General features: G+C 36.7%; 2 protein-coding genes across 2 annotated transcripts; both read right to left on the bottom strand.

Annotated features, from left to right (window-relative positions):
* Positions 1–27,237: 27,237 nt before the first annotated feature.
* Positions 27,238–53,566, bottom strand: ACYB-2 (Cytochrome b561/ferric reductase transmembrane protein family). The gene is made up of 4 exons (XM_089384974.1): positions 53,149–53,566; positions 28,263–28,311; positions 27,896–28,095; positions 27,238–27,768 (listed from the first exon to the last, which is right to left on the bottom strand). The coding sequence occupies exons 1-4, from the start codon at positions 53,299–53,301 to the stop codon at positions 27,466–27,468; spliced, it is 705 nt and encodes a 234-aa protein (XP_089241100.1). The 5' UTR covers positions 53,302–53,566; the 3' UTR covers positions 27,238–27,465.
* Positions 53,567–69,627: 16,061 nt separating this feature from the next.
* Positions 69,628–70,149, bottom strand: LOC149220972 (secreted RxLR effector protein 78-like). Its single transcript, XM_089387272.1, has one exon. The coding sequence runs from the start codon at positions 70,147–70,149 to the stop codon at positions 69,628–69,630; it is 522 nt and encodes a 173-aa protein (XP_089243398.1).
* Positions 70,150–72,089: the final 1,940 nt, after the last annotated feature.

Below are 72,089 nucleotides of genomic sequence, written 5' to 3'. Positions count from 1 at the left end.
TAAAGAAGCAATGTGCCAAGAACCGGTCTTAGCTACGCCATACTTCACAAAAACCTTTATTGTGGAATGTGATTCCTAAGGAAATGGAATTAGTGTTGTTTTAATGCAAGAAGGAAGACCCATTGCTTTTTAAAGTTGTCCAATCAAAGGAAAGTATTTACACAAACCTATTTATTAGAAGGAAACGTTGGCAGCACTACATGCATTAAAGCAATGGCGACCTTAACTAATGGGAAGACACTTCAAGATAAAAATAGATCATGATAGCCTTAAATACTTTTCAGAACAAATATTATCTTCAAAATAGCAACAAAAATGGGTGAAAAATATGTTGGGTTATGATTTTGAAATAAAATGGAAAAAAAATGTTGTTGCAAATGCACTCTCAAGAAAGGATGAGGATGTGGAAGCATTGCTTTGTGCCATTTCTATTATCCAACCTGAGTGGATAACTGAAGGAAGGGATGAATGGAAGAATGATGAAGAGGTGTGGACACTCATTCAAAAGTTGCAGCAAGATCCTAGTACATATGATACATTTAGCTGGAAAAATGGTTCATTATGGTACAAAGATCACTCATATATTTGTGATAATTCCCAACTCAAACAAAAGATTCTTTTGGAATTTCACACCTTTCCCTTAGGAGGGCACTCAGGATTTTTAAAAACTTACCATAGGGTTAAGAAGGAATTTTTTTGGGATGGCCTTAAATCTGACATTCAGAAGTTTGTGGCAGAATGTTTGGTTTCCAAAAAAATAAAGCTGAGCCAATTAAGACCTCGGGTCTGTTACAACCTGTAGCCATTCCAAGCCAGCTTTGGGAGGAGCTCTCAATAGATTTTACCATAGGTTTACCCAAGTCTAAAGGAAAGAGTGTCATCATGGTGGTAGTTGATAGAATTACCAAGTATGCACATTTTTGTGCATTATCTCATCCTTTTAAAGCTGGTATAGTTGCTACTGCATTTATGGAAACAATTTAAAAGCTTCATGGAAACCAAAAGATTATAGTAAGTGACAAAAATCCCAATTTCGCTGGAAATTTTTGGACAAAATTATTTTCTTGTCTTGGTACTCAATTAGCTCATAGCTACTCTTATCATCCTCAATCTGATGGGAAAATTGAGATAGTGAACAAATGTTTGGAAGGATATCTTCGTTGATTTGTATCTAATAAACAAACACAATGGGTCAAGTGGTTACCTCTAACTAAATGGTGGTATAACACTTCCTTCCATACTGTAGCAAAAATGACCCCTTTATGGATATCATCCACCATCCATCACATCATATTTATGAGAAAATTCTAAGGTTCAAGCAGTGGAAGATCACATCGAGCATCAACAACAAGTTCCCCAAGTCTTAAAGGATAACCTCACTCTGCCGCAGAATCGAATGAAACAATAGGAAGATCAACATCACAGTGAAAGAAGTTTTGATGTAGGTGACTGGGTATTCTTACGGCTACAACCATACAAACAAATGTCTCTCAAGCAAGCTAAGAAGGATAATAAATTACCACCCATGTACTACGGTCCTTACAAGGTGTTGCAAAATATTGGTACTATGGCATGCAAATTGGAGTTGCCCGCATTTTCCTGAGTACACCCAGTTTTCCATGTTTCATGCTTAAATAAGGTTATCAGTGACAAGATTCCAGTTCAAACAATGTTGCCATAACTTAACAAAGAAGGAAAATTCATATTTGATCCTGAAGCAGTCACAGAAACAAGAACTCGACAACTACGAAAGTGATCAATTTTAGAGTATCTCATTAAGTGGAAGAACTTACTCGTTGAAGATTCCATATGGGAGGATGAGAAATTTATACACAAGCATCCAAAACTACTCAAGAGTTGAGGACAACACTTTTTTTAGGAACTGGTTGGATAACAGTTCCTCTTATTGAAATAAGATATTACTGATTTCATTAAATTTAATTCCAATCAAACACCTGTGAAATCAAAGCTTGTCAAAGAAATATTAAAATAGATATTTTAACTCATTAATGGTGAAAATTTGATATCCTAGGTCCTCCATCTCTATGAAATCACTAATTGTTACAATTTAGTCACACATCTATTTCATAGTATGTGATACCCTCTTTTTATTAATCTTTAATGCATACATATGATTGTATAATTATATAGACAAAACTTTAAATTAGTTTGAATTTTCATATAGATCTACAATATAGACTAAATGTTACTTGCATTATCTACATCTAAATGTAAAGAATAATATGATTATCCATTAATTAGTTGAATATGTATTTTGAATATTAATCTTGGGCCTTGAAATTCTCAAATTATCTATCAGTTAAATATTTCTCTACATCTTCATTTCTTTTTTTCCGATGGGGGTGTGAATGAGGGCACAATTGGGCCTCTTCATAGGTGTCCATTTTTTTTATGGTGTGGCCACGGTTCATAAATGGATGTTGGGGCTTGCATAGCAGGTTCCTTCATTATAAATGCAGGTTAATTGTAGTAGGGTGGCAGAGGCCCCTGCATTGTGGGAGAGGAGGTGAGATTTCATCCTCATCCTCCTTCTCCTGGTTCAGTTTGCAACCGTTGTTCTTATATTCTCCCTTGCATGCTATTGTGATTGGATTTTACAACAAGCTCATGACATTTCCTCTTCGTCTGGCTGGTTTGCCACTGTATGTTAAGGTATTTCATTTCCTTTATCAACAATTGTCTCTGCTTATTGTTAAACTAGGTGTATTTCAGTGTCTATTGCAACTTCATAAATTTCTTTCTCTATTGGTTGAAAGGGTTTTGATGGGTTGTACTTAATCTCCCTTCTTAAGTTCATCAACGTCTCTATATGGGGTTTTTTTACAACTTTCACTCCTTTTACTCTCTTTAATTCAGTGTGTATGCTCTTTGCAAACATCGCAATGTGTTGTGTTAGTTAGAGTCCTCTAGGTTGATATTTTGGGTTTCGGGCTCTCTCACAATTTAGGCTAGTTTTGGGGAATATGGTGGTGTATGTCTTTGTGTTGTCCTAAATTGAGAAATTTGCTTGAGTTTGGTCCTATGGTATTGCAAGTGGGGGACAACTTGTTTGTTCTTAGGTCAGGGGCTAAAGGGTTGGTTTTTCATCCATTCTCTAGTTTCTCAAGTCGTGGCTCTTGTACTTACTTTGGTTGCTCTCTCACTCTAGTTCTCATGCCTACTTGTCAAAGAATGATGAGAAGGAGGGGTGGTGGGGGAAACGTTGGATTCAAGCGCATTCAACCCTTTCCATACGGCTCAGTAGGAACATTTTTTGATGTTGTTACTCTTACAGTTCGAAGATAAATTCTTTTGCTAGAGGAAAAGGAAATTGGGGAATTCCCTTACCATTCTGATTAAGAGGTGATAGGTGTAGATGTGAAACTAGTTCTAAATCTGATTCGTTTCCAAAAAATGCGTCTCCACTTCTTGAATTCCATGGCATTGATTTAGCATATGGTTACTCTTCTATGCCTAATCTTTAAATACAATCAAGTTGAATCTTACAATGTATTTTCAGGGCTAGAGGATATTAAGCGCATGTTGTGAAATCTTCTGTTCTATCTTGATAATGTGAATTCTAGATTGGCTAAGGTGGAAAGTTTATTGTGTCGGATTTTGCCTCTAGCGATCTCACCGACCCTCTTGGTGATCCTCATGATCATATTGACCCACCTATTATAGTGTTCAAGACCTCACTATCATTTCATCTGATCATGATTAATTTCTTAGGTTAAATGTTTTTTCTCATTATTTTGCAAATCTTGTTACAATGTTGTAAATGGGTCTTCTTGGGTCTCAATATAGAACTTGATGAGTATATGGTGGTTTTTTTTCTCACCATGGATACTGATTTTTTTATGTGAAACTTTGTCGTGCCCGTAGAAGCTTCTTTACGGGTGGATTTTCTTGTTTGAATGTTATGCAACATTTATAGCGTTACTCCTTTGTCTCTTTTTGGGGTTATGTATGTGTTTCATCTAGGAAAGGATTTTCTTTTGTATGCTTTCTCATCTCATGGAGCCTGGCATTCACATTTATTATTTATGAAATGGAGGTGCTTTTTGTGGTGAGGGTGTGGTTGGCATTGCACCTTCTCTCTTCTGTGGGCTTAAAGGATAATTTGGAAGTTGTGTTTCTATGGTACCTTGACCGAATTCAGCTTGCTATAAATTTGTTTTGTGGTTACTTATCGCAAACATTTCCTCCCCTAGGTGTATTTGACTATGGAAATTCGGTAAGCTGACTGGTTTGTGGTAATTCCTTCCTCTGGCGATTTGGTATATGGATACAGGGTCATTGACATGGCTCTTGTTTTGCAAATTCTTAATCTAATTTTGTGGTTGTATTGGCTATGGTTAGATGTTTTTTTTGCCGTACTAGTGTAGCCCAAGCCTCCTGGCTATTAACGATAATGGTAAGGTCATTTAGTGTTTTTTTTTTTTTTTTTTTTAATGATATTGTCTTTACTAGTTAAAACTGTTTTATGCGGGCAATTTGTTTGCAAAGGCTGACTAATTTGGATGTAAATACGATATATCTTTTCTCTTATTAACAAAAATCTACTTGCAGTGATTTACAAAAAATATATCTTCATTTCTTTTTAAATATTCTTACTTTATCAATACATTTTGGATTCCAAATTTCCTAAATAGTTATTCCGTTTGATTTTTAATTAAAAAATTATACTTTAAGAAAATGCATCTGCCTTTCGTTTAATAATTTTTTCCAAATAAAAACTACTAGAATTCATCCACCAAATAAAAAATAAACTTCATTCTACTGCTATGACACCAACAACTTAAAAAATATATTCTTTAAGAAAATGCATCTCCCTTTGGTTTTAATAAATTCTTCCAAACAAAAACTAGCAGAGTTTATCAACAAAATATAGAATAAACTTCATTCGACTACTATGATACCAGCAACTTTCAAGATGCAAAATCAAAGAAAAACTTGCTTAGATAAAAGTGTGAGAAGTTCACATGCCTTGAAGAAGTACTTATCAAAACGTCAAGAAAATGACTATTAACATTCTATTATGATGATCACTTCCAATCCAACTATACTCTCTCATCATTATAAATTTCAACCTAATGGTTTAATTTAGAATATATATAACATTATCTTCAAAAGTTATATTTTTTTCCTTTTAAATAAAATTATAATGTTAAAAAAAAAAAACTCATCAATATTAACATTTAAATATTTAAACTCTTTTATGTTTATATATTTAATTAACATTTACCAAATAAATTTATTAATAATAAATCATTAACTATGGCAAAACACATTTATGTTAAATATTATAGGAAACTTAATTTGATTGACGAGAAATATATGATATACAACAAAGTTACAATATTATAAAATATCTTGTTCCAATGAGTTAGCTTTATGAATTTGAATGGATTATTTCAAGGTGGAGTTAGCTTTATTAATTTGAATGGATTATTTCAAGGTGGAGTTCATTATGATATTTTTAATTCTAATGTGCTTAAAATTTAAGTTTGCACGTTACTGATTGCTATTGTAATTGGCCTGTACTCTATCTATATATTAAAAAAAAAAATAGATTCCATAAAATTTCCCAAAAGAATACAAATATCTTCAATAACCCTTATATATATATAATAAAAATATCTACAGAATATGGTATGACACTTTACTTATTTGCAGATCACCACATCAGTAGCATTAGCATAATGCACTTTTCTCCACTAATCCTTTGCTCCACTTGATTTGGTTTCTATCGCATTATGATCTCAAACATCAATTATATCATAATATGTAAAAATTACATCACAGTGTATTCATTTTTTAATGGTCACCAATATGACTTTGATCAATATTATGCAATTAAAATTAATATTTAGAATTAAATAACACTAAGACAATATAAATTCATATATATTTTTAAATTGATTTATTAAGTAAAATCCTTTCACACATATTTATTATTATATATTTTCAAACCCTCTCACACAAATTTATTAAAATATCTTTTGAGATACTCTCAAACGTTGGTTAATATATATTTTTAAATTAATTATAAAGTAAAATCATTTACTCAAATGTATATGATGTATTTTACTCAAATGTATAAGATGTATTTTACTCAAATGTATTAAGTGTGTTATATATATTTTATTCAATAAAATCATGTTTACTACATAAGCTAAGAAGATTTTCACAATATAGTGGAGATATCATTTACATATGGGTCAAACTACTTTTCTATTTAGGAAGGAAAAGACCAAGATATAATACATATAATAACAATGTCAATTAATTATCACACATTTAGATATATATATATATATATATATATATGAATTTAAAAAACAATAAATTTATAGGTTTATTATTCACAAATTACAATTATTTTAATGAATTTAATGATATAGGTTGATTGCATGTTGATTCACTATTATTGAGCACTAAGAATGTGATATTGAATAATAATAGACACATGCAAGCTAGTTATAGAGGATCAAAGACCCACTCGGTGTGTAAGAGAGCTTGGAGATCATATACCTAACTTATATGTAAGAGAGAAGTCAGAGAGGAACACTCAAACAAACACTGAAGATTGCATTCCAAACACTACAATTTATACATAGAGCCAACTAGAGAATCTACAGTGATTTCACTGACTATCAATTATTTTCTACCTACACTCGTCAACTATTAATTTCTACTGACAGTCACCGACGATCTAGAATGTACTCCGCACTTGCCGTGATTATTTCTAACACCTCCCCTTAATCACAAACTAAATGTTAACTTGCCTACTGCTCTAAGTCTCAGCTAGGCTTACGAAATAATTTGGATTTTCTACAACACAAAACTTCTACAAATTTCAAATTTAGCATTTCCAAGAGGCTTGGTGAATATGTCAACTACATTTTCATCTATATTACGATATGTTAAGTCAATTTCTTTTGATTGCACTTTTTTCCTTACAAAACGATGTTGTGTTTCTATATGCTTTGACATTGCATGATATACAATATTATTTTCCAATTTGATAGCAATTTGATTGTCACGTCTGATTTTTGTAGGTGCTTGTTGTGTTTCTCCAACATCTTCAAGTATCCTTCTAAGCGATATTGCTTCACAAAAGTAACATTACTTAATTCTTTATACTTAGCTTCATTAGATGACAAGGAAACAATTGGTTGTTTCTTACTGCTCCATGATATCTCTCATGAACCTGTATTGAACATGTATCCAATAGTAGATTTCTCGTTGTCTGGATTTCCAGCCCAATCAAAATTAGAATAACCTGCCAACTCAACATCAAATTCATTAGTATATATAATACCAAAATTAAGTGTTCCTTTCAGATATTGAAGGAATTTATTTGTTTCTTTCCAGTGGCTTTCACAAGGCTTAGCCATGAACTGATTAAGTATGTTGACATAATATGCTATATTTGGCTTGGTAGTGGTGAGGTAGTTCAGACTTCCCACCAGTTGACAATACAAGGTTCCATTCACCTCTTTAGTTCCATCATCACTGTACAATTTAGCATTTTGTTCTAAAGGAGTAGATACTACCTTGCATTCAATCATATTGAACCTTTTAAGGATTTCCCTTATATATTTGCTTTGTGTTATTAGTGTCTTACCAGATTCCCTCCAAACTTCAAGACCTAAACAATAATGTAGACAACTGAATTTTAATTTCTTCAATCAACTTGAATGCATTGGTTGTTATGATAAGATCAACAACATATACAAATATCAAAACAACATTCCCATATTCATCTTTCTTGATGTATAGATTAGGATCATTTTTGCTTCTCATAAAACCTTTCTCATAGAAGAAAGAACCAATTTTCACATACCAAGATCTCGGTGCTTGTTTCAAACCATATAAACCTTTCTTTAACCTGCAGACAAGATGCTCATGTCCATTTTTTACAAACCCTTTATGCTGAACCAGATAAACTTATTTTGTTAACTCACCATTCAAAAAAACAGTTTTGACATCTAACTGATGCATTTTCCAATTATGTTTTGTAGCTAATGCAATCATGATTCTAATTGTGTTCAACTTAGATACAGGTGAGATGGGATCATCATAATCAATTCCCTCTTTTTGTGAATAACCTTTTGCAACCAATCTGTCTTTAAACTTATCAATACTTCCATCAACATTAAACTTGGATTTATAAAACCATTTGCATCCTATGGGAGCTTTATTTTTAGGTAATTTTATTAATTATCATGTGTCATTCTTCATTATAGAGTTATATTCTGCATTCATTGCATCTCTCCATTCTTTATATTCTTTAGCCTCTTCATAGCTTCAAGGTTCTACAACATTCATTACAAGAGACATTAATGCATAATTTGTATACCTTATAGGCGCCTAAATTTGATGCGATGACCTTCTTGGAGTTTTATTGCTTGCATCTTTCTTTCTGCTTTGTGGAGTATGTTCTCCTCTTCTTGGAGTGTCATGACTGCTTGATGCTCCTTGCTCTTGAACATGTATGTATTCTTGTGCTTGTTCCTATTCTTGTTTAACATTTATATCTATTTTGAAATAATCATCAATATCATGCAATACATCAGTATTCTTCATTTGATCACCTTCATCTTCTTTCTCATGAAACACCACATTCATACTTGCAAGAAATTTATGGGAACTGGGATCAAACAACTTGTATTTTTTTTATCATCACAATAACCAATAAATGTGTACTTAATTAACTTTGAATTCAGTTTTCTTCTTTCATCTTTTGGAATCTGAGCAAATTCCTTGCATAAAAAAACTCTTAAATGACTCACTTTTGGTTTATAACCATAAAATACTTCAAAAGGTATTTTAAGATCTAAACTTTTGGTTGGACTCCTATTTTTCAAATAGATAGTAGTATTAATGGCTTCAGCCCACATGGCATTAGAAATATTTTTACCTTGAAGAATACTACGTGCACATTCTACTATTGTTATGTTTTTCCTCTTAGAAACTCCATTTGGCCGAGGTGCATGTGGCAATGTAAATTGTTGTATAATCCCATTGCTTTTACAATATTGATTAAATTCTCTTGATTTAGATCTGATAATTTTGATGCACTTTCTAGCCTTTTGTTTTTCCACCATATTTTTGAACTCTTTCAAGTACTCAAAAACATCACTCTTCTTCCCTATGAAATATACCCATGTATACCTAGATCTACCAACAATAAAAATAAGAAAAACCATGCTCCACCAAGAGATCTAGTTTGCATAGGTCCACATACATCAATATGAATTAATTCAAGTATTTCCCTTTGTATTTTTTCTTCATGTACAGAAAATTCCTCTCTATGTTGCTTGCCAAGTACACACCATCTTCACTTTCGACATGACCATTCTTCATAATAGGAATACCTTCAATCGTTGTGTTCTTTTGAAGTAGCATTAAATCATTGTGATTTAGATTCGCATACCATTGATTCCATACCTCTATTGTTGACATTTTTGTAGATGTCAACTCTTGAAGACCTATCCTGGTCACATCCAACTTATACAACCCTCCTAACTCTTGTACCTGTGGAAATGACCTTGTAGTGACCTTTGATGTCTTTAACAACACACTGTGATTTAAAAATTTCCACCTTCAAATATTGGTCAGCAATAGTAGAAACATAAATTAAATTCTTTTTGATACCAGTAACATACATTGCATTATGGATCTGCCTCTCTTGTCCATTAGGAAATTCACACCTATTACTCCATAACCTTGAACTTTAAGTGATCTGTTATCTCCTAGATAATCATATGTTCCATCAATGTTCTCATAATATTCATCAGACCAATCTTTATTACAAGCCATATGAAGTGATGCGCCAAAATCAATGAACCAAGCATTCACATTATCAGTTTCCGCAAACAATGCAGCATAAGAAACAAACAATATAAGATTTTTAAATCCATCACTGATTAAGGTGCATTTTTCCACAAAATCTCCATTATGCCTTATGTTTCTTTGTTTAGACTCATTATATTTTCTTTATAACAATCTTTATAGTGATGACCAGGTTTGCCTCAATAATAACAATCATCATTTCTCTTATCATTAGTTGGAAATTTAGATTGTGCCATACCTTTCTATTTTACTTGAAATTTGCCTCCCTTTTCCTTGTCCCATGGCTTGCCTCTCTATGGTTATTTATCCTTGGCTACCAATGCCATATCTGAACTACTAGAGACCAAATTAAAGCTCTTCATCTTGTATTCCTCTTGTATAAGAATTCATGTCAATTCATGAAATGTAGGGGGATTCTCACTAGTTGAAATAATTGAAACAAAGATTTGATAATCTTGCACTAATACATTTAATGTGATGGTGACCAAGTCAGTACTATAAACCTTTTCACCAATATCTCCTAACACATCACATAGATCTTTGACATGAGAAATAAAATTGCTTATATTTTCATTTGCTTCCATTTTTATAGACAAAATCTTAGCCTTCAAAAATAAGATCTAGTTTGTAATTGTTATTTCATACAAACCTTTGAGCACATCCCACGTTTCTTTGGATATATCGCAATCTCTGATGTGAGGAATAATTTTGTCATTTACAAACATACACAACAACACCTTTTCTTTCCTCTCTCTAATGGGTTTGGGCTCATCCCCACTCACAATTGACCATAAATTATAACCCTCAAGAATTGTCAACCATTTGAATTTCTAGTTCACACAATTTCCTCCATCAAGTTTAATGGATTCATTCAATTAAGAATCAACAAGAAGATTTGACATTTGTCTTTAAAATTGTCTCTAATTAGATAAAAAGCACCAATATTTGTTTTCAAATCCACCTAATCAATATACCAAATATCCCCAAATCCAAAAATTCCTAAAAAAAAATATCCCCAAATCTAAAAATTCCTAAAAAAAAATGCAACAATTCTGAATTAAATTATGCCAAAACATATACACATAAAATTTACCATATCTGCAATACCCAAATGTACCTTTTCCATGAGACTTCTCTAATTCTAACTGTCATGTGGCGTTAATGAGAGATCTAAGAGGTAAAAGTATCTACCCTCGAACACTAAACTACACATATTGTAACAACCATAGGTGACAACTAAATAGGGTGCAAAAGCATTTTTCGTTCTAAAAAAATAAACCTTTTTATTCATTTAATTCTTTAACTCTTGTCACCAGACAAAAAAAACTTGATAGAAATTATTTTCACCAATAATAAAATATTAACTTACCCAAAATTTTCCACCATGCATAAAATGGAAAATGTATTAGCATGGTCTTTAAAATCACTCGGACCAACGAAGTTTCACTCAAATCAATGACAGACAAATCACAAAATTGGTATGCAAGAACTTTGGCACTCAGGCTCCGCAAATGAATAATGCACACGACTATTGCAACAATCAAATCATATCTCATTCCAATCAAATAGTGGTTCAATCAGTTTCACACGGACTGCAATGACTCTCACAACCTCTTGAGCAACTATTTCTCATGCCCAGCCAACATTGGGAGCAACAAACCAATTAACTCAGTCTCACAATTTGCTATAATACCAAGTCAGAGAGGAACACTCAAACAAAGACTGAAGATTTCATTCCAAACACTTCAATTTATACATAAAACCAACTGGAGAATCTATATTGATTTCACCAACTATCAATTATTTTCTACCTACACTCGCTAACTATTAATTTCTACCGACAATCTAGAATGTACTTCACACTTGCCATGATTATTTCAACAAGAGACTTAATGAACAAAATGATAGTTGGAATCCATTTTACAAAACCTCTGTGAAATGAGACTCAATGATTAAAAGAAGCCATTTTATAAAGTTGCCTATAATATTCATCTTTTGAAGCTGCCACCTTAATAGCAAATGAAAGAAACAAAGCGATAGCTAAATGCCATTTTAAAAAAACACTGCAATTTCGCTCTTTTCTAATTACCACCATAATAAATTAGTATTATTATTATTTCTTTTAATCAACTTTAATTTGGAAAATACATATTTTAAATTTAACTCAAAACAAATATGATGCACACACCCAAACATGAACCATTTCATTCAATGTATTAATAATTACTATATTTGAATAACCTCTAAAATGTATTATAATCTAGAAACATCTATGTGTTATTGTTTGAAAAAATGTATATAAAGTATATAATTGTGAGGCATCTTGGTGTCATTGTTTATCGTGTTAGTTTTATGGAAGCATATCAACAATCCTCTTTATTCGAAAACTCGTTAACATACTTCAAGTCAACATGGACATTCAACGGAATTTGGAATCTGTAGTATTTATGAAAATTTAATGGAAATATATTTATTATAGAATATATGATTATTCTAAGCATCGAAAGGGATCAAGTTCGAAGTTAAGATGGATCTCAGCTAGTAGTCTTGTATTGCATAATGGATTTACTCAAGCCATTAAATAGGATTCATCATAACAAACACCATGGGTTATGCAATGTCATGTGCTTGTAAACTACCATCAGTAAACTCACTAAATGGCTAACTCAAATTTATATATAATTTTTCTTTTAATTTTTATTTTATTTTAAATAATTTCACTAGTCAACGTTACGTTACATTACATTACATTACGTTTTACAACATCGTTGTCATATTGGGCTATAGAGTGCCTCTCGGCACAATAATATTATGTTCATTCTAAAACATAAAAATCATGTTTCTGTAAAATTTGATTGGAGCAAATATAATATATACTTATAAATTTAAATCACTCTCCATAAAATATATTGAGAATTATAGTATATTATCCACTTTAATCTTATCAATTTTACATAATAACTTTTAAACATTTTGTATCCAAATTGTTTATCTTATTAATTTTATGAAAGAGTGTCAACATGAATATTCAATGGATTTAGGAATCTGCAAGGCATAGCGAAATTAAAGAAAATCATATTCTTTCAATTCAAAATTAGAAAACACAGATAAACCATAGTTATTGGGCTCATAAAAAAACTACCATTGAAGATGTGATCTCTTCAAAATTCGAAGAAATTAATATAACCAAGTTATTAGTCCATGCCTCGCGAGGGACTATAACGCTCACCTCATGGTCAAATTATGTTGGATTTCTATTAGTTTGTGGTTTTTTTGTGAAATTTTAACCAAAATTTGGGAAAATGATGAATATTTCTAGTTTTTTGTAAATTCAAAATTAATATTCTAATTTATGGAAATATTATTTCTAATTTTCCATTGGCTAAGCAAGGCTCAATGTGACATAATTCCCCTGGTGGAGGGTGATTTATTTTCGGTATTTGTCAGTACTTGACAAATCATTTTAAAATAAAAATAAATAAATAAAAATCTCTAATTTTGTGAGCGGTCATTTCATCAATGAGTGCTCTAACGTAGTTATCCCTGAAACTGTCACTGCTTTGCCCAATGATGTCAGAACTGACAGGGTTCCAGGTCCATTACATTAGCGAAGGGGTGTGGGGGAGGCGGGGCGGCGAGGGGGGAGAGGTTGGACAAATATGTGGAGGAATATTTTATATAGTAACTTAATATCAAAATACTATTGTTTTGTTGTGCAGGTAAAAGGTGTGCGGAAGTGCAGGAGAAAGGGTGTGTAGAGAATCAGATCCCTTACATAAGCGAGGGGGTGGGAAGGGGGATGGGTATGGACAAATATGCAAAGGAAGATTTTATATATTAATTTAATATCAAACTTCTACTACTTTTTTGTGCAGAGAAAGGGTGTGGGGGAGAAAAAGTGTGTAGATGAAAGCACCTCTACAATCCATAGATTGGATAATAAAAATTGAAAAAGTAATTTTAAACCTATCGTGCTCATGCTTTATTGAATTTCATTTTCTGAATAAAAATCAACCATTTCTTTATAACAGGAGTTTTACTACTATCCAATACATGACAACCATGAGGAAAGTTATGTAAAAATTGCAAGAAATTTGCTACTACTAATGAAATCGAATTGAAATCAAGAGAAAAAAATTTCTTCTACTATTTTGCGGAAAGGAAAACACACTATAGAAACACATGCAATAACATGCATGCATAAAAACACGAGGAACACAATGATTTTATAGCGGAACCCAACTGGGAAAAACCCCTCCATTTCTTTGCATTAATTTAGATGAGAAAGAGAAATAATTACAACAATTTGCTTCAACTCTGAAATACACCCTGCAATGTAAAAGTGTTCTCCTTCTTCCTGACATGCTCTGGCCAACACTTAGCAATTCAAGCCTCAACAAACCTCCTATTTCCTTGTGCAATCTTGGAGGAATTAAGCTCCTAAAAAATAGGGAAATTCCTTATTTCCTTGCACAAATCGAAAGGGGATTGATCACCTGCTCAATGTAAAAGCATTGTACACTCAATAGTATAAAATTACAAATGCAATTGTGCCTTTCCATCCACACAATTAGGAAATTCTAATTCCATGCATGAATGGGTCTATTTTTAGTTGATTTACTAGTTAACTAAGAGATCAATGAGTTAACAACAATCTTAACTACTCATCTGACCTTCAACTAACTCTATTAATGACTAGAGCTCAATTAACCGAGTTCAACTGAAAATCACTGAACTATATCTCTAAATTTTAGTAATCACTACATGCACAACTCTACTCCAAGGCTACAAACTCGAATTTTTTGATCTAACTAAATGACAAGGCCATGTCACTCAAGCTAACTGCAACCCAGGTCATCTCGCTAATGTGGAAAATCAAATTTCTCCATTTGACTAAGGCACAAGTCAAATGGAGGCTTTTCTTGCTACATTTCTAACACTCCCTCTTAGCAAGAAAATGGTTCTACACCTGTAGGAATATAGTGCAACAAGAATCCCTGTCAATGTTGTTGCTACTGCAAAAACTGCAACTGAGAAGCCTCTGAAATGCTGAATCAACTATGTCTCTAAGTTGCAACTGTCTCATGAGCATCTAAATGCTACTAGCCTGCAACTATCGCTCAAGATCTGTTGGCATCAACTGACACTGATCCTTCTACTACTTAATACTATGGGCCCCTGCAGCAAGGGTGATTATCCATGAGAAGAGTATACTGCAATTGTTATTGCTTTCCTGTGGGCCCTGCACAAATCTTTGCAACTCTGGGACTAAGGCTCTACATTGTGTCACCTCACTCATGGAGGTATATCTACATGCATGGTGAAATCTACCTCTAGCTTGTAGATATTTTTCACTCTAACTCCAATTTATTTCACTTGCCCAATGGCAACATTCCTCAGAAAATATTTTCCCCTGCGTTGTAGTGAAAACACAACCCCCCTTGGATTATGAAAACTGCAACAAACCTTGGATTATGATCATATCTCGTTCTGATGTCGCTGGTGCCATGAGTATGGCCACTTATTCAAAGAATGCCCACTGAACCAGGAAGACTGGCCAGATCTAAAGGAGCAACAGAAGAACCCTCCACAAGAGGCAAACGAGGGGTTCAAAGAGGTCATGCATAAGAAGAAGACCTTGAGAGTGCAACAAAATCCAGGAAACTATAACCAAAAGAAAAAGGCCAATAAGAATAGATATGAGGTGCTGCAAGAAGAAGAAGAAACAGAAAATGAGACAGAAACAATGGAGAATCAGGACAAAGAAAATGAGAGCAGTCATGTTAAATCAAAGACCACCCCAAAGAGAAAATCCCAAATAGATTTGACAGAAAAAGAAGAGTAGGAACCAATAGATCTCACCGCAATGGAAGTCGATGCAGGCAGGGAGGAGTTGAGCACGGAAGAGGAAGTTTTGAAAAGACTTTTAAATGAGTGGAGACATCTGGACGAAAGATTCATTCCAGAGGATCAAAAGAAACTTTATAAGGAAACCTTTCAGCAATATAAGGCTAACCAAGGACAGAGAAAAGTGGGCATAGCAGAGTAGCTTGGCACACAACAAGAAAAATATCAGGAACAACATAGCAGAAGTAAAGGAGGAAAGAAAAGAGGGAGAAGAAATCTACATGAGTCAATTCAAATAATGGGAGAGATGCTGATGAACACGAGAAGGGTAGTACCGCTCTCAGTGATATTCCAACAACTTAATAAAGTTAACTAATGATAGTGATCTCATGGAACATAAGGGGCCCTAATAGCCATGGAAAACAGAGGTACCTATAAGATCGATTGAAAAAAGGAAAAACCTCAAATAGTTCTCCTACATGAAAAAAGGTATCAAGAGAAAAATTAGAGGAGATCCTACGGAAAATGAAATCGAGATATGAAGTCGTAGCACTAGATGCAAAAGGAAGCGCAGGGGGAATCACCATACTATGGAATCCTGCAGAGGTAATGGTAGATTATTGGATAGGAATGTCGCGAATCCTAACAGGACGTTTTCACAATATAGGGACCAAAGAATGGATCATCATCTCAGCAGTGTATGGGCCTCATACTCCTGGAGAAAAGGAAAACTTTATACAAAGCATTAGGAAACTAAGTCAAATGCATTCAAAAAAACTATGGTTAATAGTAGGGGATTTCAATCTGATAACCTCATTGGAAGAAAAAGAAGAAGGGATAAGAAGGGAAGAACCATAAATGGAGCAGTTTAGGGACATGCAAGAAGAGTTACATCTAGTAGATATTCCCACCAACAATAGAACTTATACCTGGAACAACCGAAGAGGAGGAACCTGCCAAATAGCATCAAGGTTAGATCAGTTCTTGGCAATGGAGAATTTAATAAGTAGGGATGTATATTATGAAGCATCAATCTTGCCATGCATGGGATCTGACCACTGGCCAATTAGGCTGGAAGTAGACATGAAACAAGGGCAGAACAAGAGGCCATTCCGGTTCGAAGCATTCTAGCTTCGCGACCCTACCTTCTTAGAAAAAATGAAGGAATGGTGGAGATCAAGTACAGAACAAGGGAGGAATAAAATGCATACATTCCAGCTACGCCTGAAAGAACTCAAAGGAAAAATAAAGAAATGGAATAAAGAAGAATTTGGCAATATTTAGCAAGATCAGGAACTGCTATAGGCTAGGATGCAAAGAGTGCAACAACAGATGATAACAAAGGGCCACTCGGAATCCCTAGTGGAGGAAGAAGGAAAACTACTGACTAGGATTGAGGAAAGGAGGAAGCAAGAAGAGATCTTGTGGAAACAAAAATCGAGAGTCCAGTGGCTTCGGGAGGGAGAAAGGAACACTAGATTCTTCCACAAAGCAATGATTCAACATAGACAATATAACAAAATATTCTCATTACTAGACCAGGAAGGAAACCGGTTAGTGAAAAATGATGAGATGGAAAATTTATTGGTGAATCATTTCCAAAATATTATGACAGAACCGAAGCCTGACACGATAGAAGCAATAAACATGATAACTAGGCATATCCCCAGTTGGTTAGCAGGGACCAGAACTTAGCACTAATGAGGGCTATTACCTTGGAAGAAGTGGAGGAGGTAGTCAAAGGACTAGCAAAAAATAAAGTGTCGGTTCTGGAAGGCTTCACGACAGAATTTTTTCAGGTGACATGACCGATTCTAGGAAAAGACATCCTAGAAGTAGTTGAGGAGTCCAAAAGAACAAAAAAGGTACATCATGCCCTAAACTCGACCTTTATAGCTCTAATTCCAAAATTTGATCACTCTGAAGAGCCCCAGGGGTTTATACCTATAGCATTATGCAATGTAATTTATAAAATCATCTCAACCATAATGGTGAATCGGCTCAAACTGATCCTCCCAGCACTAATCTCCCAAGAGAAAACTGGTTTTGTCAAAGGAAGGCAAATTTTGGATGGTATAGTTACTGCTCAAGAGGCAATCCACTCCCTTAAGAACCTCAAAGCCAAAGGAATGATGATCAAGCTAGACTTGTCGAAAGCATACGATCGTTTAAGTTGGACCTACCTTCAAAGTATCCTGAAAGCCTTTGGATTTGACCCCCGATGGATAAATTGGATCTCTTCCTTCATATCAACACCTGTGTTCTCTATCCTTCTGAATGGAGCACCATCTGAGGCCTTCAACGCAACAAGAGGGCTAAGACAAGGAGACCCGATCTCCCCCTTTTTGTTCATTTTAGCAGCTGAAGGGCTAGGAAGATATGTCAAAGCAAAGGTGCAAGCAGGACAATTTAAGGGTCTGCGCATGTGGGGAAATGACCTGCCTTTAACTCATCAACAATTTGTTGACGACATCATGATGTTCTGTCAAGCTACTCTCAAGGAAGCAAGGTCCCTCTTGGCCATATTGCAAGATTTCATGAATGCCTCAGGAACTCAGATCAACAAAGATAAGTCTGATATCTTTTTATTTAACACAATAGCTCAATCTCAGGCCTTCCTAGCAAGAATAATGGGCTTTCGAATAAGAACCCTACCATCGAAATATTAGGGGATTTCGTTAAGTCTTAACCTGCTCAGAGTGGCAAAGTGGACCTTTTAGGCACTTAACATGGCTAGTAGAGTCATCCTGCTAAAGGCAGTGCTACAATCAATTTCTATCTACCAGCTCTCAAGCTTAGCAGTACCCAAAACTGTTTGTAATGATATGAGAAATATCTTTAAGAAATTCTTGTGGCAAGGGCCACAAACAGCAAAGAAATGGGCTCTGCTATCCTGGAACTGGCTAACTAAGCCATGAAAAGCAGGGGAGTTGGGCTTTCGCAACCTGTACACTCTGAACCAGGTTATGGGAGCCAAGCTATGGTGGAGATGGATACAGGGAGGAACAAACTTATGGAAAGAAATATGGGGAAGAAAATATGGGATGCCTAGGACGACAGAAGGAAGACTGAGAACCCAGGAAAATATAAAGGGATCGACTATATGGAACCTAGCAGCAAAAAATAGAGAATTGATAAGAAACCACAGCTTCTGGGAGATCAGGGGAGGAGATAAGGCTAGGTTCTGGCAAGATGCCTGGCAGCAGAGGGAAAAATTATTTAGCAGGCAGGACCTAGCAGAAATATTCTTAAACACAAATCTCCCAGCAAATCAGACAGTGAATAATTTCTGGGAAGCAGAGACAGGATTAATATGGAGAAAATGGAAGAGGAGACAACATTGGCCAAAAGCACCAGATTCTCTCTAATGGGAAGCCTACGATAAAGATGTGGACTCTAGAAGAATAACGATAACGGAAGGAACAAATATTATAAGGTGGGGATATAGAATCAAAGGAATGTTTACTATTCAAGAAGGATACTACCTGAAAGCAGATCATAAACAACAACAAGGGTTACCCATATGGGAACGAATATGGAAAGATCAACTATGGCCGAAAGTAGCTTTCTTCCTATGGGTGGTCATCCATGGTCGTACCCTCACATGGGACCAATTACAAATGAGAGGGATGCAGGGACCATCGGTTTGTTGCACATGCAAAGGACAAATAGAAACGATGGAACATCTACTGAATGACTGCAGATATAGCAATGCCCTATGGCAGAATCATGAAATTCTCTTTGGACATATGGACAGGGATTACTCAAGCACAAAAACAACAATGGAAAAATGGAGAAAGAAATCTACCAGAGCCCCATTCTAAACCGAGCCTGGAACATCTCCTTAGGATTTCTCCTGTGGGCGGTGTGGAAAGAGAGAAATCAAAGAATCTTTAAAGATGAAAAAAAGACAGCAACGGAGGTGTGGAAGCTGATAGTACAAAATATCCGCGAAACTATTCTGGCTAAGAAATGGCACCCAGAAGACTGGGAAACAACACCACAGGAGAGCCGAATAATGGAAATGCTAAATCTGAATCTGTGAATGTTGATGCCTAACTCCTGGAAGCTGAAACCTACACCCCGGCAATACCTAACTTACTTTGAGTTTCCTCCAGAGGATTTCATAAAACTAAAATTTGATGGTGCATCGAAAGTAAATCCGGGAGAAGCATGCCTAGGAGGAGTGTTCAAAGACCACTAGGGCCAAACAATCTAGTTGTTTGCAATGGATTGTGGAATAGAGAGCAATAACAAAGCAGAACTCAATGCGCTCAAACAGGGACTATAAATTGCTCGAAGGGAAAAATTTCAAAAGATGGTGGTGGAAGGGGATTCCACATCGGTGATTGACACAATGAAAAAACTCCAGTAGGGAACCCAATGGGAAAAATAAAGCAAGAGATGGAGAACGACGAGACTAGTTCAGGAAATAGGAATCATGGTACAAGGGATAGAATACCTCATTCCGACACATGTCCGCCGATCGGGGAACGTGGCAGCGAATTTCTTAGCAAATTGGGGATGTGGCAAACCGGGAAGCAACCTGGACCTCCTGGGTGACGAGATAAATCTAACAGAAGGAATGAATAGTCTTAAGGAAATTCTGGGAAAAGAGAAGGAAGCAGGACAAAACCCCCGATTAGAGTGTGCAGAGACATTGGAGTCAGATGGATTATGGTCAGGGCAGCTAGATTATGGTCAGGGCAACCGATTATGGTCGAGGCACCGGGAAAATTATGGTCATGACAGGCGGCATAAAGAAGGTGGTAAGTGGGCAGCCCATTCGAGGACCCACGCGAAGGAAGGGGAAGATGACAAGAAAGGAGGTAAGTGGAGGACGCCTCGAGAATTAAAATGGGTAGGTGGGTGAGTAGCCGGGAAAGAAAGGTGGCGAGAGAGCTGGGGGAATGCATGCAAAGTGCAAAAGGAGAATGAGCGACAGGCGCTGCGGGTGAAAGTCGAGAGGAGAGTAGGAGAAGGGGTGATTGTCGGCATCTGGACTCCGCCTACAAAAACCTGGAACGAAACCGGTATGTAAACCAAGCTCCCCTCAGTGTAGATTTGGCAACAATGTCGCGAAATTGGAGGAGAGTCTGGAAAACAAGGAGAGAGGTGTCGAAAGTAATAGGAAAATGTTGGTCCTGTCTTAAGAAGATAATGTCTGGTTTCTTAATTGCGGAAAGAAATGAAAATTTTCGTGAATTTGAATTCAATTGTTTGTTGATAATGTCTGGGTATGAATTAACTGTATTCTATGAAGGGTGGGGTGGGGCGAATGGGACCTGTGAAGGGTTTGGAGGGTAGCTAGAACCTGGGGGAAAGAAACTGATATTTATCTTAGGGAAATGTTGCAGATCGGGGTCAAGAAAAGGCTATGACTCCTCTGTCAGCCTTCGGGGGTCCAGTCGCCTCCAAAAACAATGGGGATGAGAGGGGTGTATGAGAAATGGAAGATAGGCCTTGTTAGGCTAATATGGCTTCTGGGGAGATGCCTAAACCAATGGGGAAGTAAAGAGGTTCAAGGGATTAGGAAGGGGAGAAATCTAGTCTAGTGGGGCTTTGCATGGCCGGGGGGGAATCTATTCTCTATAACCCTGTGTAGTGATGGACTACAAAGGCAGGTTAAGTCTAGAAAATCCAAGAGGGGGGGCAGGGGGAGAGGTGAGCTTGGTGCATAGAAAGTTGAGAGGGTTCGCCCTAGTGGCGGATTTGGAGCCAAAACCCTACCCTCCTGAAGTCAGAATTCCAATTCCTTACCAGCCAGATCACAAGAGCGGCGGGGGACCTCTGTGGGGACCCCAGGTGATGGGTATCAGGGGGGAATAGAGCTAAGGAGAGAAGTGACAACTAGGTGGTTGTGAATTGAGGGCAATTGGGTTACCAAGAAGAAAACTGGAAGTCTTAATGATGCAAAGCAAAATAATAAGGAATATCAGAATGTTATGATTGGTTTTAATGAACGTACTTATGTTAACATTACAGGTAATATTAATTCCTAGACTCTTCAGTCTCCGGAGCTTTGCCACCAGGAACAGGTAAGAACGTGTGAGGGGTGGGCACTGAAGAAATTGTTGAAGGAAAAGATGGTGAAAGCAAAAAGGAAACAGGGAAGAAAAGGAGGTCGACGAATAGGTAAGCAAGCAAAGCAGAAAATGAAGGGCCCGGAGGCATCAACGAGCAAAACATAGAAAGAGAAGATTAAAAAAAAAGGGGCAAGGAAAACATGCAGAACTTAATGCATGCTTACCATGCAGGCACCCAACACAAGTAAAAGTCGTAATAGAAATGTGGGAAGCAGAGTTAAATGTCAACGTAGCAAACAAAGAACGCCCAATAGAAGACTGGGAGCCATTACTTAACAACTCGGGCCATACTAGAGGCCACCAAACTCTGTTCAGGCAGACCATACAACAGTATTGGGTAATGAAAAATCTATTGGCTAGGGCAATGATAACATATAGGGACAGAGAAGAACCAAAGTGAGACAGGCAAGAGGAACCAAGTTTAAAGGACATCCAGAAGGAAATCCAGGCAGTGCAAGTTCAACAATATCACCAGAACCTTTGTTTTGGGAGAATGGAGAAGCAGATCCAAACATTGTTGCAGAACGAAGTGCCCGGGTCAAGTGCTAAGGACCCGACTCCAATTGAATCATCTAATGATTGAAGCAAAGAAACAGAAAGTTAATTTTTGTTATTATGTCGGATAGCATTTATTTTACAAGTCAAAGCATTAAGTATATAGTAGATATAGTTGCAAACTTAGCATGGATGATAAGGATCAAATTGTTTAAATTTTGGACAGCGTTTGATTTGATTGGTGGCCAACGGACCTGGTTTCCTTCGGGCAGGTTGAAACCACCAGACATATTTTGTTACATGCTTACAGATAATTAATAGAAAAGGGAAATACTACCAAGCTTACCAAGAAAGAATTTAACAAAAAAAAAAATGTAAACATTTTAACTTCGTCAAAATAAAATAAAAATAAAACTAACCCTATAAAAATAAAAATGGCCCATGATAATTACATGGAATATAACTTATTTAAAAGGGGGAATTAAACCAACTTAGATTCATCTTAACCCTGATCTACAAACAACAAAAAAGAGGATCAAATATCTTGTGATGCAAACCTCTTTTAGAATGAAAATATATTTGATCCCTTTTCCCATTTAATGGATCTAAAATTAAAATAAATCTAGAATACCACATAAATTTTATATTTTTAATTATATATATAAATTTTTATTTAAAATATATTTCTATTTTATAATTTAAAAAAAAAAAAAAAAAAAATTTAAAATAAACTAATAATAATAATTTATTTTTAAAATCATTGTTAATTCAAATATCAAATTAATATTTAAAACCCTTTATTTATACGATAAAGAATTAAAATAAGTTCATAAATCTCAACAAAGTAGATAATCCATAAATCTTATTGATTAATGCTAGCTCTTCGTACTTTATCTTTATATTATAAGGATGACAATATTCGATTTTCACAATATAAATTAAATAATGTTACACCACTTTAAAGTATTATTAGATTAAAAGATTTAATAACCTTTTCTCAATATAAATTAAATAATATAAAATTTAAATAATAAATTAAATATATTTAAAATTAGTGTTTAATTTTAAAAGAAGGTTACAAATTTTATATTATATACTTTTATCTATTAGGATCCAAATTTAATTTGATAATTTTTATTAAAATTATAATTTTAGACTTAATTAAAAATATTATTTTAGGATCGGGGCAGTGTTGTATTAGTGAGAGTCATCATTTTACTGGTTTTATCGAATGTTAAAAGGGGAGGGATGATATTACGACGTCATGTGGAATGGACATTCTTTGAGAAGTGCAAATGGATTATTTATGTGCTAGTTCTTGTCGTGACGACAACTATTTGCATTTTGGTATGGAAGATAAAGTGGTGGGTGTCAATCCTATTACGCCTATGTAGGATGGCAATCTGCAAGAGCTAAATGGGGCATGGAAACCTAATGCAAAAGCCTAGCAATTCTCTGCAGAAAGTTGGTGAGTTGAAGAATTCAGTAAGGCAGTGCAGGGGAAGCAAATATGGGACCCTAGCATAAAAAGTTTCAGCTAAAGAATTTCTCAAAAGTATAAGGAATTATCACCATTGTGGGGTCTTCGCATGGTGGTTTGTTTGTTCGAATTGGACTACAGACTCTAAGTAGGTACTCAAGTTTGAGCTTAACCTCCACCTTTGTTGACGACGCTCAGTTTGGTTTTGTTGTGGAGTAATTCCCAGTCCCTAGTGTAGAGGTTTTGGAACTCCCCTGCATGGTTGTCGCAGCTAAGGTGGTTACAAAGGTTGTTTTTGGGCAAGTCAGTTTGTTTGTTGGTCACCTAGGAGGTCATGCGGTTGTCGCTTTCTATTTGAGGTTGAGGGCTTGCCATAGTGATTGCCCTTCGGGTGGTGTCAGGTTGGTGGCCAACCCGCCTAGTGACGTGTCTAAGTTGTTTAACCGAGGGATACAAGGGGAGCCAACACCATGGGTCTATGGTTTTCTTGTTGTGTCATGATTTAAGTGAGGAGGACTTATCGATATACTTGTGTAGACTGTTGCAGGCTAGCGAGGTTCAACTTTGATTGCATGTTTCTTTGGGGCCCAACTCAATGGACTATGCACTGTCAATGTGGAAGGGCGAGAAGGGGTATAAGGCCAAGGGCTCAACACAGAGAACATATCATGGGTGACCACGACCTTGGCGACACAGTGGACCCCATCCCTGCAAAGTCACCTGGAGCAGGGGAATTACCCCTACACCCCCTCTGAACATCTTTGATAGCCAACTCAGAAATGTGACTATCATGATGACAGGAATGTGGTCATCAGATTTTTGAACAATCTTCAACGTAATCAGTGGCAAATGTAGGACCATGGGGCCACTTTGCAAAGGGGTCAAAGGATAATTTATGAGAAGCTAGAACGCTTCAAATGGAGGCTTGCACACATGGAAAAGCATATCAATTGTGACTTCAGGTCTTCTACATCACCTAGTGCTGGATTGGAGAACCCTGCTCCAGTCAACTCTTTTGATCCTTGATAGTTATGGGTTATATTATGGTCCTAAAAGTTTTCTTGTTTCACTGGCCATTCCAGATTGTGTTAATAAGATTGTATTGGAAACTTGCTATTTCTTTTGGATGTTATCTTCTAGCCAGTAAATCTGGTAAGAGTGAGGCCGGAAGAATTTTGAGGAACTATATTTAGCGATGTAATCTCTCTTGATATAATAAAAACTTCTTATAGACTTACTAAAAGAAAGTATTGTTTTAAAGCAAAAAAAATCAACACTTACAAATAACTCTACATATAATTAATGATTTAAAATTGATTTTGTTTGGTTAAGAATTTGTTTCTTCGAAGGTAAAGAAACAGAAAACAAGTTAATGACCGTGGACCCAAGTCCCTAACCTTGTGCCTTTACAAACTACCATCAGATTATTTTAAATGGTGTAATTTGACTGAGTGTTGAATCAGCCTACATTCACCAATAAAAAATAAAAATGATTGTCTCCACTATTATTTATATTTTAATAATTTATTTTAATTCTTTTAAATGGCAGTTAATTTTTTTAATAAATATAACTTATTCTTAATTTCTTTATTTTATTTTATTTTATTTTAAATTATGGTTAAAATCTTTTTTTTAATTATAGTAAAAAAAATAATAAATATACTTTATTTGTTTTAATTTCTTTATCTTTATTTTATTTTAATTTAAATTTAATTTAAATTGTGGTCAAATATTTTTACATTATGGTCATTATGTTTATTTCCTAAAAATATGTTTTAACGGTCAAAACTAATATTAAACATATTAACGGAAACATATTAACGGTTACTGGTTGATTATTTCTTTATAAATACTCCAGGTAAAGATGGAATGGATAGAACAGATTCTCCCGGAGAATTCCCTCCGGGAAGGTCGAAATATTGAAAAGTTTTTTCATATTGGATTGGAAATGAACGAAAAGAATTCAATCCAATTCTTTTCCAAAAATGAAATCCTGTTGACTTTTTCAACAATAGACTCAAGATCTGCATCTTTATCGAACATATATTCCACCTCCGATTTGATTAAGGAGTAGGCTTATTTCCCATGGATCAAATTAGTTTTCATTATAAAAAAAAGGTAACAAAGATAGAATACGAGCTCGTTTAATAGCTTTTCCCTATCATGTTTTACTTGAGTCTCTGAAGATAGGTGGTGAGACCACTCGTAGGAGACATATTAATAGTTACTGGTTGATTATTTCTTTATAAATACTCCAGCACTCTTTTCCCTATCATGTTTTGCTTGAGTCTCTGAAGATGGGTGGTGAGATGATTCGTAAGACATCAGTAAATTCATACACAACATACATCCAAAAATTTATGTCAAAATATACACTCACAAACTAAATTAGAGTAAATTTTCTTAAAAACAATTCTAAATGCAATCAAATTTTATTTTATCCATGATACTAACAAAACCATTGCTTTAAAAAAATTATTTAGAAAAAGAAGGATACTGAACCTCAAATAAGTTTATTAGACAAATTGTATATCCAACACTGCGAACGACCTTGTGGTCCATCTATTCGGAGCCTTCTCTAGAATTAAGATCGATTCTCAAGGAAAACTTTGATTCTATTCTACCAGATTAATTTTGCAGGAAAGTTGGATAAGGCTCTGATTTGCTTGACTAGCACAGCAATACTAGATCAAAATAAAGAAATTTAAAAGATTCCTAATATGGGGAGAGTATGATGGTTGCCCACGTGTATTAAAGTGGAATAAATATAAAGGTGGAAAATATTTAATTCTGGCATCTACCAAAATTCATGGTGGCCATCTCATCAAGTGAAATGTTATCATCAAGGTTGTGCAAAGTTCAGTTGAGCGTGGACACCTCTAGGAATAGTTTAATTTTCTTGAGTAATTTTTATCTTCAACTCCTCCCATAAAATTTAAATCTGAGACCCAATAAAGACTAAATCCACTTAACCTAACTCATCTATACCTAGTGGGTCTAGTAAATATTATTATTACTTACTATAAAATTCAGAAACAATCAGCAAACAAAGGCAGCTAAACACAATAGCAGGCAATCCAGACCTTGTTGTAGTCTCTCAAACATGAAATCAATGCAAACAGTATATACAATTACAAAATCCAGATATATATCACTGTAGAAGGTAACAAATTTTGAACCAGGAAGTATTAAAACAAAGAGAGTCAGTGGCACAAACCAGGCTATGAACGTCTGTACGTGCCTACTATCACTCAACTACTGGATACTGTTGTTATCGCTGTTAATGGTGCCAAGCTACCAGATACTATTGTGATGTTGATTAGTGGTACAATAACATGAATACATATTCAGTTTGAGAGAGAATCCAGGCTATGTGAATACAATAACAAAAATATAGTCAAAACATGGTACTAGAAGTAAATCAGACTCTTGTACTTGAGCAAATCAAGGGACGGAATTTAAATGTACAGATGGACAATGTAAAGAATATATAAAAAACTTTGAAAACCAAGAGTAGAGAAGATGAAAACCACATAGTTAATAACGGTTGGGGAAAGCCTAAGACAGTTATATATCTTTCCTGGTGGATTGCAGATATAGCAATATTTTCCTAAAATACAATATATTGACATGAAACCTAATCCTTCACTATCTGTAACATTCAGAGGGGCATAAATCAGATATTCTCCCTAACTATGGGTCTATAGAATGGTACCCTTCAGGTTCAAGTTCACTCGGTAAAATGGCAGATAAAATTACAACCCCCCCAAATATAAGTACTATCATTGCAGTAAAATTCACTAACATCGCTTCAGGACCATATTTGTATAACCCTGAACTCTCAAGGAATGTAAGCTTCTCCAGAAACCCCAGCTCTGCTGTTGCTATCGCGAACAGGTATATCAAAACCCCGAAGAAGACATGCCATGGGAGAATGGCAGCCCTTATGTTATCCGCTCCACCAGGATAGAAGAAAAGGGAGAATCCAATCAACCACTGCAAAGAAATTTAAAAATATAAGCATTTGACCAGACCGGGACTATGCTTGGAGTTCATAATAGGATGCGACCTGTAATTTGAAAGACGGAGGAATTGTAGATGAAATTACAAGAAATCCACGTACCTGTATAGCAAATAAGCAGATGGTTGCAAGACCTAGCCATGAATGCCAGCTATATAGATTCACAATTCCGCTCTCATTATGGTATTTAAAAGCCGTGTATATTCCAAGGATTCCTAAAGCCAACGCAACCAATTGTAGAGAAAGGTGTACTGATTTTTTATATTCTCTGTCTCCAGGAAGGACTTTGTAAGCGAGAATTGCTGTTCTCAAAACAAAGACATATTTCGAAACCCAGAAACTGCAAGTCAGGAATCCATTTTTTGATGGAAAAACGGCAAAAAATAGTGTGGATGCAAAACATAACAAGCGAAGTCAGGAACAAGATCTATATTTGACTGCAAAACTTTCACATGGAAATTCTTCTTACCTTCACTCGCTATGAAAATGAAGCCAATGAACATGAGAACAGGATGAAGCTGCCAAGAAAAAACAGAAATTTCACCAAATTTCCAGAAGTGTTAGAAATCAATCCATTGTAACATTCATTTGAGTGCTAGTATGCAGAAAGCCTACCGTTTCAACTATCATTTTCCAAGGTTCTCCCATACCGTAATCAATGATTCTTCTACTTGATGCAAGCCTAGATGACTATCTTATTAAATTGTCCAGGCCTTTGCAATCTTCAATCCCTAGATGAGGGCGTATACAATGAAAAAATGCTTAGAGCAACGAGTCCAGGCGCATTAAGGCATACAATCCTAATCAAGAACCGCTAAACATGAAAGCTCGGATGATATCTAAATTTTAATTTCCGTCTAGCAATTTACTCATTGCGAAAGTAGCTAAAATTATTGTATCAAAGGCCCCCACATTCAGGTTAGTATTTTGCAGGCTTGTGGAAAAATACAGGTCCTATTACATAATGGCAAGTAATAAGCAGTGAGCACCCAGCAGTGATGCATTAACTACATATAAGGTTGGGATATATATCATCCGATTCAAGGTATTCTCAATTAGTGTGTGTCTATATATATATATGGTATTTCCAATTTGTATATATTTCAGTTTATGGTAATAAATGCTACATTGTTAAGTGTCTATTGATTGTTGTTATATAATTATTTTTAATATTTCACAAGTTATCAAATTCCTCTTTCAAATATTCATTTTTAGCAAAGTATTTCTCAATAGAAATTCAAAAACACACAAATATTTCACATCATTTCAGGTGAAAAAAAAACCAAAACAAAATCCTACAACATCATCCAGCAGAAAAAAAAACAAAGAGAACAAAATCCTACAACAGACTTCAAAATGCAACAAAAAGACAGAGAACATAAATAACATTAGGACCAAATCCTACATAATATGGGTAGGGCTTTCCCTCTCTTTAGGGCATGCAAAAGTTGATGAATCAGTTTTTACCATTAACCCCTCCATGAACAGCTTTGTTGAATCCTTTCATGGAGGGTAATTGGAGAGTCCTCCAGGTTACTGGGACCAATTTGAGTGAGTTGTCAGTAGCTTGGAATGTTCTTAGTTTCAATTCTTGAATTGTATTAGGTTGAATTATCTGCCAAGTGTAAATAAGTATTGTAATGACAGGACGAAATGACTCAATATGTAAAAGATGTAAATATCTTCTATGAATTCCTAGTGTGGAGCCGAAGGCCAAAGCCCAACTAGTGAATGTCTGGGTATGTGTTATTGATTAATATGATTTGTATTCTCATGAAATGTAAATATATTATTTTGAAAATGATACAAAGGATCAAAGCTGGCTGCGGAAGAGCACAAGAGCAGTTATGAGTCCACTTGAGGGGATAAGAAAAGTGGGGTCCAAAGGGTTGACTGATAATTCTAAGTTGTCTGTCTCCTAACCTTCATTTTTTCACCATATATCTTAATAAGAGTCCCAACCATTAATTATTGAATGCAAGTGGTGGTTGGGGAAGTCCACTTTTTTTAATTAAGAGAACATGGAGGTTGAGTACAAGTCATGAGGAGAGTAAGAGACTCCATCTCCATAGGAATTCAAACCCCATTTATATTTGAACCATCTCTTTTCCTGTAAGGCTGTATGCAACTTTCTTCATGCAATTTGAATTGACAGTTCCATTGGCTCATTGATTCTATCATGTTTATACCTTCTGTCATTCCATTCTAGTCATTCCCATGCTACACTCATGACCATTCTCAAGCTAGAGGTGTGTAATTGGAAGTTGTAAGTGACCAAGGAGAGTTGAAGAAGATATAGTTGTGAGCCTAAGAAGAGAGATGAAATGTCATAGAATAGCACAAATGTTGGGTTAATAGTAAATCATCCCCATTTTCATATAGATTATTGCTCACTGAGGGCTCAAGAGCTTTGAGATAAATCTGACAGGATGATCTTGAGGGAAAACAATGGGTTAGAATCTTGCACAAACTAGGAATAATAAAGAGGGTGAAGGGCTATGTTCCACCAAGTTTCTGGGAGAAGGGAGCAAAAGGTTGGGGAGACGAACAAAGAGGACGTGTCGGAGCACTCCAAATTTTAGGGAAAATTGGAGGGTGGAGGGACCTAAGGGGTCCCCATCTCTAAAATTATAAAAATAAAAAATAATAATGATAAAATCCCAATAATAACATTTCATCACATGCAAATTCATCATTGTGTAATCCAATGGAAATGTTATAATCCCGTCATTCGTTAAATCCATTAAGTCTACAAAATTCAAATGAGATATAAAATTCTATTTTCTTCATATGAAGTCCGGCGAGGTTGGAGCCACTCTCAAACATCTTCAAACAATTATTGGTGATATTACAACTAATTACCAAGTTCATAGACTGCTCAAATCTCTATTCCCTATCTTTTTCCTATCTTCATGGGTTGTTGGAGAAAAAATATGGGGGGGGCGGAGGGGGCGCCCAGATGTCACCCTTCTTGAGACACACATCCCTGACAGTGGGGAAGTGTTTCCTAAGTTTCCCCCAAAGGGGGACGTGGGGATACGTTTCCCCAAGTACCCCCCATCCCTGAAGCATGGGAAACATGGGGGGCATGTCCCCATGGAACACTGGTGAAGGGTTTCCAAAGAGACTATTGAGTAGAGAAAAGAAAGGCCTTCTAGTATGCTCAAGGGACTACTTAGCAAATAATAGGTACATTCCTAGTGTTCTGTGGGGCAATGGAAGTGAGTGTTACGGCTAGGCTGGTTTGAAGGTTGCTTAGGGAGTTTTGCAGTGACACCTTGGTTGAGCCTGAGAGCAATTGGATTGGGTGAAAGACCTTAGTGTATTGAACTAGTTTCCTTCAGCCTGGTGACCTCATAGCCCAACTTGGGGGTGGAATCGATAGAGAATTACCTAAAAATGAGTGGAAAAATACTTGTCCATAGCAATTCACTTAGACCAACTTGTACAAAGACGATTGTTCCATTTCTATTATGAATTTCTATATATAATTAGGCTGATAAGCTTGTGTTGCATTGTTTTTCTTATGTATGGATTTAAGAAATTAAATAATGTTGCATATGTAATTGCTACATGTAGAATTTCCACGAAATTCTGATCTGCTGTTATGAACAATCTGAAAATAATTTTTCTTTTCACACAGACAGAATTTCTCTACCAAATAGCAATGGAATAGAACAATAATAATTTTACAAGATTCACACAAAAACAATACAAATTTTCTAGAGAACCCAACCCTTGCTTGCTTGAGAATTTTATTGAAGGAAAATAGGCTACAGATCTCTTACAAATAACCCTGCTTCAACAGAGAATGCAATCTAATCTCTCAGCCTTGAACTAGACAACTCTGCAAGAATACTTCCCAAGGGAAATTCTTCTCCAACAATTCGCACAAAATAAATCCTCTTGCTTGTTCCTCTCACAAGCTCTCTTGCTCACAAACTCGTGCTCAAGAATTGATTGATCAATTGTGTGCCTTCAATCTCCTTATAAGTTTTTCGATTAGGCTATGTTTTACTAAGTTTTCTAAATTAGGAGTTGAACTAGAGCTTTTCTAGTTAACAAAAGTCAATACACTTAGTTAATTGGATCCTCCTAAAATTAAGGAGGCTAACTCCACTTGTTCACTCAGTTCCCAATTTAACTCACACTAGAAGACAATTAATTTAGTCTTCCACAAATTCGCACTAGTCAAACTGCTTCTTGAACTCGTCCTCATCACTGGAACTCGTGCATGATTAAGAAGATCACAAATTCGATTCCTTGAATTAAGGCACAAATCAAGGAATCCATTCCTTCACTATTTTCAACACTCCCTCTTAGCGAGGAAGGGATTCTATACAACTCCCAACTTATCTCTGTGATGAACAAAACTACTTCTTGCCAATGCCTTGGTTAAGATGTCCACTGTCTGCTCCCCTATTGGGATGTACGGTAGCTTGACTATCCCCTTCTACATGCAATCTCTAAGATGGTGATAATAGATCTCAATATGCTTTGAGCAATCATGAAACACTGGATTCTCAAATAGTTTAATGCAACTCTGATTATCACAATGTATCATGGTAGGCTCTATCCTTTGTCTGAAACATCCAACAAGTAACTTCCACATTTGAATAGCCTCGCAAGTTGCTTGACTAGCAACCATGTACTCGGCCTTTGTTGAACTGAGTGAAATTGATCTTTGCTTCATGTTGTACAAAGAAACTACAATTGACCCAATGTTGAAGATGCCACTTGAAGTACTCTTCCTATCTGTGGAGCTCCTTGCCCAATCTGCATCTGTGAAGCCCTCAAGCCTCACTCCATCAACCTATTTGTACCACAATCCATAGTCTGTTGTGCCTCTGAGGTATCTCAACACATGCTTTGCAGCAACCCAATGCACTCTGGTCGGTTCAACCATGAACTGACTCAATTGGTTGACTGCAAAACAAATATCAAGTCATGTGTTGACCAAATACATCAACAACCCAATGAGTTGCCTGTATATTGTAGGATCCACTCGCTCTCCTTTGTCAGCATCCACCTTCCTCCAATTTGTGACTAGAGGTGTGGCCATAGGCCTGGAATCCTGCATATGAAATCTCCGAAGAATCTTTGTTGTGTACTTTCCCTGTCCCACAAAGATCTCACCATCACCCTACCAAACCTCCAAGCCAAGGAAATAGTGCATAAGCCCCATATCCTTCATCTCAAACTCCCTTGCAAGGTCCTCCTTGCAATCCTGGATCAGGCTCTCATCTCCAATCAGTATAAGGTCATCGACATAGAGAACTAGAATGAGCGGAAGTCCTCCAACCATGATGTAGTACAATATGGGATCTGCCTCACTCTCAGTGAAGCCCAATCCTCGAAGGTAGTTGTCAATTCGAGTGTACCATGCTCTCGGAGCTTGCTTAAGCCCATAAAGAGCTCCCTTCAGCCTGCACACATGTGTGTCTCTACTGCACTGCTCAAACACCTTCAACTGCTCCATATAGATCTCCTCCTCAACAACCCCATTGAGAAAGGTTGTCTTCACATCCATCTAGTGGATCTTCCACCCCATCTGTGTTGCAAGTGCCAGTTCTGATGGATGAATATCGTGCTACTGGGGCAAAAGTCTCCTCATAGTCTATGCCCTCAATATGTGAAAAGACCTTGGCCACAAACCTGGCCTTGAATTTCTCCACGCTCCCATTTGCTCCATGCTTCAACTTGTACACCCATTTGGATCCAACTACTGATTTCTCCTCAGGTCGTGGAACAAACTCCTAGACATCATTCTTCATGATAGAGGAATACTCCTCCACCATGGCATCCTGCCAAAGTTGCTGAGTAGTTGTCTCCTCATAAGAAGAAGGCTCAGTGTCCACCAACTCTATCATCAGTTCCATATAACCTGTGTACCTTTGTGGTTGTTTACTCTACCTAAACATGGTGCTAGGAGCCTTGACCTGCTCTTGAGCCACCTAGATCAACCTCAACCCACTTCGCCTTCTTCCTCCCTGTCGTGGGTGGATTTGGCTGATCTATATGCTCTCAGCCTGGCTTGTCCTCATCCTGCTGCAAATCTTGTTGTGCTACCCTCTTGCCACTGGACTATGGTTGTGGTTGATTCGAGGTGTTGGTTGTGCCTTCTATTTGGGAGCGAGTAGCTCCTCCTTAGGTACTGCAATCTACTCACACTCTAAGGAAACTCTTAGAGACTGAACCGCCTGAAATCTCACATCTCGCCTGAGAACTGTCTTCTTGAGTCTTGGAAGATACACCCTGTATGCCTGAGATGTTTCACTATACCCCACAAAGATATCCTTCTCTGTTGTGGCATCCAACTTCTTCCTGTTATCTTTAGACACATGATAGTAGACCTTTGTGCTAAAGATTCAAAAGTGTGAAACATCAAGCTTCTTGCCTATGAAAGCCTCCTCTGGTGTGACTCGTCCAAGCACCCTGTGTGGACTCCTGTTCTGCAGAAATACCGTGTTGTTGCATGCTTCTGTTGAAAAGTGTGTAACTAGGTTCAATCTTCATAAATATGAAATGTACTTTTGATTCTTGTATATTGTAAAATGAAAGGAAAATTATTATTGCTATTTTGAAGCATGGGCTTCATGCTCAAGGTCTTTTATTTTAGAGGTCAAGCACCCATTGAGTGCTTCTAGGGTTTGTCCTAGTTCAAGAAGTCAAAAGAGTCATTGTCATATGTTGAAGAACCCATCGGGCACATTGTAACTTGTAAAAAGAATTATTTATGCATTTAAAAGTGTTAGAATACCCTCCAAGACCAAGTCAGCCTGCCAGCTAAGAAGTCGAACTATTTTGAGGAGCCTTGTTCACCTTAGAATCCTATATAAAGGAAGGATCTCAACCTCCCTTGGACACACATTCACTTCTCATCATCTAAGTGAAGGAGAAGAGCAAGAAGTCTAGTGAAGAAGGAGAAGGACGAAGGAATAAGTTTTTGGGCTAATTCTCTCTCACACGTGCGAAGAGGAATAGCTAGGGTTTGCTGCTTCAAGGTCGAAATTCTCAAGTTGCTAGAAGAAGATCAAAGTTATTGGAAGAGGAGCCTACTAGGTCACTCTCTAGCCCTAGACAAGGAAGCAAGTCAAGCAAAGATGTTGGGAGGCCTTGGAAGGCTAATTTTTGCTCACACGTGTGCATGCAGTAGCAGTTGCAGGGGCCGAAAATTTCAAACCTGCAATAGAGGCTGAAAATCTGAAGCTGGGGGATCAAAGTTGTGCTAATGGAAGATATTTGACTAGGTTTGACTAAGACAAAGGAACCACATCATCAAGAAGGTTGGATTTGGTCTTGGAAGGGTATTGATCTTGGTCTAGAGGTCTTGGAATTCGTCAATTGAAGAATCTATAAGAAGAGGAGATTTACGTGTTTTCCTCTCAAGTGGAGAGGTCTTCACGCTAGCTTGCAGCCTATATCCTGTGTTCTTGTGTACTATTGTTCTTCTTGTTTTGGTAGTTGTTTGATGATAAGAACAAACATAATAATAAGAGAAGAAGCTAATAAGAAAGAAAAAGTAAAAAGACATCAAAAGCAATTATAAAGAATAGAGAAATCATCCTAACTATTGCCCTATAGATTTCTCAACATGGTATCAGAGCTAAGGTTGGCTATGGGCATAATGAAGAAGTTCCTAAAGAAGTGTACAATGGTGGCAAGTCATCTCAAGAAGGGCATCAAAGAAGTATGGGATCTCTTATTTTCTCTTAAAAAGGAAGTAACAAAGACATCTACAAAGGATGAAGGATTATTCTCAGCACTCACTGGCACATTTCAAGATGAGAATATTTGGGTAATCAATAGTGGAGCATCGAGACATATGACTGGTCAACACAAGCAACTAAAAACATTGTCAAAAGGAAAATCCTCTTCATCTCAACAATATCCTGTTTGTTCCAGGTTTGCACAAGTATTTACTTTCCATTTCATGTCTAGAAGATAAGGGTGATAGAATTGCTTTCATAGATGTAAAGGTTGTAGTATGGGATAAAAGCTCAAGTATTGTTGGCTACAACAATACTTCAAAGGCATATAGGATCTACATAAAAGGACACCGAATAGAATTTAGTCGAGATGTGATATTTGATGAAAGTATTGCATTCAAGAAATCAAAGGAACTCTCAATGGACTCTGATGATGAAGAACTTCCTCTATTTGAAGAGGAAGGTACAAGGTTGGAAGAAGAATCAAATCATGAAGATGAAGGTCCCAGTGAACCAATGCAATTGATGGTCATCCCCGAAACTAGAAAGAGACCTAACTAGTTGAAGTCTACTCTACTAGATGCAGAAGGTCATGGAGCAGTCAAAGGCACATTTAGGGAAAGTAAGAAGCCCAAAAGATATTCTAGATATGCAGCCTATATGACAAAATTGATAGAAGCAGAGCCATCCACCTTTGAAGAAGTTGTCACACATCAAGAATGGAAGGATGCCATGAATGAAGAGTATCAATCGATAATGAAAAATGGAGTTTGGGTGATCATGCCTAGGCTTGAAGACAAATCTGTGGTAATTTCCAAATGGCTCTACAAGATTAAACATGCAGCGGATGGAAGTATTGATAAACAATGTTCCACGGGGATGCGTCCCCCAGGTTCGGGTGTGTGCACCCCTCGCACCCCATGCACCCAAGACAGGGGGTCGTCTAGGGAAATGTTTCCCCACGTCCCTCTTTTGGGGAGACGCAGGGAGACGCGGGGGGACGTGTCCCTAATGTGGGGGGCGCGACTCCCCAAAAGGGGGACGCCTAGGCGTCCCCCCTCAAAATGGGCTATGCATCCCCCCTTAAATTTGCTTATAAACAATGATTTATGACAGGGAAAACCTAGTATTTGACCATATTTCCCTACTGATGCTATGCAATTCATGATAATATTAAATTCTTAAAGTAAAAGTGACATTCTCCTTTATCTTTTATTTTCATCCTTTTACTTAAAATTTTAACATTACCATGAAATGACTCAAGATGTTTGAGAGTGGTTCTGACCTCATTGGATTTCATATGGAGAAAGTAGAATTTTAGATCTCACTCAAAATCTAGCAAAACCTAAGTTGCACGAAACAGAGAAATGAGTACGAGTTTCCGAAACGAGCATGGGTACAAAACATGACCCCCCCAAATTTTGGAAACTGGGAAACGCAATATATATATATATATATATATTAGACTTTAGGACATTTAAGAAATGTTATGTGCAATCATAAAGCATACATGATACATTATAATTTATTACATTTAAGTTTAAACATTATGATTAAATTTACATCACATTTACTCATGAATGATCACATAATAAAAATAGCAATATCAGAATATCCAAAATCATCCTTTATTATATATCCAAATCTCAAAATCAGCCTTTATTACATATATATATATATATATATATATATATATATATGAGGTTGCAAGTACAATAAAGACTATGAGGCTGCAAGTACTATAAAGACAATAAAATTGCTCGTCTCCAAGAGAAACGACTTGCCCAATTGTGTGATGAGAGAATGATGCGGAGTCTTTTTTATAACTTGAGAGAGGCATCTAAAAGCATCCAAAAGATACTTTAGTCGCCCAATAAAAAATTAAAAGCGAACCAAAAAAAAAAAACTTAAGCGTTAAGTGGAAACTCCGTCGTATGGCCGTACTGGCCACATTTCCCCAGCGTGAAACGTGCCAGTACGGCTGAAAATGAGTCTCCAAGCCGTACAGTACGAGTTTCCTCGTTTCCGTTTCGTTTTCGGCCGGAAACGGACCCCCGAGCAACGTTTCCTGCAACATAGCAGCAAACTTACCAATTTTTCAAGAATTTAGGATTCGATGGATTGCAATGTTTACATTGCACTTTGTCATGTACAAGGGTATGGAATTAGTATTTAATCAAGAGCACCAAGCCCTCTGTTTACTTCAGAGTGACTTTTAGACTCATCACTCCACTGTTTTTGAGTTTTAGTTATATCAATTTACTATTCCAGTCTTCAGATTTCAGTATCTATTATAGTCTATTTTGCTTAGTACTAATTAGATTCTAGAATGATGAATGACGAATTTTAATTTTAAATCAATTTAGAATCTAGAATGTGAATGATGAATTTAATTTTTAAATCAATGTAGAATCTAGAATGGTGAATAATGAATAATGAATATGGATCAGAGTATTTCATTATTGAATCTCGTGGTTTATGGATAAATCATGTATGTATTAGTAAGGATGATGAGTATGATCAATGTACTTCATTATTTAATTCAATTATGTATGTATAATTGTATTTATGCTTTTATTATATATATATATATATATATATATTAAAAAGGAAAAAAAAAATTATATATCCTGACGTCCCCCCTAAATTTTCCTAAATTTGAGGGTACTCCCACATGTCCCCCTATGCGTCTCCCCGCACCCACGTCTCCCCGTCCCGGAGTCTTGGTGGAACATTGTTGATAAATATAAGGCAAGATTTGTGGCTAGGGGCTTCTCTCAACAAGAAGGCATCGACTATGACCAAACATTTGCAACTACAACAAGGTATACAACTATACATTCGTTGGTCTCTTCGGCAACATCGATGGGATGGAACATCCACAAATGGATGTCAAGACTGCATTTCTGAATGACACCATTAATGAATAATTCTATAGAGAAAAACCCTTGGGATTTGAAGTCAAACATAGAGAGGCTTATGTTTGCAAGTTGAAGAAGGCATTATATGGCCTTAAGCAAGCACCAAGGGCATGGTATGCTAGGATGGATGCATACCTACAAAGATTGGACTTCACAAAGAGTTCTACTGATTCGAATTTCTATATCAAGGTTGTGAAGAATGAGCATGTTATCATCCTTCTATATGTGGATGATCTTCTCTTGACAGGCATAGAAGGTCGAATCCAGGAGTGCAAGAAGAATCTGGCAGCGAAATTTGACATGAAGGATCTAGGGTTGATGCACTACTATTTGGGACTGGAAGTTTGGCAGGGACCTGATGAGATTTATCTAGGTCAAGGAAAGTATGTGATCGAGATGCTAAAGAGGTTTGACATGATGGATTGCAAACCTATGACAACTCCCATGATCACAAACTTGAAGAGGCTAAGAAGTTTTGAATCAAGCCCTGTGGATCTGACCAGGTATAGACAATTAATTGGCTCACTAATGTACTTGGTGAATACTCGACCAGACATATGTTTTGCAGTGAATGTTCTCAGTCAGTTCCAAGTTGAGCCGAAGCATGATCATTGGATAACAGCCAAGCATATACTGAGATATCTGCAAGGAACAATCCACTACTACCTGAAGTATGATAAGAGGAATGATGTCCACTTGATTGGATATACAGATTCTGACTAGGGAGGTAGCGAGCAGGGTGGAAGACGAACAACCAGAAAATGTTTCAGTTTGGGATCCTCCATGATCTCATGGATGAGCAGAAAGCAAGAATCGATTGCTTTGAGTAGTGCTAAGGCTGAATATATTGCAGCCTGTGAAGTAAGCAAAGAAGTTGTCTGGTTGAGGAAGTTGTTGTCCAACTTGTTTGAAGGACCAATGGACCCTACAATGATACATTGTGACAACACCAGTTGTATAAGGTTGTCTGAAGACCCAGTGTTTCATGGAAAGACAAAGCATATAAACAACAAGTATCACTACATTCGAAAGCTGGTGCAAGATGGTGTGTTGCAGCTACAGTATATCTCCACTGATGAACAGGTAGCTGACATCTTGACAAAATCTCTTCCTAATAAGAAGCTTGTGTATTTGAGAGACAAGCTTGGATTAGTTGATATATCCTCCCTAGTTGAGAGGGAGAGATAGACACATCATTCTTGTCTTCACTTGGGAAGAAAGAATGGAGGATTGGGTAAGCATCTGGCATCCAATACTCTTTTAGGATGAGTTAGGGCATCCAAGATAATAGTCGTAGAGGACCGATAATCTTCGAGGACTGGGAATCCAAGATAAGAATATTCCTAGAAGGTCATACCCTGTGAACACCCGGGTGGGGTATGTACCTTGAGAGACAATAATGAAGGTGTCTATAAATCACTGGTCGCGCCAGCATTGTGCTCTAATCTTGTGGAGAGATAGAGTTGTTAACCAAGGCCTTGCTATGTTGCAAGTTGGTTGATATGATGCTAAACAGATGGGTTACCAACTCTTCTTATGAGATCTCTTCAGATTGAGAATGCCCATGTACTATTTAAGAATACCTCCCTAGTTAAGAGGGAGCGTTGAAAAATGTGTAACTAGGTTCGGTCTTCATAAATATGAAATGTACTTTTGATTATTGTATATTATAAAATGAAAGGAAAATTATTATTGTTATTTTGAAGCATGGGTTTCATGCTCAAGGTCTTTTATTTTAGAGGTCAAGCACCCATTGAGTGCTTCTAGGGTTTGTCCTGGTTCAAGAAGTCAAAAGAGTCATTGTCATATGTTGAATACCCTATCGGGCACATTTTAAGTTGTAAAAAGAATTATATTTGCATTTAAAAGTGTCAGAATACCCTCCAAGACCAAGTCAGCCTGCCAGCTAAGAAGTCAGCGTATTTTGAGGAGCCTCGTCCACCTTAGAAGCCTATATAAAGGAAGGAACTCGACCTCCCTTGGACACACATTCACTTCTCATCATCTAAGCGAAGAGAAGAGCAAGAAGGCTAGCGAAGAAGGAGAAGGACGAAGGAAGAAGTTTTTGGGCTAATTCTCTCTCACACGTGCAAAGAAGAAGAGCTAGGGTTTGTTGCTTCAAGGTCGAAATTCTCAAGTTGCTAGAAGAAGATCGAAGTTGTTGGAAGAGGAGCCTACTAGGTCACTCTCTAGCCCTAGACAAGGAAGCAAGTCAAGCGAAGCTGCTGGGAGGCCTTGGAAGGCTAATTTTCACTCACACGTGTGGAAGCAGTTGCAAATGCAGGGGCCGGAAATTTCAAACCTGCAATACAGGCCAAAAATCTGAAGTTGGGGGATCGAAGCTGTGTTGCTGGGAGAGATTTGACTAAGTTTGACTTAGACAAAGGAAGCACATCATCAAGAAGGTCACACTCAGTCTTGGAAGGGTATTGGTCTTGGTCTAGAGGTCTTGGAATTCATCAATTGAAGAATCTATAAGAAGAGAAGAGATTTATGGGTTTTCCTCTCAAGTGGAGAGGTTTTGGCCCTAGCTTGCAGCCTATATCCTGTGTTCTTTTGTACTATTGTTCTTCTTGTTTTGGTAGATGTTTGATGATAAGAACAAACATAATAATAAGAGAAGAAGCTAATACGAAAGAAAAAGTAAAAAGACATCACAAGCAGTTATCAAGACTAGAAAAATCATCTTAACTATTGCCCTATAGATTTCTCAACAACCTCTGCCCACAAGAACCTAGGCAGATCTTGATCATGCAACATAGCCCTAGTTGCTCCAACAATACTCTTGTTCTTCCTCTCAACCACCCCATTTTATTGAGGGTTATGAGGTACTATCAACTCTCTCCTAATACCTTCCTTTGCACAAAACTCCTTGAAGGCATTGGAGATGTATTCTCCACCATTGTCACTTCTCACTGCTTTGATTCTCTTCCCAATTTGCTTCTCTACCAAGGCCTTAAACTCCATGAACTTGTCTAAGACCTCATATTTCTTTTTCATAATGTAAATCCAATTTTTCTGAGAAAAATCATCAATGAAAGTAACATAATACTTGTGTCTCATCAGTGATGGAGACGAAAAGGGCCCGCACCATGGAAGGAAGATTTGGCATACTTTCCAAGCATGCACCCCTTGCACACTCCACCCTTCTCAAGGCCTCCTATTGGTAATCTTGTGGCAATATATTGAAGAATTTTCAGCACCCCACGATGCAAGTGTCCCATGCGCCCGTGTCAAAGTTCACCCACATCTGCACATCTTGTCTTGCTGCTCAAGGTTGCACCAGTCTCTACATGAAACTTGTAAAGGTTTTTCACCCTCACACCTATCTGCTTCTTACATCCAGAAGCCAAGTGTTGGAGGTAAGCCTTACCCCGACCGCAGGTAACATCATATCCTTTATCCTCGAGGATAGCTACTGAAACCAAGTTCTTCTTCAGCCCTGGAACATAAAGAACATCTTTGAGATGAAGAGTATTACTTGACTCCCTCTTAAAGTTAATAGCAGTGTTCCATGGGGACTCGCCCCCCCCCCCCCCCTAGGGGTCTAGTTTCCTCGCTCCCCCACGCTCCGGGGACTTGGGGACGAGTAGGGGATGTTTCCCCACGCTCCCAAAATGGAGGAAACTCAGGGGGACGTGCCAGGGAAACGTTTCCCTTCCCTGAGGGGGCGTTTCCAAAAAAGGGGGCGTGGGGGGACGTGAGGGAGCGTGGGGGGACGAGAGGGAGTGTGGGGGGGCGAGGGGGGACGAGAGGGGGCGTGGGGGGGCGTTAATGAATTAAAAAGCATTTTTATTAATTAAGCCATGTATTTAATCTTTAATTAAGCGTTAACAGCGTAATTAGCTTTAGGGTTTTGGAAAATGGCGGGAGAAATGGCGGTTTCATCTTATAAAAAAGGCATCTTGGACCATGAACGACACACAGCCTTTGCAAGTTCGAATCTCGATCCACTCACTGTTTCACAGTCTCTGTTTGCCATTTGGATTTCCGTCGTCCGATTTCTGAGTCTTTCTCTCTGGTTGAGCGTCCTGACTCCTACTGTCTACAAGTTGAAGCAGCAGCGCTGCAGCTCCCATCGTGCGAGGCTCGAGCAGCACCTCCCTGACGAGCGGACTGCGTGTTAACGGGTTAGTAACTTATAACGATTCTCGGCGTAATTTTTTAGTGCTATCTTCAGCCTGGTCGAAGACGCCCTCAGATAATAGCTAGCATAGCTGCATATCTGATATACTGCCCCTTCTAAATCTCTGTCTTCTCCTCTGTATTAATAATTAAAAACGTATTACTATTTTTTGGATGGACGTGTCAGTGTCACGTGATATTTACAGTTTAAACCATATTTCTTTCTTTCTCATATTTCTACATTTCTATTACTAGGTCTTCGACTTCAATATTAAATATATTATGGCAGCTTTAGGTTCTGTTTGTATTATCCTCGTCCTTGAGTTCAACTGACAACCCTCCTGTTTCACTCAGACACAGTAGTCTGCCCTCTAACATTTTGGGGTCATCCTCGTCAGTTGGGTCTAGTTTAATCTCTTGCATTTCCTCAAAACAATTCCCAAGCATGTCACTCTTCCCTACATGTTCCAAAGCAGACTTTTCTACAGGTCCAGGTGATGTCAGAGATACGTTTTCTGAATTGCCGGGTAGGCCAAAAGCCCCATGTTCAGTATCACCAACTGTATAACGAAATTGAGCTACTTTTAAGCCATTCTGCTCAAGTTGTCTCTTATTATGTCAAAAACTTAAAAGTCATCGACAGATAGCTTTATGGATAAGATAACATGTCATAATATATTAATATGAACCAGTATGACAGTAACAATGACTGTGTTTTAACTTTTCTTTACTCCCTGCAATTATATTAACTAGTTATCATTCAATATAAGCGTACAGTATCCTTCAATCTCTTTTTGAATAAATTCTTAGTCTACCTATGGTCCTATACAAGTCCCTTTCTTTTTCAATTTACAAAGAAATCTATTGCAAAACAGAATCTGTGCAGATCTATATAAATTCTTCAGTCTCCTGGCTGTATCATACCACTGCTGAAGTTTTATTTTGTTGAACTATTGCTAACTGAATTGTCAGGTTAATAGATGGTGGTGGAGCATAATTACTTTTACTAGCATGGTTAGAACTTAGAATTGATGACCACTTCAGGCTGTGTATTATGGATGACAATATTTTGTTGAGGATGCAATTTATATAATTTATTAATTGCAGGGAGTAAAGAAAACACAGTCATTGTATTAACTGTACCAATGAAAAATTAATTTTTATTTAACACACATTAAAGCAGATCTAAACGAAGAGATGATTGCATTCAAGGGAGCAGTAGCCACACTGGTAGCCAAGCCACCTTGTCATCTTGAATGATTAGTGATTACTATTGCCAGCCCAACAGTAACCATATTAAAAAGACCACATCAGGGCTGTTACCTGTACACCTTCACCTAGACAGATGTTTAAAATTAACAGCATAGTTGTGGTTTTGGCATTAATAATTTAATTGTTTTAAGAATCTTGATCTTCTGATCTTGGTTTTTTGTTTATACAGAATTCTGGAGTGGATACCCTATTTTAAATGAATTCTGGAGTGGATACTCCAAAATCTGTTTAACGAACCATTGATTACCTCCATAATTTCTGTGAAGTTTCAGGTGCAGTAGTAATCCATAATTTCTGTGAAGTTTTCTTGTGAATTACAAAAAGATCAGTGTTCAAACTTCAAAACTTCAAAACTGCAATGTGTGTGGCATGTGTTGTGGCTGTAGTGTTTCTAATTTTTTTTTATTTTTTTTTCATTTCAGGTTGCAACCTACAGGCTGCAACATACATTTTGACTTGTCATTCAACTTGCAACTTACGAAGTTACAAGTTACAACTATGAGTCAAAGTCAAACTTCTTCTGGAAACACTAACAGTGACAGTAGCTACCACTGTAGTGAGCCACATGATGCAGAAGAAGAAGTTGAAAGTGGTCACAAGGGGGCAAGATACCAGAATAGGCATGGTATAGATTCTGGAGGCCCCGCCAAGAGAGCTGGAAAAATTTGCAAAGGGGACATTTAATCCTCTAAAACCACTTCTAATCTATGCAACTAAACTGCCGAAAAAGAATCCAAAAGTTGGTGGTGGCTCACGTGATTGGGTCTGCAATATTTGTGGACATCACTTTGTTGGTAGCTATACCAGGGTGAAGCAACACATTTTGGCTATTACAGGTAAAGGAGTGAATATGTGTCCCTCAAAGAACCTGGATTCAGCTCTGAGAGAGCAACTTTGGAGGCTAGAAAGGGCATCCACTGGAAAAGGATTGTTCTCTGGTAGACATATTGATCCATCCAGTGCTTCATCAAAAAAGACAAAGGTTTCCACTGGTGCATCTTGTTCTTCTGCAATGGGTGGTACTGGTACAGTGTCTGGGATGTACAACATTCTAGATCGAGATGACACAGATGATGCAATTGGCAAATTTCTTTTTGCTAATGGGATTCCCTTCCATGTTGTTCGTTCTCCTTATTACAAGGAAATGGTCCAAGCAATTGCAAAAATAGGGCCTTCATATGTACCACCTGGAGAACATAAACTACGAACAACAATTTTGGATAGACAAGTGTCCAAAATTAATGTACAGAAAGAGAGAATGAGACAAACATGGTTGAGGTTTGGTTGCTCTATTGTTATGGATGGATGGACTGACATCCGAAAACGCCCACTAATCAACATCATAGTGACATCTTCAGAAGGTCCATTCTTTCTTAAAGCTGTTGACTGTTCTGGAAAGCGCAAGGATGCATCTTTCCAATTTGAGATTCTTCGAGAAGCTATAGAGGATGTTGGGCCTGATAGTGTGGTGCAGGTTGTGACAGATGCAGCAGCAGTTTGTAGATCAGTTGGGTTATTGATTCAAAACAAGTATCAACACATTTTTTGGACTCCTTGTTGTGTGCATGCACTCAATAATGCACTGAAGGACATTGGCAAGATTCAGTGGATATCAGACTTGGTGTCAGCGGCAAGAGATGTGCAGATGTTTATCTGCAACCACCACACCTCCTTGGCTATGTACAGGGCTCACACGAGGAAGGAATTCCTCAAGCCCACTGATACTAGATATGCTAGCTATTTTCTCTTATTGGAGAGGATGATAGAGGTACAAGCACCTCTACAATCCTTGGTTGTGAGTTCAGAGTGGGGAAGGTGGTCAGAATCAAAGACAGAAACCGGGAAGAAGGTCGGGCTTCAGGGGTTGGACAATGATTGGTGGGCAGATTGTTCTTATTTGGTGTCATTCTTAAGCCCTATTGTGGAGGTCATTCGTTACACAGATTCAGATGCTCCTAGTCTTGGAGAAATTTATGAGACCTTTGATAGCATGTTGGGTCGTGTGAAGGTAGCCATTCAGCAGAGGGAGCCCTCATTAGAGTTCTATACTTCCCAGATTCGACCCATCATTCAGCGTAGGTGGGATCGCATGAACACACCTTTGCACATGGCAGCATATGCATTAAACCCAAAATGGTATGTTGAGAGACCTGGGAGGGTGCCTCCTATTGATGATCCAGAGGTAAAGAAAGGCTTCCTAGATGCAATTGCAAAGATGTACAGTGAGGAGCAGGGGTCAAAATTTCGAAGACAGTTTGTTCAGTTTGCATCTCTTAGTGGGCCCTTCAACACACGTGGTGCTCGAGCAGATCGCATAGATCTAGCCCAAGATGACCCAATTGGTTGGTGGAGGATGCATGGGGATGATGCTCCAGAGCTCAAAGATCTAGCCATGCGTTTGTTGTCTCAGATTGCTAGTTCCTCTGCAGCAGAGAGGAATTGGTCCACATATAGCTTCATCCACTCTATCAAGAGGAACAGGCTTACCTCTAGAAGAGCGGAGAAGTTAGTTGTTGTGCATAGTGCCCTACGTCTTGAGCATAGGAAGACACCTGAGTATTTGAAGGGACCAGCAACACGATGGGATGTTGATCCAGAGGATGATGCACAGGTAGATATGGAGGAGAGACTTGATGAGAGACAGATGGGGTTGGTTGGTGTGCCACTTAGCATGTTTGAGAATGCTAGTGATTCAGATTCAGATGGTGATATGGTTGATCCTGATTTATTCATGCAGCAGCTAGATGCAGAGACTAGCGGGGCATTACCTTGAGGCTTGAGCATTACCTTGAGGCATATTTTGCATTATGCTTGTTTATCTTTTGATATGTTGATGTTCTCAGTTCTTATCATTTGTGTTATCAGTTATTCAGATTCTCACTCTATAAAATTTTGACTCTTGATGTATCAGACTTGACTTTAAAAGTTTAATCTTTTATAATTCTATAAAATTTGGACTCTTGATGTATGATGTATCAAACTTTACTTTTATAATTTTAAATTTTTATGTTAATATTAAATATTCGCTGTTCAATATTCGATGTTCATAGTAGGATACTAGGAAGTGGAACATCAATATGGTTTAAACTTTAAACTTTAATGATTTAATCATAATGTATGATCATTGATGTATGATTATAAATTAGAATTTTAAATTTATTATTTTATATGATATTATAAATTTGGATAATGTCAAATGATATTCATATCAATGATCATGCTTTGCAGCTTTTCAATTCAAACCAATTTAAATTGTCATAGTGGACTCAATTAATAAATTATATTTTATATTTATAAATTTTTAAGACCCTAAAATAAATTATATTTTATATTTATAAATTTTTAAGACCCTAAAATAAATTATATTTTATATTTATAAATTTTTAAGACCCTGACGCTCCCCCACGTTTCCTAAAAAATGGTAGGGAGCTTTTGCATAGGCCGCTCCCGCGCCCCCTCGCTCCCTCGCCCCCTCGTCCCGGAACCTTGGTGGAACATTGGTTAATAGTACCAACCCCTTTGGTAGCATACTTACTATTATCTCCAAGCTCGATATTCAACTGTTGTCCTTCTCATCCAGGTCGCTAAATTTCCAGTCATATGGAAAGAGGCTCTTGAATCAATAATACACGTACTGCTCCTACTGAGCTTGCCATGCAAGCTATCAATGAGAAGTGCTTCTCAAACTGAGAGGCAAACTCATCTACCTCAATTGATGCAGCTACATGCTCCTTATTTGACCCCTTCCTCTTTCGGTTAGGACACTTGGAAGCATAGTGTCCAAAAGTACGGCAATGGAAGCATTTGATCTTACTCAAATCTTTCTTCTTCTTGTCACCCTTTTGATTGTTTTCACTCTTCACCTTGACTTTCTTGCCTTTGCCTGCAAGAGCAAGATTCTCCTCCTCCTTCTCAACCTTGGAACCCTTGCCACTGTTGCTAGAAGTCTCAACTAGCTTGAGCCTTAGCTCCTCTTGGATGAAGTCACTCCATAGGCGTTCCCAATCCGACAACTTATCTCGTCCAGTAATGCTTTGGACAAAAGTATGCCAATCTTTGGTAAACTCATTCAGAGCCATACGCACTAGCTCTGTGTCTATAGGCTTCTCTCCAACAACTGCTAGCTCATCACGGACTTCTTGAACTTTGGTGAGATAGGCAGTGACACTCTCACCCTTGTGCATCTTGATTGTCCTCAGCTTTTCTTGGAGGACCATCTTCCGGTTCTCTGAAGAGTTCTGGTAGAGCTTGACTAAGGCATCCCACATGTCCTTAGTTGTATCTTTACCTGCAACATGAGGAACTATATGATCCCAAAGTCCATCCAAGATCATTCTCTTGGCCTTGGCCATCTGCCTTTGGAAGAGCCTCAACTCATCTGGATCTGAAGGTTCTGCAACACCTTTCTCAGCAAATTCTTTCAACCCAAACTCATCCAACAAAAACAATATGCGGACCTTCCAAACACCAAAATTTGAAGAGCCATCCAATCTATCCTGCTCTCGCAATCCCAATCCTGTGTGAGTTGTCATCTTTGAAGACTATGTGCTGATTGATCTTTGTTCACAACTCTGATACCATGTAGAATTTCCATGAAATTCTGATCTGCTATTATGAACAATCTAAAAATAATTTTTCTTTTCACACAGAAACAGAATTTCTCTACCAAATAGCAACGGAATAGAACAGAAATAATTTCACAAAAACAACACAATTTTTCTAGGGAACCCAACAGGGAAAACCCTTGCTTGCTTGAGAATTTTATTGAAGAAAAATAGGCTACAGATCTCTTACAAATAACCTTGCTTTGATAGAGAATGCAATCTGATCTCTCAACCGTGAACTAGGTTTGAAACCACTCAGCAAGAATATTTATCTGCTTCCCAAGGGAAATTCTCCTCCAACAATTCACACAAGATAAATCCTCTTGCTTGTTCCTCTCACAAGCTCTCTTGCTCACAAACTCGTGCTCAAGAATTGATTGATCAATTGTGTGCCTTCGATCTCCTTATAAGCTTTTCAATTAGGCTATGTTTAGTGAGTTTTCTAAATTAGGAGTTGAACTGGAGCTTTTCTAGTTAACAAAAGTCAACACACTTAGTTAATTGGATCCTCCTAAAATTTAGGAGGCTAACTCCACTTGTTCACTCAGTTCCCAATTTAACTCACACTAGAAGACAATTAACTTAGTCTTCCACAAACTTGCACTAGTCAAACTACTTCTTGAACTCGTCCTCATCACTGGAACTCGTGCATGATTAAGAAGATCACAAATTTGATTCCTTGAATTAAGGCACAAATCAAGGAATCCATTCCTTCGCTATTTTCAACACTACATGGCTTGATTATTTACTAGGTGAATTAAAAAATTCCTTAAAAAATTATTTGAGTCAAATCAGGGTTTTTACATTGAAATTGAAATTTTATATATGCATGATGACTACAACTATAAATTGCATGCTTTTATATATATAGAGAGAGAGATACTAGCTGTCTTTTAGCAATATGTGATACATTTGAACAAGGTTACTTGGGAGCAAGAGCGAAAACGGGGAGAGGGAGCGGGAGCGACATTTTCAGATGCTCTCGGTTTGGGAGCGATTCCGGGAGCGCTTTTATATAATATATATTTTTTATATTTTGATGCATATATGTCAACAAAAGCATGTAGAATGATGAATTAGATATAAAAAAACATAGATTGAACCATATAACAACAATCATCTAGAATTTATAATCTTCATCAACCACGTCCACAAGTTAGTAACATACAACATATTGAGTCTCATGATTCATCAATCTTAAAGTTTCAAGCTTTCAAAATTCAATATATAACATTTATCATCATTGATCACCAAAGTTGTACTTGTAAGCTAAGTGTAATCATTACATAAAATAATATCTAACATGAAATGAAATGTTATAAAATGAAATGAAATGAAATAACTTTCAACTTTCACGAAGCATCATATTCATAATTCATTACTAATGGGTTATAATTGCCAACTTCAAACTTCAAACTTAAATTGTCATATATTGTTTACAAAAAATATCATAATAAATATGAAAGAGTCAACAGTTACAAAAACTACTAGAAACTAGAAAAGACAAGTAAATCTATTACCTATTGCTAATGCTTGGGCCTCTTGCCGCCACAATGAATGTCTAATTTTTTGTTCTTGTTGGAAAATTAGGATCTTTGCCATTAATATCACCCTTTAAGCATTAATATCTAGAGGTATCTTTGTCATTACCTCTGGATCTGTATAGGGATCTTTGTCATTAATATCACCCTCTAAGCATTAACATAAGATATAAAAAGCATAACATGTCAAGTCAAGATTTTGTTTGAGTGATGCGCACATTTTTAGGAGGGTCATGATACAGGAGTTCGACAACCAATGTCACTAACATCAAGGTACATAGAGGGATTGGTGCTCTTGATTAAATACAAGTTCCATACCCTTATACATCACAAAATCCAATGGAAACATTGCAATCCACCCAATCCTAAAATCCTAAAAAACTGATAAGTTTGTTGGATTTTGAATGAAATCTAAAATTCTACTTTCTCCAAATGAAATCCAATGAGGTCGAAACCACTCTCAAACATCTTGAGTCATTTCATGGTAATGTTAAAAATTTAAGTAAAAGGATGAACTTTTACTTTAAGAATTTAACATTACCATGAATTACATATCAATACTAGGGCCATAGGCTTGGTCATTAGGCTGCCCCACTCAAAACTTATTTGTTTCTTTGAAAAAAAAATTGCATTTGGAATATTACTGCAAAAAAGACTAAACGCTCCCGAAAAACCAGGGAGTGTTTTTTTTGCCGGGAGCGCGCTCCCGACCCGCCCCCGAGTCGCTCCCGCCCAAAGCACGAATTGGGACTAGGATCGTGTGGGGGGTGCTCCCCCACAACCCTGCATTCAAAACTAGATAGTGTGGGCAAAATCCAATTTGAATCATTTGCGCATATTAGCATGGCCACAAGCCAAACGACAATATGGAGTAGCGACCTTTGAATGAGTTTTTGAGTTTCTTAAGATTGAATGCTTTTCAGAGCCTTGAAGCCTTGCCTTAAGTTCGTGCCCTTCTATGAAGTTCGAAGTGTTAACTTCAAATGATGGTTGTTCTAGCCTTTACTTATTTTTATTTCAAAGGATTCCTTCGAAATACATTAGTGAGCCCTTTGTGTTTATAGGTAGATCCTTTGGTTTGCCCTTTATGCTTAATTTCTAGGTGCTTCTTCGAATGGATCACAAAGCCCTTTTGTTTTACTTCAAAATGTTATTTGTGAAGAAGCCCGATCAAGCTCTTTTTGGGATGAGGTCCAATGTCCCTATCTTTGGGATTGGGCAAATCTTTCGAAAAAGGCTTAATGGGCATCTTACAAAATGGTATAATGACTTTATCTTTCAAAGTGGCATCTTCAATAGAGGCTTGATATGGTTTAATGGGTGAATTTTTGAAAGTAGCCAATGGCCCCTTTTTTGGGGAAATGGTCAGGTAATCTTTCTGTTAGATCTTTTAAAAGTGTTTGATGGTCATTTTTTGAAGAAGCTCAATGACCTTGCTTTTATCTTTCAAAGTGAATTTTTGAAAAATCTGCCTATTTTTGAAAGTAGCCAATGGCCCCTTTTTTGGAGAAATGGTCAGGTAATCTTTCTGTTAGATCTTTTAAAAGTGTTTGATGGTCATTTTTTGAAGAAGCTCGATGACCTTGTTTTTATCTTTCAAAGTGAATTTTTGAAAAATCTTAGGCAGATCTTTCAAAAGTGGGCGATAGCCATCTTTCAAAAGTTCGCGATGGCTTTGCCATTGAGATATTTTGAGGTAGTCCAACGTGCCTTGTTTTCATCTTTCAAAATAGCATCTCAGAAGGAGGCCAATAGTCTATCAGACGAATTTGAAAAAAAAAAATGGAAATGATCCAATGATTTATTAGGTGGACTTAAAAGAATATTTTTCAAGATGGCCAAATAATCTATCAACTAAACTGGGAAAAAAACTTTTCAAAGTTGTCCACTGAACTGTTTTCATTCAGTTGGATATATCTTTAAAAACACTTCATAAAATCTTTCAAAGAAGCTCAATGAGCTTACTGCCTTATTTCAAAGTGGAATCTTTGAAATAGGCCTATTGGGCATATCTTCTAAAACCACCCAATTGGTTATTCAAAAGAGGCTTGATGGCCTGGATGCGTATAAGTATGCTTTGTGTGGATTTGTATAAGTATGCTCTGTTTTCCTTCTAAGTGGCCTCCTGTGCAGGCACTTAGACGTTTATATGTGTTCTTTCAGAAGATGAATCAGGGTAATCAGGACCGATGTGTATTTTCAAAAAGGGCCAATGCCCTTAGCCTGGTGGTAACACCTTTCATATGGGGCGATAAGCTTGCAAATAAGGGTTGCATGTGGTCTATGACCCATGTAACAAGAGCAGATTTCAAAGGTAATTAGATAACAAAACCTGAAGACGAAGTTTAAATAAAAATATAAAAAAGGTGCCCCTCTCCCTTAATCAGAAGGGGGATGGGTATATGACGAAGCTACACTGTAATGATTGAAATTACAAATGGCTGGTGTAGACCTCCCAAGCCACTGCGAGAATTAATAAGACTACAGAGGAGGATGGATATATGACAAAGCTGCACTGTAGTGATTGAAATTCACAAATGGCTGGTGTAGACCTCACCAGCCACTGCGAGACCTCGGTTGCCTGATAAGGTTGTCTTCATGGTTTCAGCCCTGAGCTTAGAGGGCCAACAAAAAAGTTCGTGTAAAAATAGCAAACTACTAGTAAAGAAATCGTGTTGGCATACATCCAAGGTCGAAGACAGGCAATACAGTCCACGGTCATGTACAGGCACCGCACATGCTGGCCACAAATACCAGGACAACATTTCCAAATCAGGAGGCACACAACCTATACAACACACTGAACAAATTAATAAGCTGTGTAGTCTCCATTGTCACTTCCAATGCAATCTTTAGCAAAGTCACTGCCGATAACAATCAATTTCCATGGTCGCAACATAAGCAAATCTATATTTCCCAAATTATAAAAGCCCAGATAATTCGATTGCCAAGGTCTGACTACACCCTTTCCATTTATTCATTAAATAAACAACTGATCAGACTGAGCTAGCAAAAAAAACCAACCCCTGAAATGTTGTACAAACAGTTAACTGTCCTCATACTCCAAGGTTCTATAAATCCCCATCCGCCCTTTTACCCTCCTAAATCAAGCAAATCAACAGGACCAAAAATCGCACCAAAACTAAGACTGAAAAAGAAGAACAATTGTAATCATAGACTCACATTGAAGATGTGACTCTTGTTTGTTGCCTCCCATGCGAGCCCGCCTCTGAAGTAAATGCACCACACCAGCACCAGAAGAATGCCTGCCAAACCCAACATGTGAACTACCCATGTTACCGGCTTTGCAACTATGCCAAGACGCTTTGAATCCATTTCTCGTTGCAGAGATCTATAGGTTGTTGTTCACCAATCTGTGTGCTTCCTTGTCTACTTTAACCAGATGTCAAATTGCCCAAGTAGGCTTTCTGTCCTATCTATCGTCTGATTATCTCGTACCAATATGAAAATCTTGGCAGAGATGAGGACACGAGGAAAATCTTTTAGCACCACAATTTTATGTCTTCTACCCGTCCGCTGCGAATACCTGTCAGTTTGGATTTTATCGATGTCTGGATGCAGAGTCGGGTCAGCGAAGTAATGGTTCCGAGTTCAAAGAAAGAGCATAAATTTATGCTCTTATCCTCGAGTTTTGTAACAGTTTTCTTAATTAGAATGTTACTGGGGTCATGTTTAATGACATGTGATAGCATTTGCGCTGACATTTATTGTATTATTGTTAATAAATTATATTACTAAAGTAATCACTATTTTTAATTGTATTAATAAAGTAATCATTATTTTTATGTATATTCTTATTTATTATATATAAGAAGGAAAGAAAATTTTCAAAATGCAAAAATTAATTTTTAATTTAAAAATATAAGTATATTATATATTATATAAATAAGGTTAAAAACAATTTTCAATGGAGGATTGTTGGAAGAGAAACTAGATCTTCTTCTCTCAGTTGAGTATTAACATATTTATCATTTATTTGAAAAAAAAATGTGTTAAATGTTTATATAATAAATATTACAAACATCACAGAGTATGGTGGAGCATTGTGCTTCACATGGGTTGTGTTAGCTTATTAATCTGTTTTTTTTCCTTACGTACAGCTTAAAAGTTGTGGGCCTTTATTAAATATCATGGGAATAGTTTGTGGTCCCTTATTAAATATAATGGGATTAGTTTGTGCTTTTAGGAGTTTTCTTTCGCTCCCTTTAGAGTCGTGAGGAGTTTTCTTTCTTTGACTTAGTGTCCTTGGTGACTCGTGAGTTCTTAATTTTAATTTATCATTTTTGAGTTTTTAGTTTTAATTTATTGACTTGTGAGTTTTGGTTTTAATTTATTATTTTTGAGTTCCAGTTTAAATTCATCATTTCTTAATAAAACAAAGTTAAAAATGGTTAATTCATTCATTTTTATTGATTTTTTCAAAAGTTATAAAAAAATGGTTAATTATCCTAATTTATTTAATTAATAAAATTTTGGTTTTAAAATAATTTTATTTTATTTCTTTGTGATTTTAATTCATAGAAAAAAAAAATCAAATATTAACTAAACAAAAAATAAAATAAAATTTGAATTTATCTATTTATTTTGTCATTTTACTTATTATTATTAATTGAAAGAGTCAAAATGTAATGTGTTTATGTAGCAATTGGTCAAAGAGCTTATTCTCTAGCCTAGGTAGTTAATATGAAATAGATTATTTTTATTTTATAGTTGTTACCTTTTTTTATATGAAAAATATTTTGTTAGAATTGAATTTGGGTGTGGAAGATTTTAATCATTTCTCCTAACCATCCAAAATAAATCCAATTGAGATTTGATGGTTGTTTATTTATATCATGTGCTTTATAGTTGTTACTGATACAACATTGTATTGTATCTTTTTATTAATATATATTTATATTGAAATTTCTTCATTTTTTCGTAAGCAAGCAAAATTCAATAGAATACATAAAATTTACATAGAGTATAGGTTGGTGGAGATAGTGATGAACTGTGTCCGAGTTAAGAAAGTTTAGAAGACGAAAAAGTTTGTTAAGTCAAGAGAGAGATACCTTGGGGATGACCATCTGCCCATAAGTGGGAAACCAGATGGTCTCCCTGAGAGCCTTGAGAACAGTTTTTGACAACAAACTAACAGACTAACATGTTAAAAAGAGAGCAGTAAAACGAAGTTTGATTGAGAGTGATCTAAGTCATGCTGAGAGATACTTGAAGGGATCATCCTGAAGTTCTAGCAGCTAAGGTGGTCTCTCACATTCGACAAGCATCCATTCAGTGTTGGTATTGGCTTCCTGCTGCATTGTCTCATCTGTTACTCTGTTTGTCATAGCTACGTTATTGGTCATGGACCTCTCCTTCGTTTCATTACCTGACATACTTGATTTTTCGAATTGCTTCTCTAAGATTTGAAGAGACCCCAACCTCATAGAGATGGGTGGCTTTTCTCCATGAAGGATCGAATTTGGGGTAATCGAGGATGAGGGGTCAAAGCTATTAGGAGAGTTGGAGGAGGCAGGAGGCAAGGGGGAGGGGGGGAACTAAATTCCTAAGAATCTTGCCAAAACTTGCAAGGTTGACCTGGCTTGGACCAGGTGGAAATCTGAATCCATAATCCTAGCCTCCGCAACACACAGGACATCCTCTTGGTCTCGCAAGTGCCAAGCAAGCAAATTTCTAACTTCTCAGTGCCCATCCCTAGTATTTCTTGTTTCCTCTGCTTCCATCATTGTTATCGGTCTAAAGTGCATAGGCATGTCTTCATTGAACCAGTCTTCTCCCTGTTCATGCCAATGTGGAGGGGGTTGGCAACCCCTTCCTCTCCCTCCTCTCTTGGTGCACCCCTATTCTCGAACCATCTCTTTCTGGTGATGATAGCCTATGTCATTCTTTGCAAGCTCGTTGTCCCTTACAGCTTTGTGGATGTTGGAGAGAGCGACCACCTGTAGAGAATAATTGAGCTTTGCTCCCAAAGACCACGTTAAATGTGCAACTCTTAATATATGCCCACCTCATTCCTTACAATAAATGTAGTTGGTGAGAGTGGAAATTAGGGATTGTCACCATTTCCCAACATTAAATGATTTATGGAGAGATGGCATGGGAGTTTGCATTACCTTTAATTGTTAATGGAGCACCTAGATCTAGGGTATTTATATTGAAATTTCATTTCATATTATTTATTTTTTTCTTTTTATCTTAGTATTAATATAATTTATTATTTTAATTTCATGTAAGTAACAAATAAGTAACATTATTTTTGTTAATTGGATTTTGCCCTAGTGCTTGGGAGGAATGATTGGGATCCTCCCCATCCATGTTCAATTCCTACAAGTGACATGATGAACTAAGATGGATATAAATATTAACAGTGACAAAACCAAAGTCGTGATAATTAAATCTAAACTGATCATATATAATACTTTTGTATATGGCAATATCTTGGAGGAGTGTCTTCTTACAAATATTTTGGAATTAGCATCCATCAACTGAAATTATAGCATTGAGAAAATGATTAATGGCATGTGGAAAGCTTATTATGGATTTGAAAATAATTATAAATCAACATATTTTATATATTATATGGATATGGATGTGAGGTTTGGGGATGCAGTATCTTCAAAGAGCCTGTATGGAGAAAGAGAGAACAAATCCAAAAGTAATTTATGACCTATAATCTCAAAATTAAAGGAAACACACCATACCTTATCCTCCTCATCGAAGCAAGTGTTTTCCCCAGTAAAAGCATGGTTGTGACTAGGTATTTAATGTATAAGAAGAGGTTAAACAACATGGACAACTAGAGGCTTCCTAAAATTACTTCAAACTCTAGCCAAAACCATCTTCAGCTCAAGAAGAGATGGCATAAGGATGCACAATCTTCACTATCCCATTGCAGGATAAAGGAAGAGACAAGGATGCACAATCTCACTAAACCATTGAAGGATAAATGTAGAGATTATTTTGCAAAATAAGGATAATATTAAAAATAATATCACCTCAAACTTTAAGGAATTTTTTTAAGGAGATGATCACCAAGATCTTGAAAATCAATAGTATCTCTCTCTCCACTAATGTAAAGAAGAAAATAAGCATTGTTAAAATAAAAGCAAAATCTCATGAGCTCCATAATGGAACTCGACATTTATCAATTCTCAAAAGCCCATGGGATGAAAGAGTTTGTCACATTTGTGACAATAAGAGGATTGAAAATGAAAAACATATTTTTTTAAATTGTCCATAATATGCTAATATTAAATTTATATATCTAAATATTTGCTACAATACCAACCTTCTTGACTTTTTAACTTAGTAAAGCAATAGTTATTTTGGAATATTTTTTTAATGTTTTTTGAGCATAGAAATAAACTTTAAAGAATTACAATAATGTTTTGCCTTTTTAAAATCCAATAAACCATTTTTAATCTTAATAGATGTTAATTATCATCATCATTGAATTATATTTTTAAATTATATATATTTTTTCTCTCTCTCTATATATATAGAGAGAGAGAGAGAGAAAATACTAAACCATATATAATAAATTAATAAATAATATTATTTTGCACAAACTATCATAACAACAATATTACACATAAAATTTGACTGTATAAAATTATTTTATATTTTTATATAAAATCAATTTAATTTTTAAAAATCTCCTAAGGAGGGTGCCCAAGACCGAGCGTTCTCCCCCCACCTTGATATGATGCCAACTCACATGAAAGGGGGTTCTAGCTCCCACTATACTTGGCACGTTGCATGTGCTCCCTTCATTTCATTGATCATGACATGAAGTTGACACAAGGTTACACGTCATTTGAAAATTGTAGGCCACGGAGGGAAGTTTATGAGGACTCAACACGAGAATTCTATCATATTGACAGAGCTTGAGGAAAAAATTGACAGTATAGATCGCAAGCTAACCATTCTAGCTAGGAGATCAACCAACATCTCCTTCTCCTTGGATGAGTGTAGTGATTAGCTAGTGTGGATGCTTGGAGATTTTGCCCAATAGTTGTTATGACTCATTGGTTTTTTGCTTGCAGCACTAGTAGTATTTTTTGTCTTCTCATGTTGATGTATGTCAAGGTTTGACACATCCGGCCTATTTTTATAAATTTCTATTTACCTTAAAACTCTGAACTTATATTACTAGTCTAGTTTCCCTTCGAGCATACCAGTAGCATAAAATGTTTGGTCTATGTATTCTTCATTTAACATAATGTAAAGTGCCTAACCATTAATATATATATATATAATTTTTAAAAATACTAAATTTTATATCTATCTTTTTCTTTAAATACACATATATTTATTATTTCTTCTATATTCATTTAATCTATTATATAGATAGATATATTAAACATAAAATAAAATAAACTAATTTTTTTAATAGATATTTTTTAATTATTTAATTTTAATCATATATTAATTTATAATAATTAAAATTATATATTAAAAAATGTGATTCATTTAAATATTCAATAGATTTAAATTTAAAATAAATTTAGGTTAGTTTGTTTATATATATATATATATATTAATTATGATTTTTAACATCTTTTTTCTAGTGTGCTCTAAGGAATAACTCAATTGGTTGAACCCTTGTTGCTAAGTACTTTGCCTATTGGGAAGTCACGAGATCAAATCTCCTTGTTGCCTTTAAAATTAGGCCTAACATATTAGACCGCCTTTAGTGAATTTCTTTTTCCTATTAAAATGTAAAAATACTTTACTTAAAATTAATTTTCTTCTTCTTAAATTTCTAAAAAGTATACACTATTTTAAATTTAAATAAAGTTAGTAAACATTTTCTACTTACCCTTCCTTTATTAACTATTTAAAAAACTTAAAAACTTTATTGCTAAGTGTTACTCTATATTCTGACCTTTCTAAGATTGGACTAAAAACACACCAACTTCACACTTTGACTAAAGACACACCAACTTCACACTAGACATTAATAAATACTTCACCTTAATGTCAATAAACATTGTGTACTTGCCCTTATGAGATCCATCATAGCCCAACCACTAGCTTTTAAAAATAAAATCATAAGATCCTATCATAGACCAACCACTAAATTTGAAAAATAAAAGTGTAGCAAGTGAAGAAATGGGATAGTCATCTACTCTCTGGAACAACTATTGACTATTGCAATGCCTTACTCTTAACCTTCAAGCACGTTCATTAAATATAATAGGTGAATGCACAACTATTGACTATTGCAATGCCTTTCTCTGAACCTTCAAGCACGTTCATTAAATAATAAATGAATCCATAAAATCTATGACTCTCAAACACAATATCCAACTGAAAATGACAACATCGAATGACATTTATTTTAGATTAAAGTTGTATTTCTTTATATTAAAAATGTTTTATAGTTTTTTTTTTTTTTCCGAAGGTGGTAAAACCTATCAAACTCAGGTGTCAAACCAACAGTGAGGACAGCCATCTCTGGCTGCTATCCGCGAATGTCGGTTTGACTCATCACTGTTATCAAGGAAAACCACGCCCCCTGTAATAACCCGCTGGTGGTCCGTAAGGGAGCAGGCTTTCACTACGAAAGATGTTGTTACTTTATATTTATATAATCTATTATTGATAATAAATTATGTCCTATATTGATAGATGTAACACTATAATATTAAAAATGGAAGAGTATTTAAATTAATTTTTGTTTATTTTAATTTTGAATATATTAAAGATTAAGTAATTAATATTTTTTTGTCGTTTTTCATAAAATAAAATAATTTTTTTAATATTTGATAAATGAATTAAAATAATAATTAATAATGTTAATATTTTAATATAATGAATTGAGATTATTTAGATTAATAAATAATAATGTTGATATTCTAATATTATTATAACACATATAAGTTAAGAGTACTTGGGTCTGGAGTATGCTCTAAAATATTTTTTGTTTGGTTAAGAGTTTGTTTTTTTTGGACATAAGGAAATAGGTTTGCAACCCAAGACCCAAAGATATCTGGAAAGAGTGAAAACCTGCCTCCTTACAGGCCACAAACAAGTAATTCCAGGTGGTGTGATTTTCCTTGATAATAGTGATGAGTTGGCTTGCATTCGCAGATAACAACCAGTGATGGTTGTCCCCACTACTAGTTTGGCAATTAAGTTATAATCAATTTTCCCACTGTTTAAAAAATATATATGTTAAGTGTATTAGAGTATATACATTATAGTAGATCCATCTTAAACTTGATATTCTAATATTATTATTTGTATCACTCACTTACACACACACACACATACATATTAAGAGCATAAGAGTATTTAAACTAGCATAGATTCATCTTAAATCCATAACTATCAAACATTGAGGAATCAAATTTATTTTGTGTAAATTTTTTAATCATTTAATTCCATGTCATGTATTAATTCCTTTGCATCATATTATAAAAAAATCACACCTTAAGAGATTTGATCCCTCTAAATGCTTGATATATCCTAGTTTAAGATGGATCTAGGCCAGTTTATTTTTTTAAATGTTATCATGCACATATATACATACATATTGTTTATTTTTTGTCATGTAGATATGGACAAAAGTAGTTTTTTTTTTTTTTAGTCCTGATATGTTATGTGACATCATTTCCTCCATACTAGGTTGTAGATAACCCCTACGGGTGCAATCAATTATCAATAGAGTCTAATCTTTTTTGTTTTCTTTCAACTAATATAAAATAATTATTTTTCTAATTTCATTAATAACTCATGAGCATAAATAAGTATTCATTACTTTTCTTATTATAAACTAGTGTAGAGTGATCTTAACCGTAGATCTATCAAGCATCGAGAGAGATCAAATATCTTAAGGTGCAATTCTTTTTTCAAGTTTTGCACTATAAAGAAGTTTATACCTCAAGAAATTTGATCCCTCTTAGTGCTAAATAGATATGGGGTTAATATGCATAAATGTTGGTTAATATTTTTTAAATGTCACATATTTTTTTTTGTAAAGTAAAATTCTATTAAGCTTTAGAAATAGATATCAAAATAGTTTATGGTTTGCCTTGGTTTTTCCACTTGGGAAACCATACCAGTGGTGAAACCATAAAAGGTTAGAAAGTATCAATGGTCATGGAGAAGAAGAGGACCAACAATTAAGGAAACAACATAAAATAAAGAAATTAACCAAGTAAAAATAGGAAGTCGCCTCCATATACAACTAGAATGTTCTCCATCCCAAGCAAGTCGATGATGCCCATGGCTTCAATTTCCTATACCCTATATTTACTAGGATTTCACGTTTAAAAATCGACCATTGTTGTGAGTAAATGATGACTTCTGCATATGATGGAAGGAATTCATAAGAAGTTTGGTCGAGACTGGACTCCTCAATGATCCTAAAGTTCCTAATTTGCAAAGCATTGAAATGACAAATCTCCATCCAATATCTTCGTAACACTTATACTCTCTTGGGAATTATCATGCATCATATTCAAGCCATCTTGCATGATCCCATCAACCATGAACACTCTACATTCTCTAGAGTAGACTTGTGTCTTGTTTGAGCCCATTTACATGATCCCACTAACTGAAGTCGTTTAATAGCTATGGTGGTCTTAGGGAGGGGGCATGGTCACATCCTTGGCCATGCATACGTGGTGGGATGATAGCCATGTGCTCCCCCACCTATCCCACCTTTGACACCCCATCAGGGATTACATGCCACATATCAACTCCATATTAAAAGTGAATGAATTACACATCTCCCTCATATTAGGAAGTAGGAAGTAATTGAAATCTCTCTCTCTCTCTCTATATATATATATATATATAATCTAAAATTACTCTTTCTCATCATTCAAATACTTTTTTATTCTCTCTCTAAATATATATGAAGTTGATATTGAAATATATTATTTAACATGGATATTGAAATATTTCATCTAATGTCGCATTGAAATATTTATAAATTGTAAAATAATTACAAATATTCCTCATAATGGAAAGTAAAAATAAAAAAAATTACCCTTGGCTTCTCCTTCCTAATTTCCTCTATGAATATTAAATATTTGATTTTACTTGTTGAATTTTTATTTGTGTATATATGTGTGTCTTTGTGTCTAATGTGTAAATGATTTGATTTATTGAATTTCTATTTGTGTTATTTCTTATCACTATTTTATTTGAGTTGACATTATGTCTTTTCATTAATAGTTTTTTATATAATGCTTCATTAGTCTAACACTTCACTACAATGTATCCCCATACTAGGATATGTAGCACCTATATGCAACTAATTAGGGAGATAGTTTTTCTACAATTTCTAGGAAACTCATAACAAATAGTAAATATGTGTTATTATTATTATTATTATTATTATTAACATATGGTGCAACTAATTAAGGAGACATTTTTCTTTTCAATTTCTAGAACCAAGTCATAATAAAGAGAAAATCTTTGTTGTTGTTATTATTGACATATGGCAAAATTAACAATTTTTTTTCTCAAAAACATAAATTCAAATTTACTTTAAAACCCACTTGTATTAAGATGTGCCCTACATGTCAACAAGAGAATGGAGCTGAAGAAGTCGTGGGAGCTAGTGGTTGGGGTTTCCTAGTTGTCGTTGTTCCTCCCCCTCATGTTGATCGTTTTGCTATAGATTTTGGGTTTCGTTTGTGGTTGAGTGCATTTTTTCAGTCTTCAGATAGATCTAGAGTTTTCATTGTTGAATCAGGGTTTGTCTTGGTTTTCAACTAGCTCAGTTTGCTATCAACTCAGATGTTCTTTTCATATTCCATGTGTTCGTAACTCATTGGGTTTTTCATGTTGTCGGAATATGATCTAGTGGTGTTTCTCTAGTTCTTGAGTGGTTGAGATCATCTCTTGTTCAATGGGTCTCCCAAGAAGATTTGTTATAAAGGAGGATTCAATTACCTCTCTTGATTTGGGATTTTCCTCCTTTGCGAAGAAGAATGTGACTACATTGAAGGAAAGAGGGTTGATTGGTAAGTTTGATAGTCTTTGGCCTAGCTATAATTTTGTTTTAGAATGGACCTCTGTCAATTGGGTAAATCGTGAGCCTGTTGGTATTTTATATTATGGAGACAGTTATTTTGTTTTTTTGTGGGAATTAGAGAAATGTTTCTCACCCACTCGTCTTTGGATTTCAATCCCATGATGGAAATTTCTTTTTCACCAATGTGGATCATATTGTCATATATTCCCCCTCTTTGTCGAGGTGAAGGTATTTTCAAGGCCATAGGAGATGAATTGGGTTAATTTATTTCTAGTGATACGGACAAGGAGAATAACTTCTCTTGTGTCAAAATTTGCATTGAAATGGATTTTTCAAAAATCCTTCTTGAGGCGATTCAACTTAACTTGGATGGTTGGTCCCATCTTCAAGCCCTGGATTATGAACAAGTTCCCTTTAAATGTAATTTTTGTCATGAGTATAGGAACTTTGCAAAAAAAATTCCTAAGGCTCCAACTTCTCAGCTTTCTTCTAATCCTTTGTAATCTTCTCATACTAATGGTGAGCAAGGAGCATTCAAACTAGTTACAAGGAAACACAATGAGAATTTGACTAAGAGGTTGCATGCTAGCAAACTTGAATCTCATCAAAATCCTTCCTTCAATAATAGATATGAAGTTTTGAAGTTCCCAAAGGCAAAATTTATGGGTGATGAACCTTGTGTTGATCATTAAGTCCTAGACCAAGTGTCTCCAAAGAATATTAATTCATTCGTTGAGGAAAAGTCTTCATCCAAGTATATTGATAAAATCCCTCTTATAGAAAAGAAAAAAGAAGAAGTTGGGATGGAGGATGAGGAGGAGATCAAAGCTGCCTCTTCTTCTCCTTCCTATTCATATTTCCTAAAAAATAATTTGCATTCTTCCCTTCCTTTAACAAGGAGAAGGAAATATCAAATCAAGAAAACCCAAAAATTTGGTGTCGAGAGTTCTCTTGCCTCTTGTGGGTCCAGCAGTGGGTCGATTTGTCTCAAAATTTAGAAATGTTTTCTTTTTGCATCATCCTATGCAAGCAATTTGTAAGAATCTACTCATGTTCTCAAGAAGCAATAGGTGCAAGCTTTAGAAGGTCTAGTATTAGATCATTGTGCCCCCTTCCTTTTTGGGGTAAAGGATGGTTTTTAGCTCCTTCCTTTTTAGATTCATGGAAGAAATTTTCTTTGTAATAATCACTCTAATGTACTTTTCCCTTTAACTAGAAAGAGTATTTGTATTATATAATTTTGCACTTGGTTCACAGTAAATACATCATGCATTACAAATATAATTCATCATTTTTTTCAAATTAATCTTTTCTCCTTTCCAATAGGAATACATGATTTTCTTGAGGAGAATATATCTAAGTAACAAAACTTAGCAACAAAAAGAGGGGTTTTTTCGGTGAATATTTTACAAAAATGCCCCAACAAAGCACAAAATTTACAACACATAATGCTACTAGTGATTTTTTTTAATAGACTTCATCTACCATTAGGGTATTAAAGCACACCTAATTTTGCCATTAAACTTTAATTCACCTATCTTTAATTTACACCCCTCGTTAGCATACTTGTATACTTATTTGTTGAAGTCTCTTAGGACATGGAAATATGCTTTGGATGGGATATCTTGCATAATTTTCCTGATTCTATTCATGATGTTTACTATAGATTTCTCCTTTGGGAGGGAGACTTTAACCAAATGATACAGGATTGGGAGAGAATCTCCCATAACTGTAAGTGTGTCCACCTGATGTTCTTTGGCTAACAAAAGTCCATGGTAGATGCCATATATATTTGCTTGATTGTTTTTTATATGACCAAGACCCCATGAGTACCTAAGCATTTTGTCCTCCTCAGGGCCATAGAACACCCCTCCCCCTTCTTCCACCCCTGTCACTACAATGTACTTGCTACGTGTTCTGGGTGCAGATTTTAATAATATAAATTCTCATTACTATTAAAAAAACCCACTTGTATTATTTATTTATTTTTAAATTTTAAAGTTGACTTGTATTTTTTAATTAAATATTTGTTATTATTATTAGTGACATATGGTAAAAACAACAAAAAAATTTTAATTTCTAATTCTAATTCAAAGACATAAATTTAAATTTACTTTAAAGCCTACTTCTATTTTTCTAAATTATTTTTCCATGAGTATTCTTCTAATTATTTTTAATTTAACTATCTAATGCTATGTGACAATATCTCACCCATACCCTATTAAGGATGGAAGAACATGAAGGACTAGCTAGTATTGAGGAGCAACTCTATAACAAACAAAATCATGTACCTTCAATTAATCTAGCCATTCCATGCACTATTGATATTTCCATGTCCTCTTAATGGTTTTATTTAACTTTTGTTTTTTCTATTTCACTTGGAATTTACCACTGTGGCATAGTGTATTGGATAGTGAAGTCTTGGTTAGTAGATCTTTTTGTGTGTATTCACTTAGTATATGGACATTTGGGATAAAAGAAATTATTTTTTTCTATTGGTATGGTTTCTAATCTGATAGACCACAACAAAATTATCTTGATACTATGTAATCTGATATCGGTTTAATAAACAAAAGCTTATTTATAAACAAACAAACAAAAAAATACAATATCCCACTCACATTGGGTTGTAGAGTGCCTCTCCACATAGTCAAGCTACCTCCATATTAACTTTGAATTTATAAGAGTTGAGATAAATCAAATCTCTCAAAGTGAGAATTGTTCCTCAAACTTGCACTTTAAAAAAGTTTCAACTTCAAGGGATTTGATTTCTTTTGACACTTGATAAAATCCAAAATTAAAATGATTTAGATTTGTAAATAATAATTTGATGTTTCATCAATTGGGTTTAACTTGGGTGGTTGGGAGCAATGACCAAAATTGAACACTTCGCAACCCTTCCTAGAAGGGAAATTAAAAAAATACCCTATAAAAAAATTGAATTTTTTGAAATCATTTGTAGTTTATGAAGGTTGAAATTATTATAAAAACTCAAAAGAAAGATCACATTTTCAACAATCCATGAACCTCCAACTCTCCCAACTCTTTGATGCCCAATGGGCATTGTACCTTTCATAATATATGAGGATGGATGTGAATCTTGAGAAAGGTTTAGGATTTGATATTACTTTTTTTTTGTGTAAATCAGAAGATGTATATTATATCACAAAGTTACATAAGATACAAAAAGTTTGTCTGAACAGACATAGAAAGCACTTCCAGCTTGTTCGACCAAAATGACTAGCAGAACCTGATCCTGCAACTTCAGAACAGAGGCTAACCACGCAGGGCTGCCTAACATAGGACACAAAATGAGAGAGGGTTTGGAGGACCTCAAAACTAAGACAGAAAGAGACATTTAGAGAAAACAAAGAGCCTTGAAGCTATTACAGCTCCAATACCACATAATCCTTGTTGGTGTTACTTGGGGCGGCCATTGCTGTAACTATATCTGGCTTCGAAATCCTTTGAGGAATGGGGCACTTCACCGTGCTGGTGTCGGTTTCCTCCGCCGGGACGTCAACAGCAATATTTGTTCCCTGATGGGTGGAGAGCTTGAGGAGTCTGGTGAGAGCTCCCAGATTATGCGACAACATTCTGAGTTCCTGAGTCAAAGCACTAATGTTGAACTCCATGGCGTCTAACCTTGCTGCGTTTCCAGCTGAAACGAGCGAAGTGGCCTGGTGCGCATCCTTTATAGCTTCTGCCTGCATGCTGAGCGCTTTGGCCAGCATGGTTTTCATGCACCACATTTCGCTTTGAGTTCTTACGAATTGCGTGGCTCTGGTGTCCGTGGTGCCTGGGTCCGCGATCCAGTCTATTTCCTTCTCCATTGCTTGAATGTCCAGCTTTTCTTCTTCCTCGATGACCGCAGCTTCAAGCTCTGCAATTTTTCGTTTCTCTTTCCTAGAGACCGAGGTCTCATAAGCCTCACGGGCTTTTTCCAGGTCCCGGTTAGCAGACTTATTGCGACTGCCCTCCTTTGCCATTGTGTTGTTGCAGGTGTTGGCGTGGGTTGAAGGGACTGCGGGCTTCCTGATAGAGTTTAGATTGCCAAGAATCGAGCGAGGAGAATGCGATGTCTTGGTTTCCTGGTGGATTACCTTAGTTATAGCTGGAGGTTGAATGTTCTGGATTGAGATCTCCTGCTCCGCCTTCTGAGATCCGTTGTTCTTGTCATAATAAATCTTGTTTGGATTTCCATGCGCCTTCTCATGATTTCAATCCAGAGCCATTACTCTACCACGCTTGTGGTTGCTGGTTGAATGCCATGTGTCTGCATCTACTTCTTGTTGACTGTGCCGATCATTATTTTTGTAGATTGTACTCCCCGTCCGATAGCCTTCGTCCTTTTGGGTGATCTTCCACCCTGCCTCAGGTACCCCATTGGACTGTCGCCAGTGGTACCTTTGATTAGCATTAAGTGTATGGTTAATCTGCATAAGTTACTGATGAGCCGTATCCTGCAGCCCATCCTCTGCTCTCGATCCTCCAGTAAGGTCTTGCCTTGAGATGAGAGTGCACTAATTCCTAAGATCGTTTCCTGTGATGTCTTGCCAACAAGTGTCAATGATCTCCATCGGATGATCGACCGCGTGGTTGGCAAGGTTGTCCGCTAAGACATTCGCCTTTCGCCTAACTGCTTGTAGAACAATGCTGCTGAGGGAGGAGAGATGTTTCGCAATGAGCGCTGTGACCATGGCTAATCTCCAGTGCTTTGTGACTTTCTCCGGCCGTGTGCCATTTTGCATTCTCCTTACCGCAGTGATGGCCAAGAGAGAATCTCCTTCCACTATTACAGAGCCTTTACCCAGACAGATGAGGACGCGCAACCCCTGTTCCAGGGCTGCGAATTCTGCTTCATTGTTGGTGGCCTCCCCAAATGCTCTGTAGAAAATGTGAAGGATTTCTCCTCTGTCATTACAGATGACGCCTCCAAGCCCTGCAGGACCAGGGTTGCCCCTGGAGGCCCTGTCAAAATTCAATTTGCAGAACCCCGGGATGGGGGGCAGCCAGGCCGAAGGGGAGGGAGCTGGCCGAGGGTGGTTTGCTTGAGCCCAGTTACCCGACAGACCATTCATGCCAAACAACAACAGGATGCGTGAATCATTAGGGGTGAGAAAATTGGCCTGCTCAGCTTTGCAGTTGGTAAGGGCAGTCTCTTTTAAACTTTGCATTATTACTGTTTTGATGGTTTCAAGCTGCCTGGCTTCTTTTTGAAAAATTCGTCTATTCCTCTCTTTCCAAGTGGTCCAGACTATAAAACTGGGGCAGAGCCTCCAAAGGGTGTTAACCATATTACAACTGGAATACTTGGTGCGCCAATTCGCAATGGAGTCTTGAATAGAATCTCTGTGTCTGTCTATTTGTTTGAATATTTCCTTCATCCAATCCCAAAGATTATTGGTCCAGTCATAGTCGTTAAGGAGATGGTTCATTGTTTCCTCCTCCTTTTCACAGAGGGGGCATCTGGATGGCCCAATAAAGCCCCTTTTCACTAAATTCTCCCAGGTGAGGATTTTGCGATGCATGAGAAGCCATAGAAAAGACTTTATTTTTGGCCAGAGTGTGTTGTCCCAGACATTAGAGTACCAAGCTACTTTGTCTTCGAGGTCCCTGTGCTCGAGATACATTCTGGCCTCCTTGAGGTTGAAGGTTCCCCCATCGAGTTTTCCCCACCTGAGTTGGTCCTCCTCCTGAGTGTACCGGATCATTCTCTTATCCAAAGTGGAGATTAGGGTGCTGAGGAGGTTTATCATGTCATCCTCCGGGGGGGGAGGCTCTAAGTTCCAATTCCTCCAGTGTTGGTTCTCGTTGTTGCCAGACCAATACTGATGGACTTTTATCTTGCCTGTTGCCTGAAACCATCTCTGTAGGGTGAGATAATTGGGGTTTTCTAGTTTAGGTAGTTGTTGCCATGCATCCTCCCAGAATAAAGCTTTGTTGCCATTGCGAATTTCCCAAAAGCAGTGATCCTGAATGAGGTTTCTGTTAGCTCTGGCCAAATTCCAAATAGGGGAACCTTCAGGGGCATCTGTCATTCTGATCAGATCCTCAGTCCTCCAATTCTCGGCATATTTGGCCTTCCACAGTTTTGCCCAAGGTGTATGGGGTTCCTTGATCCAGCGCCACCAAAGCTTGGCTCCACAAGCTTTGTTGACAGTGTCCGGGTCTTGCAGCCCTAAACCCCCTAGGTTTTTGGGTTTGCATAACTTAGCCCAGGCTACAAGAGCCCATTTGTGTTTATCCACTTTTCCCGACCAAAGGAAGGCCCTTTGAATATTCCTGATTTTCTGGAGCACCATTTTTGGAGTTGGGAGAATAGAAAGCATATAGTGTGGAATGGCTTGAAGAACCGCCTTAGTCATTACAAGTCTTCCTGCAAAGTTCAAGACTCTGTTGGTCCAATAATTTCCCCTGTCCTCTAGCCTGGAGAGAAAATGCTCCCAGTGGAGTTTCTGCCAAGGCTTGCCAGTGAGAGGAATGCCAAGATATTTAGATGGAAGGTTGCATCTTTTGAACCCTAGGATATTAGTGAGGTGCCTCTGGACCACCAAGTGCGTGTGGAAGAAAAAAACAGAGGATTTATCTAGGTTAAGATCCATACCAGATGCTTGGCTGAAAAGGTTCAAAATGGCTTTGAAACCTCAGGCTTCCTTGACTGAAGGAGTACCATGCAGCATGGTGTCATCCACGAATTGCTGATGAGTGGTTGCAGGATAATGATTCAGGGGTTGGAGACCTTTGATGACATTCCTTTCCTTAGCCATTTTAATGATGTGACTTAGGCCTTCCATTAAGATAACAAAAAGGAAAGGGGAGATAGGATCACCTTGACGAATGCCTCTGGATGGGAAGAAGGGGTCCGAAGGGGCACCATTGACCAAGATGGAGAAGTTGGGAGATTTGACCATGGCCAAAATCCATCTGATCCATCGCTGGGCAAAACCAAAAGCTTCCAACACAGCTTCAAGATAATTCCAACTGACCTTATCATAAGCTTTTGAGAGGTCTAGTTGAATGATCATTCCAACCTTTTTCTGAGATTGAAGGGTGTGGATCATTTCCTGTGCCAATAAGACATTGTCCATAATTTTCCGGCCTTCCACATAACCGGAATGCTCTTCTGAGATAATTAAGGGGAGAATAGGCTTTAACCTGTTGGCCATGACTTTGGAGATGATCTTGTACAACACATTGCAGAGAGCTATTGGTCAAAATTTAGAAGGTGTGCAGGCAACCTCTTCCTTGGGGATGAGGGCAATAAAAGTGGAGTTTAGGGATTTGAGTATGGAGGAGGATCTTCTAGAGTCCTCAACCACCACCCATATGTCCTGCTTCACAATGTCCCAGCACGCTTTGAAGAAGTCAATGGTAAAACCATCTGGTCCCGGAGCCTTGCCATTGGCCATGTCTTTGACTGCCTCTTCTACCTCCAGAAGGGTAACCGGGCGGTCTAAGGATCTGTTCTGCTCCTCTGTGATCAGCTTGGGAATAGAGGTTATGACTGCATTGATAGCCTCTTGTCTGTTGATGTCCGGTTCTGTAGCAATAAGACTGAAGTGGTTCCTGAGGATGGAGGCAATCTCTTGATGAGACTGAAAGGAGGTCCCCTGTTCATCCGTAAGCTTGGTTATCTTATTAGTGCATCTATAATCCATGGCTGATCGATGGAAAAAATTGGTGTTTTTCTCCCCTTCTTTCAGCCATTGTATACAAGATTTTTGTCTCCATAATGTCTCTTCCTGGTGACATCTCTCATTCCACTTTTGCAAGAGGTCACGCTCTGTGTTAATGGAGTTCTGGGAGATGTCCCCCTTAATCCAGTTGTTGTGTATTAAAGCCATCTGATCCTCCAGGGCTTGTTTGTCCTCAAAAATGTTGCCAAAAACCTCTTGGTTCCATGTTCATAGCTTTGCCTTTAGGTGCTTCAATCTGGCTTGGAGCCGAAACATTTTGGTACCTCTAATGTCCAAGTGCTCATTCCACCATAGTTGGATGTTGGTGGTGAAAGCCGGATGACTGAGCCAGAATTTTTCAAAGCGAAAAGGTCTGTTTCTAGGCGTACCAAAGATAGTTGCATTCAAAGAGATGGGCCAATGATCCGATCCTCCAGATGCAATAATATCAGATTCCACCGTGACTCCCTCAATGTTAAATTGGCAACTAGGGCCAAAATCCATCTGGGTCAGCTTATTTAGGGCAGCTAATATTTTTATTAGATCCCTCTCATCGAGAGGTGTAGGATTGATCTAAAGATCATCCGATTCCGATAAGTATTTATGGAGATATGAATTTATTTTGATTATGGATTTATTATCAAGATGACCAGCATCTTATGTAGGCTCAGAAGCCCAACTGACGTGTCTATTCAACCTCTATGTTTTTAGTATAAATAAGAGAGGATTTGGAGTCATTAGAGGACACACTCTTTAGGTGATATCCTCTCCATGTCTTGGGTTTTTTTGGAGAAGGAGAGATACTAAAGAGTATGATGACCTAGCTATAGTACGATGCCCTAATTCGTTAATGGAGCAATTATACGCACAACAATGCAAACAGTTAAGTGATGCCCTAGATGCAGTTATACGCTGTCATAAAAAGGAAACGTAGTCAAGGCATGGAGCCACAGTTAGAGGAGATTTGGCCGCAGTAATGGAGCATCCCTAAACGCGGTCAAGGGTGACAGTGATACACTGTCCAAGAAGCCTTCATACAAGAGTTGTCTATATAATTCTGGAAGACCATACACAGTCATGGAGACTTCTCAACGCTGTTCATGGAAACCTTATACGCTGTAACACCTTACCATTGATGAAGTAGATCCAGGTGGTATTCTTGTAGCAGTCTCAGCATAATGGTCAGCAATGGTTAGGGTTTGAATCAGAAGGGCTACGTTCTCTACAGAACTATTATAGTATAGAAGATCACTATGATTTCATAATATATCTCGGCATTCTCCCAGTCAGATCTGTAAGGGTATGACTTATAATTGGTGATCAATAAATATATATGTATATGAGTATGATTAGTAATGGGACTATGAAGAACAACATGATCATGATAATGTAAAGGGCAGCATGATCGGCAATGAGATTGCATGCTGATG

This window comes from Pinus tabuliformis, chromosome Q (assembly GCF_031772625.1).
Source record: "Pinus tabuliformis cultivar Carrire ecotype Pingquan chromosome Q, CPIR1, whole genome shotgun sequence".
Classification (NCBI taxonomy): domain Eukaryota; kingdom Viridiplantae; phylum Streptophyta; class Pinopsida; order Pinales; family Pinaceae; genus Pinus; species Pinus tabuliformis.
This window is presented reverse-complemented; position numbering and strand designations above follow the sequence as displayed.

Coding starts and splice junctions, on each gene's coding strand:
- ACYB-2 (XM_089384974.1), bottom strand. CDS start 53,301: ATGGATTCAAAGCGTCTTGGCATAGTTGCAAAGCCGGTAACATGGGTA. Junction 28,096..28,262: donor CATTTTCATAGCGAGTGAAG/GTAAGAAGAATT, acceptor TTTTGAGAACAG/CAATTCTCGCTTACAAAGTC. Junction 27,769..27,895: donor TCTGCTTATTTGCTATACAG/GTACGTGGATTT, acceptor ATTTCTTTGCAG/TGGTTGATTGGATTCTCCCT.
- LOC149220972 (XM_089387272.1), bottom strand. CDS start 70,149: ATGGCCAACAGGTTAAAGCCTATTCTCCCCTTAATTATCTCAGAAGAG.